We start from the raw sequence: 72,089 nt of genomic DNA on the forward strand, positions 1-72,089 counted from the left end.
AGTACTTTGCGTTATTTTGTGTTTAACTTTATTTTGGTATACGTCCGAGTAATCGGCGTATACGACAAAGTGGCGCCCAACTCGTGGCTCGTTAATCTACGGCTTTCTTTTGTGTGTGTGTGTGTGTGTTTTGATTATACACGATTTTTCGAGAGATCAGTGTGTGTGTTGAGTATTAAGTACACTCGAAATTTTTTTTGGATTTCTACAGTTGTGTGCGTTGAGTACACACGAATTTTATTTTTGGATTTCTCCAGTTATGTGTGAGTGTGCGGATTACACGCAAATTATTGCTGGATTTTTCCAGTTGTGTGTATGCGATATACACGAAGCGGATTTTTCAACCCAGCATTTGTGTGTGTGTTGATCATACGCGATTTCGTCTAGATTCTACAGTGTGTGTTTTCAGAAAGCGCAGCAAGATTAGTAATTATATACGTCATATATGAATATATACCTTTTTTTTTATTATGTTTTAATTATTATTATTTTATTATTAGTATAGTTATTTATGTATTTATTTTTTTTTAATTATTACTACTATTTAAAAAAAAAAAAAAAAAATTTGGGATATGAACAGAAATTAAATTAAAATTAAATTTTATCGTGATTAACATATATTTACCTAAAGAAAAACAAAACTTATAGGTGTGTAAAAGTATCCAGCCTTGTTTAAATTTTAAAGCTATAATATAAGAAAAACTTGTAATTCCCCCTCTGACCAAAAGGACCTTTTTTTTTTTACACTTGTATAATATTTTTGTCCACAATAACACAACCAACAATCATTGCCAACATGTTCCTCGAAATCAAAATGTACACCTACCAAAAACATATTACTCGAAAACTATGTTAACTGCTCTTCCTGTTCGCCTCCAGGGCAGAAACAACCACATGGTACGGCGGTCGCTCAAAACCAGCCGGCCACTGCACGGCAATACTCAGTTGTACAGTGCCAACTAATAAATATACATAATAAAGAAAAACAAAAATAAGAAGAAGAAAAACAACAAAACAAACACAACATACCATAAAACTCGTATTATATCGCCACAGTTATAATTTCCGAGCGATTTGAAAGATCACAAAACAGCTACTAAACCATCAAAAACACATCAGCAAATACAAAAACAATAAACAAAGAACAAGCATATTCTACGTCAACATATTTCAGACAACACAACTACATAATTCCATAGTCAGTAGTTAGTAGTCATCAATAATTAAACAGCGTGACCAACAGACAAAAATGCGGCTATTCAATTTAAACTTTTCCATATACGGGGCACAGGTGTAAAATAAGAGGTCATATTTTTTGTAATTTCGGGGACTGTTGTATTATATGTATGAATATTTTATAAGAGATGTTAGTACGTAAGAAATAAGTTAAGAAAAACTATAGATAATAAGTAAAACAGCAAAATTCAATAAGTTAAGCAATACTTAATTATTCACACAAATAGGTTAAAATAACAATTGTGCAATTCAGTGTCAGTAAACTTTATATTACAGTTAGCATAGTAAGCAAGATATAATAATAAGAAATGTAAATAAATTTGTTTAATAATTTATTAATCGGGTTAAAATAACAATTACATAATAATCATAGTGTCATAGTGTCTATAAACTGTAAATTTAACGTAGTAATAGAAAAATGTAAAACAATCGATAGTAATTCGATTGTAAGTGTAATATATAAGAGAGATAGCTAAGCAAAGGGAGTCAGTGGTGGTGATCGTGTGACTCGATCACCACCGGACGTCGTGTTCAAACTTCAAATAAAGAACTTTGCGTTATTTTGTGTTTAACTTTATTTTGGTATACGTCCGAGTAATCGGCGTATACGACATCCCATTTCGGAACGAAATTATTCTTGTATTTCTTTTTTTTTGTTTGCAAACTTCAATTTGTTTTCAGTAGTTTTCACCTTGAATGTATCAATTTATGCTTTCTTTAAAATTTAGTTCATACAAGGTATATATAAGTATAATACTAATAATAATTATTACCTGCCAAGTTTTGAAGTCTAAACGATATGACACAAATAATAGACATTCAAAAAATCTAATCCATGCAGGTAATGTCGATAAACCAAATTTAAAATGTTCCGGTTTAATACTTAATTTTAATACTTTATAGTAGTATAAATATGTGGCGTCTGGCTCCATTTTTCAGCGGAGATGAAAAAAGTTTGAGGGGGTATGGTCCCCTTGCAGTGTAAGAAATTCCCGCTGTAAAATGGAGTCAGAGTTGTTTCAGGGAATCCATGAGGCGTTTGGCTCCATTTTTATAGGGACACAAAAAATGTTTAAAGTGGAATGTCCTTCTTTCAGTATAAAAAATCTCCCTGTTCGGTACCGACTCTAGCGGCGACAATATTTATTTTTGTCGTGGGTCTTCGCCGATAAGGCAAAGAATGTTCGAGAAGAAAACCCCGCTCCCCGCCGCCGTACCATGCAAAACCGGCTGTCGTCGCAGACAACAAAGGCCTACCGCCTCGGAGGCGGTAGTATCGTACTAGACAGTTCGCGAGCCTGATCTATGTTAAGTCTCCGTATAAATAAATCGCGCCGGCCATTATATGATTGGTGTCGTTGTTGTTGCGATTTATGAATTTTGTGCTAGTTACGCGCCGCGTTGACGTTTAATGGTAAATAAAACTCGTTATTAAGTTCGAGTTCGGTTGTTTGCGGCATCTATTTAAATCCGTGATTGCAACGAAACGTTTCGCTGTTTTGTTGTATAATATTAATCGTTCGGATTTCTTAAAGTGCACGCGGGTGCACGTTAAGAACAACGAGCGGGTCAGTGGTGATCGTGCGCGGGCACGAGTCGATCATTTACCTACAAGCACGTCGGAGATTCGGGCAGCCATTAGCGTGTAGGTCGCGGGACCTCAGCGAGGCGAACAGACGTCGGTGCGGTATCCATTTACATATACATACATACGCATTTGGTCATATGGACACAATATCGTGGAGTATGGACACTAGACAGTCGAGCGGTCGGCGGTAACCAGATAACGGTAACGCAGTATCATAATTGATACGCGATTAACTTCTTATATTATCACATTATCACTTATTAATATTGTATTGTTTTGATTGATATTATATCAACATTTTGTATCATGGCCTCTGAGGCAGTTATTATGTTATTGTAAGTTTAGTTTTTACGGCATTCGTATTATTTATTAATTATTATTCTCGGTTGACGAGTGGTTAGTTGCCTTTATATTATATAGTAGGTGGGCGCCTACATCTCTATACTTCATATGTGATCATTAGTATTATTATTATTATTACTTGTAAATATTATCCCTGTTTGTTATGTTGTGTGATATATCTTTATAATACAGTCCACTAAAATTATTATTACCACTTCAAATTTGTTGATTATTATTAGTGTTAGATTCCTATTAGTTTACACATTAATATACTAAAATTAAATTACGACACAACACTCCCTATTACTTTTACTGAAAATAAAACATGATTAGTTATTAGTTAAACGAATCATTTTCGTTTAAACTTCTGAAAAAAATAAAAACATTTTTTTTATTATCATTTTGTTTATTTATTTTAAATTAATTAATAGTATTTAACATCAATTATTTTAAATAAATCAGTTTTTTAATATTATTCACACTAGTTTTCTTACTTCTCTAGTAAAAGGTACATATTCAACAATGCGATCATGAATTAATAAACAATAAGCAGTTACAACTGTAAGAGATTCCGATGCTTCAATTTCCAATTGCACATCTACTGATGATGCTGTAGCCGAATCGTTCTGTTTTGAAGTATCGATAACTACAATTGGAGCGTTCGATAGAAAAGTAGAGGGACTTAATAAGGGGTTTCGTATATTTTTTTCATAGTACGATTCTTGAAACGATGTATACATATCATATAATAAGGTGAAATTATTTTTCGTAAAATCTAAATTCAAATTATCATATGGATAAGCTATTGAGTTAAGAAATACTTTAACGTTTGTTATATTACAGTGATCAAATATACTACAATCTTTTTCTAACGAATTTTTACGTCCTTTTTGTAATCCAATTATATTAAATCGTGGTTTTTCTAATTTTGATGCTGTCTTCAAGTTCCACACTACTTTTTTTGTGGTTCCGAGTTCAGGATATTCAAAAGTTTCAAAAGATCTGAACGGGATAAACAAACTTTTTTCTTTTTCAATAAGTTTTAATAATTTTAACCTTTCTTCATCATCAACAGTAATATGTGGAACCTTCCAAACTATTTTATTCAAATCAACTTTTCCAGAATTTGTACTTGCATTGGTTATTACCTTTAGAGCGTTTAAATCGTTATGACATCGAGTTAATATTAGTTCTAATCTAGAATTAACTAATATCTTTTTAAAGTCTTCAAATAGACCTAACCAATATTTCAACGGAATGCATGCACTAAATTCTCCATTATTATTATTGCTGGGTTTGAACTATTTTTAAAAATCCAACCAGCATTTTCATAACAATTATAATTATCAGGTGTACCTGATAGATAACCTTTTAACGAACTGGTAATACCAAGAACACGTGTTCTATCTACTTCTATTCCATTGATTTCAAGTCGTATTTAATCAAAGAGATAGGAAAAACCGTTATTAGTAAGTTTTACTTTTCCAGCATCTGATACTTGACCTTCTAAATATATAAAGCTTTCATTCAGATATGGATAAACATCTGTTTGTTGAATTGATATACGTATTTCATCGCTATTATTAAATGAAGTTGTATACGGTGTATATGAATGATATTCGATTTTCGTAATTTTAGAATCGGTTTCAAACGGCGAACTTATATCTAAAATATCACTTTCAGGCATTCTGCTTTAATTTATAACCTAAAGCCTTTAAAATTGTTTTATTTTTCGTTGTTATTTTTTTTTACTTTATTCGATGTTACCGGTACCGCTTTAGTCTTTTGACTAACAAGATTTATTTTATGTAATGGGCTTTTATTAAATTTTAATCCCATATTAAGATCCGTAACGTTTAATATGTAGATCGATTACTAATTTTTCCCCTAAATTGTTTATCGGATTATGATCTTGATCAACTAATTGTATAGTTATTAAATCGATATTTGTTTTATTTAATTTATAATATATTAGGTTATTTGGTGTTTGAATCAGCTTAGACCCTATGTTCTATCTAGGGGAAAACTCATAAATTGAATGACTTGACATGTGGTTGTTGAATGAACCTTGAGCTATATTACACATTATTTTTATTGAGTTAACACTGATTAAATTTGTCACTTTCTGTGATCGATGACCATCAATGTATTGCATGTGTGGTTCATAATTTTTTTTTTCAAATCCCAATAAAGGTCCTATACTGTTTGCTACGTTAAAACGTATTGTTGCATTACTGAATATGGTTGTCCTAAAATCTACTTGATCAATCCCGATATCAAAAGTTATTTTCTCTGTTAGTTTTATTCCAATGTATTCGTTAACATTATAAAAGTCATCTATTTGCGTCAAAATTTGATTTTTAATATCCTTAATACCGTAACACCCTTTTCAGTGTGATAAAACTGGTTGGAAATTTATTATTATTTAGTAAACGATCGGGGTTTTCTAAATGTATTTCAAAGTGGTTATTAGTTTCATTTATGTTTGGAAATGTATTATATGTTTGTACATTTAACAAAGCAATTTCCGAGTCATCGTACACATCAATTGCTGGAAAATAATGTACAGATAATGTAGTTGTATTACCAGTTAAACTTAATGTAATTGATTCATACATTGTAAAAATTCAAGACATAAATGTCCACAATTTAATGAATTAAAATCTTGATAATTTGAATAGTTATATATAATCGTGTTTCCTTTGAAATAGTTTTGTAATTCAATTGGTGGAGGTAAATCACCGAAGCTATCAAAATATACAACCTTATCTTTAATTTTGTAAAACGCTACCCAATGACTTCCATCACCTGAAGATACGTCTAAGTTTAATATACCACATTCAATTGTTCGTGGTTTTTTAGGTAAGTCATCTCATGAAAAGACTCCTCAGAAATGATTGATATTAAACTTTGCAATGTATTTTATAATGTCTCTAGATGTGAGTGGTCTGTCAGGTAACGTTTTTATCAGTTTTTTTTCCTTGATCCATTATTGAATAAATTCAATTCGCTACCTTTCTTTTTTTTCGAATTTTGAATTGCATTATAAACACTAGCACTCCCAGACATTAAACTACCGAGAGCTGATAACCCTGCGAAAATAGGAATTAGAGGAATCGCACCTCCTGTCTGACCTGGTGTTAAAATCAATCTTTTACCATTAGGATTTTTCTTAACCTTTCCTTTTTTTGCAGCTAGTGTTCTCTTTTTTATTACTTTTATGTTTACCTTTATAACTCATACCTATTTTCTGTTTAACCTTCATCATACTTTATTTCAGTATTTATAAAGAAGTTTATAAAACCTTCACCAGTCTTATCTGATTTCTACTTACAGGTTGAGCACACTATCTTTCACTGGTTATAAATTTAAAAGATCCAGAGTATTTATAAGAAAAAAAAATGGATTTGATTGAACAGAAAGATAAATTAGATATTTCGAACGTTGATACTCAAATAATAAAAAAAACGTCAAGACATGGACCGTTATTACCTGATACTATACGTGCTATTATAGTCGGTCCTAGTGGTTCAGGTAAAACAAATATAATGTATAATCTAATCACTCATGAAAACGGAATAAGATTTGAAAATATTTATTTATACTCAAAAACTTCTAATCAAGAAAAATATGTTTTATTAAAAAAAATAATAGATGATATAAAAGGTGCTAACATTTTTATATTTTCAGACGCTGATAAAGTTATAAAACCGAATTTAACTAAAAAGAATTCTGTAATAATTTTCGATGAAGTTTTATGTGGTCCGCAGTCGATAATAAGAGAATATTTCGGAATGTGTAGACATTCAGGTGCTAGCTCTGTATTATATTTAGCACAAACATATTCTAAAATTCCGAAGCAACTGGTAAGAGATAAATCAAATTTATTAATAATTCTAAAACAGGATGATACAAATTTAAAACATATATTCAATGATCATTCATCAGCAGATATGGATTTCTCAGAATTTCGGAAAATTTCTCATTTCTGCTGGAATCATAGTGATTACGGGTTTATGGTTATTGATAAAACACGTGAAATGAATGAAGGTAGATATAGATGTGGTTTTCATACTTTTATTAAAAAAATAAGTATATAAATATAGTTGTAATATAGACAAAATCTACATAGTATTATCTTTAGTTGAAGGAAACAGATATATTAAGTTCATTATTTTCAATGAATAAAGATAAAGTTTTATTAAAAAATTTGATATAATCAAAAAAAAATATCAAACGTAAAATAATGAACATGAAGCGTGGTGTTATAGATTCTGATAACTATTTTCGAGAAACATTTATACCTTTACTCAAACCATTAACTTCAATTCCAGAAAAAAACACTTCATTTATTTCTGACACTACTAAAAAAAAAAAAAATACCTTGATCACTAGTGATGGAGATAGCGAAAACGAATCAAATTCATCGTTCGATAATTTTTTAATTTCTAATCCTAAATTACAACGGTATGATAAATCGTATGGCATGCATTATGATTCGGTTAATGATCAACTTAAAATATCAGATATTCCTGTCACTTTTGATCATGCTAACTTACGCTTGCTTGATAACTACTACCCTTGGACTAAAGGACTTTGGTCTTTATTATATGAGAAAGTACCAAAAAATATGACGATAGAAGATATGGAATCATATTATAATATTCTAAAAACAAGTAAAGTTTATTTAAAGGCAGACGGGAAACCTAAAACCTCAAGATATTTCAAATGGATGAACGTTGTAAAGCCTCTATATGATCGAATGAAAATTGATGAAAAACAATTAAATGAGGAAGTATTGAAAATAAATAACACAAAAGTTAAAACTCCTTCTCAATTAAAATTAAAAGAATTTGATAACTTTTTATCTAGCTCAGGCGCAAAACGAAGAAACATTATTAATGATACAGTCATATCAAATGAACCATTTGATTTTTCTTCTTCAGTGATTAATTCTAAATTTGAAGAACCTCCGACTGATCAGCTATTTAACTTTAGTTTATCACCGTCAGTTAAGAAAGGATCTGGTTTATATAAAGATGTAATACCTCATACACAATTAGTGTATTATGATGATCCAAATGAATTAGTTGTTAGATTAAATCTTTTAACATCGTCCCAAAATGCTGGTAATACTGGTGTAAATAATGAAATCATATCTATTATAGAAGAATTGCGTGAGAGGAATATTATAGTTTAATGTCTACATTAGAGGGTTTAGCTAATGAGCTACATCGACCTGCAAGAAAAGTATTTCCAAGACGTAGTATAATAACGCGATTTAAAGATGACCTTTGGCAAGCTGATTTAATGGATATGCAATCTCATTCTAAACAAAATCTTGGTTTTAAGTATATTTTAGTTGTTATAGATACATACACGAAATATGTATGGGTAGAATCATTGAAAAATAAAACAGGAAAAGAATGTACAAAAGGTATGTTTAATATATTAAAACAAGCTAATCCAAAATTATTAAAATACAGATAATGGTACAGAATTTTATAATAATCAATTTCAACAGTTAATGAAAAAAAATAAAATTAGACATTATAGTACGTATAGCGTTATCAAGTGTTCAATTGGAGAACGTGTTATACAAACTCTAAAAAATAATATATACAAACATTTTACTGCAACAGGTACATGGAATTGGTATAACAAAATATCAAAAATTATTTATAATTATAATCATACAAAACATAGATCAATTAAATGTACACCATATGAAGCTAGAATAAATACAAGTAAAATCAAATCAAATATACAAACAAATAAAACATTATATAAACCAAAATTAAAATTAATGATAAAGTAAGAATATCAAAATATAAGCATATATTTAGTAAAGGATATACACCGAATGGACAACAGAAATTTTCACAGTTTCAAAAGTTTTACATACAGAACCAATAACTTATCAGCTAAAGGATGAATCAAACAATATAATTCTAGGTGGTTTTTATGAGCAAGAAATTAAATTGACCGATTTTCCGAACACATTTCTAATTGAACGTATTATAAAAAAAGTTAAAGATAAAATGCTTGTTAAATGGATGGGTTTTGATTCCAGTCATAATTCATGGATATTATCGAAAGATATTATTAAATACATTTTTTTTTATATATATTTTACCTTTTTATAAAAATAAAAAAAAAACAGTATTAAATTAAATTATTTTAGTTATTCATATAATGTTTTCCTTTCACTTTGAACGACACCTACTGATGATAATAATTTAAATTTTAGAAATAATTATTATCACTAGATAGCGTGGAAAAAACACCTACTGATGATAATAATTTAATTTAGAAATAATTATTATCACTAGATAGCGTGGAAAAAACACCTACTGATGATAATAATTTAAATTTTTAGAAATACTTAATATCGATTTTCTTAAACATAGTGAATATTAGAATAATTATTTTTTTAATTTATAATGTTCGTATGCTAGTGAATTAATCCCATTTTTTGTTATAAAACGTTTATCATCGTTACCACTTAGTACAAGCTTATTCATTGTTTTAGAATGAACAACATGTTTATTCGATCGAATAAAATTCATGTTTCTACAAGTTTGTTTATTATCAAGAGAGATATGGTTTATGTACGCATTTAATACTTCTATATAATTTTTAAAATACATATGTTGATTAATTACATATTTTTTTACACCTTTAGCTTTTTTAACCTCATCGTTGTTTTCAGTCTTGTAAGCATATAATTTCGGTCTTAATGAAACAAATTCTTTTAAAATTTTTCCTCCCATTTCATCTTTAAAATAACCAGGTTGATTTTTATGATTTTCACTAAAACAATAATGATCTTTTGGATAGTTTGATGTATCAAAATACGGAAATAAATCATATCTAATATCATCAAAAAAATTAAATGTTCGAATATTATATATCAAAGAATCTGTATCCGAGTACAATAATCGTATTTTATTATTATATTTATTTTTCATTACATTATAATGAAAATCATACATAAATGTTTTCGAGACATCTAAAATTGCAGACCCTACATAAATTGCTTTATCGAATTTGATAGTTTCCTTATGTTGGTGAATAGCCATAAGATTTCAGAGTATATAGTTCTATCTTTAAAAGTATTTTTCATCATCAATTTATTTGCTTGTTTATCTGATGTAACCAGTTTTAAAGAAACTCTAGTTCGAACATTCTCCATACATTACCAAAAACGCTATTAATTAATAACTTCCAAAAATCTTTTTCAAATCTATTTTTAGCTTCTCTCCTCATTCTCGTACATAGTTCGATATATGAGGCAATCCATTTACTCTGTGAAAATTTGATTGCTCGATGAATTTTTACTAATTTAAGACCATTAGCAATTGCTTGTTTTAAATTTTTATAGTGTAAATATATTTTTTTTTTGATGATAAAGTAGTTAATAATTTTTTAACTTTTGAATTTGGAGGACATTCGTTTAAAGGTAAAAACGGGAAATCATTATGTTTTTCATGTAAATATTCAGGATAATCAATATCAACTTCTAATATATATCCGACTTTTGAATCATCAGGAATTTTAGTAACACCTATGTTCAAGTCATCAACCCATTCGAAATCTTTGAAAGGTAGCTCAGTTAACATCGATTTTCCATATAAATTTACACAATCAAGATGTAATCCATGAAATTGATTTATTAGGATTATAGTTCAAACCTTTAATGTTTGGTATGTTTGCTTTAGCATATCTTTTAACTGATTGACAGATACCCCCTCTGATTGAGGATTCAAAATATAAAAGCATGATATAATCAGTCAATTTTTCTAATTTAACCTTAGTATATTTAAGCATACAATCGAAAGCAAATCCTGGAGCAGTCATATAATGAGCAGGATCTAGACTAAGAGTAGATAAACATAAATCTCTAAAATTTTGGAACACATCTTTTAGTATGGTGACATCAGTTTTCAAATAAAGATCACTATACTCACCCAAAGATTTAATATTAAATACTTTCCAAATTTTTTTAGCATGAGAATAATCATTATTATTAATTTCTTCATTTTTTAAAGAGTTATAAAATGCAGATTTTAAAGGTAATCGAGTTTCGTTTAATTTACTCCAACTATCAATATACTCATAAGGGAAAACCCCTTTTCGTGTGACTAAATCAAATGTTTTATTAGAAAATAATTTTAAAGTTTCTTTAAACCTTGATTTATCTTCAAGTAATTTTTTGCAAGCTCGCTTAATGAGGAGGCCATAAAACGGAATGTATCAACGAATTTTATACTAAATCTCGGAGCAACCTCTTTACTAAAAGATATATATTTTTCTACAGAATTTGGAATAACATGTATATTCTTATCATCAAAACCAAGTTCTCGAATTATAAGTGGCTATCTATGTATGATAAGTTATGAAAAAAATTGGAACAAATGATGGGTTGGTTATTTCAAAATTACATTTAAAACAAATCCATTGTCTATATTTACCAGTAATATGACAGTGATCTCTAACTTTATATAATTCATTTTCTTCAAAAGATAATAAACATATTTTACAAACCTTTGCTATTTGAAATTCTTTTTCCTCCTTTTCAGTCAACGTAATCATAGGTACATTAATTTGATAAATATCATTTATTTTTTTTGAAATATCAATCATATTTTCCATAAAATTTTTTGCCGCATCAATACCTCTATAAATTATTATGTTTGTTGGAATTTTAAACTGTTGCATTAACTTTTCTGTGATAATATTATAGTCAACTTTTACATAAAATGCATAACTCATAATTTCATGTAAATGTGTGATATAAGTTTTACTAGTTTTAGTGAATTCATTTGTCTGTTTAGTTTTTAAAATACATTCAAAGTCAGCATAAATAACAAATGGTATTCTAGAAGTTTTTTTATAACTTTTAAAAAATATGAATTTATTTTCTTTTCCTTCTTCAAACATTATCGGTCTTCCTAATTTATTCTTACTACACATTTTTTATGTTCAGTTAATCCTGTTTCACCCCAAAGTTTACTTTTACATGTTTTTTTCCAAAAGTTGTAAAACACCTCTTGCAAATAATTAATTTAGAACAATTTTTAGTTTTCTGACTTCTAATAAATCTTGAAAAATCTTTAATATAACAATAATGCGATGTTTTATGATTATTGACAAAAAATAGATCAAAATGATTTTTTTCTTCTTTATTATTTATAAATAGAGGGAAAATAGTACCTTTATTATTTAAACTATAAACATTAACTGAAACATTATTTAAACGTTCAAATTTTTTAATTTGATTTATTGGTGTTGGGAAATCAATACATTTAAAATCTAACCCACTCTTTTTTCGAGAAAATCAAAATATTTTTGGTAAATCGTGATTTATTAGAACGCTTATCATATTTGGTTAGTATAGAATATTTAAAACAGTATTATCTTATTTTAACATTTATAATAGCCTTTTTCTCGTATAAATTTAGGTAAATCTAAATATGCACCTCCTTTTAATGGATTTACTAAATTGATTCTCAACTGTAACCCATAGGGGGATAACTCATATCGCCTGATTATGACCAATATTTTAGCGACAATTGTTACCAACTACTTCATATATTTTTTAAGTTGTCTTACCAACCTAATCAAAAACAAGGTTTTCCCCATAGTTATATTAATCTATGGTTTTTCAATTTGTTCTTGTCTATGGCTTTGACTTTTGACTTTTTCAATTTTTTTTTTTTGACCGAGTGATATACGTTACATTACATTTTATCTATTATATTTTATACTTTTTTACGTTATTAAATTTATTTTATAATAGTTTAGTGTACACGTATAATTTTATAATGCCGTCACAAACGTGTGTTGTGAATACTTGTAAAAATCGTATAGGCATTAAGCATAGGTTCCAAAAGAACACATTTGTTTGATGTCTGGGTTTCAAAATGTAACAATACAAAATTGAATAACCTTTCTATGTTTGAAGCATACGAAAAATACGTAATTTGTGACATGCATTTTGAGCCAAAGTTCAAAATACTTGGTACAAAACGGCTACATAAAGAAGCTATACCTTCATTGTTAATATCTCCTGGTAAGTGAAAGTTAATGAAGTTCTAACCATTTATACCCTTCAAATCATTATTAAAATTATAGGTATATTTCATACATTACTGATTATCAGGGCTAGGATTTGTATGCAATAAACAATGCAAAAATATGCATTTTAGTTTTTTAAATATTCACAAAAAATAAAGTTACAAAAAAATATATTAATTTATTAAAATAGGCATATTAGTATTAAACTGATTTTTACATTAATACATATAATTGAGATAACAAATTAAATTATTTATTTATTTTTCACGTACATTAATTTTATTATTATTTATTATTTTAGTTAAAAAATCTATTATTCTCATTCAATAGTATAAATATGTGTATTATCTGCTACGACCACATATTTTTTTTAATTTTCTAATATAAATGATCGGTGAACGTAGGTACATAGTATATTAAATATTTTGCTATAGGATTGTATTTATAAAAATAAAATTTATGTTTGACCAAAAAACCAAGTTATAAACTATGATTAGTTTAATTATTATCGGTTTAAATACAATAAATACGATCATACTAAATATTCAAAAATATGCATTAAGCTCAATGTATGCAAAATAAAAATAGTACCTACAATTTTCATCGCAATAATATAAATTGCTGACATTACTCATTTAAATTCCATTTTTACGCAGCAAAAAAAAACATGCTGTAGCATACAAATCCTAGCCCTGCTGATTACCAAGTTTATTATTAAGTTAGGTAATATTTGGGGCGAATGTAAGTTCCTACACAGTAAAAAGCAGGTACTAGTACATATTATGTAAGTTCCTACACAGTAAAAAGCAGGTACGAGTACATATGTAAGTTCCTACACTAAGTATATTATAAGTAAATAAGTTTTCAATCTAATATCAGTTATATCATATTATAATACTGTTATACATTTTAACCCTTTATTTTATATAATATAAATAATTCTTTATAATATTTATAATTTACCTAATAATTATTGTAATATAATAATAATTCATCATTTATTGTAAAAAAAAATATAAGTAGTGCATTCTATATAATATTTAATAATTAAAAAAAAAATAATTGTAATATAATAAATAATATATTTATCGATAAACTATCTTTATAGATCCTATTCTTTTATATGGGCACCATATGTATAGGGATTTAAACGAGTGCGATAACTTTATTTCACCAATTACTCCACACTATTATGTTTTACAATTATATATTATTATATTAAAATTATTAAATTAAATTAGATAGCTTATAAATTATATATTATATAGAATAAAGGGTTAAAATGTATGAAAGTATTTTATAGACGTAGATTGATAACTTATAAATTATAATATACTTAGTGTAGGAACTTACACAGGTATCTGTCTTCCGTCGTGTAGGAACTAACATATGTACCTTTTTTTTTGGTGTAGGAACTTACACATCACATATGTAGGAATTAACGTATGTAATTGTCTACCTGTAACTCTCATGTAGGAACTTCCGATTCCCCAATATTTGTTAGACAATAAAATGTGTTTGATATTTATTAATAGGTATTATTATTATTATTTTCATTTTTATTTTTTTGTTAATTAGATAATGATTATGATATTGTAGTGGTAGAACCACCAAAAGTCAACCGGACTATAGAAAACTGTTCATTAGACGTCTTACATAATGACAGTAAAGATGATGGTATTTATAATATTTATATTTTCATAGTTTCATACTGATTATTTTATACTTAGACTATTATTGATTCAATAATTGTTATAAAATATGTGTTTGATATTTATTAATATTATTATTATTATTATTATTATTTTGTTAATTAGATAATGATTATGATATTGTAGTGGTAGAACCACCAAAAGTCGACCGGACTATAGAAAACTGTTCATTAGACGTCTTACATAATGACAGTAAAGATGATGGTATTTATAATATTAATATTTTCATAGTTTCATACTGATTACTTTATACTTAGACTATTATTGATTCAATAATTGTTATAAAATATGTGTTTGATATTCATTTATATTATTATTTTTTTTTTTGTTTTGTTAATTAGATAAAGATTTTGATATTGTAGAGGTAGAACCATCTGAAATCAGGATAGACAGTCATGTTGCTATTAATTGTTCAATGAACCTCAATGACAGCGATCTTCAAGGGATTTCTTACTTAAATTGTGACATAAGTCAGTCAAAAAGAGGTATATAATATTTTATCATATTTTACATTTCAGTATATAAAAATTATATATTAAACATTTTTTCTATAGGTTCCCGTGTTAAAAGCAAAGGATGCTTAAAAGAAATCAAATTGACACGTATTAAAAATATGACTCCTCGAAAGAAATATTTATATAAGGCCATGGTTGATTTAAAAAAATCTTTATCCGTCATAAATAGAAGACATGTAGTAAATAAAAAAAAATTGGTTGAAGCTAAGAATTTCATAAACAAGCATGGTTTATTGATGTCTAAGATGAATGAAACTTCAATCAACTTTTTAAAACTCAGTTAAAAGCACAAACTATTTCACCGAGAGGAAGACGTTTTTCAATTGACGATAAAATTTTTGCTTTATCGATCTTTAAATCGGGTGCAAAAACTTATCGTCTTTTATCTAAGACATTTGCTTTACCATCTCGTAAAACCCTTATGGACTTACTACGTCAACTGCAAGTAGAACCTGGTATAAATGATCAAATTATTAATCATTTAAAGGATACCGTTAGCCAATTTAAAAATAAATTAGATACACACTGTGTGCTTCTATTTGATGAAGTTTCATTGGCAGCTGGCACCCAGTATTCTGAACTTGATGATAAAATTATTGGATTTCAAGATTTGGGTAATGACAACCGAAAACTTAAATTTGCTGATAAAGCATTAACGTTTATGGTTCGCGGAGTAAGACGAAAATTTAAACAATCAATTTCCTTTTATTTTACTGAAAGTGGAATGAAAACTAATGATTTAGTCATTGCTCTGACAGAGACTATAAGAGCAGTTCAGTCGACTGGATTAAAAATAATTGCAACAGTTTGTGATCAAGCTCCGACCAATGTAGCTGCTCTCAATATATTAACTAAAAGAACCGTTGAAAACTACGCTAGAAGAGGCATAGAAAAAACAAACATTGGATTTGAGGTTGACGGAATAGAAATTGTACCATTGTATGACCCACCGCACCTTTTAAAGGGTATAAGAAATAATCTTGTAACCAAAGATTTATTGTTTTATGTGAACGGAGAAAAAACAGTCGCCAAATGGAGTCATATAATACAGTTTTATGAAATAGATAAATTAAGACTAGACATAGGTGAACGAATGACACCTAAATTGACAGATGCTCACATCTACCCAGACAGATTAAAAAAAATGAAAGTGTCAGTGGCTGCTCAAGTGTTAAGTCAACGAGTAGGCTCAATTATGCTAATGTTATCTGAATGGGCAGGTGAGTAACATTTTTATGTACTATAAAATATTTATAAATGTTATAGTTATTAGTAAAAAAATAATTTTAGGCGAAGAAGAGGACAAACTAAGTATAGCAGCAGCAGATACTGCAAAACTTTGTTTGTTCATAGACAAGCTTTTTGACAGTGTCAATAGCAGTTCAATTTCAACATTGCCAGGTAAAGAACTGCGAAGTGCTGTTACTTCTACGTCATCACATTGGAAGTTTTGGGATGACGCTATACAAATTTTATTAAGTATGAAATTTTCAAAAAATAATGTACCAACAATTAAAAACTGGATTACCACTATTAAAGGGATACAATATGTATGTAAGAAACTTTTGGCTAGTGGTTTCAAATTTATAACACTGAGATCTTTTAATCAGGATCCAGTGGAAAATTTATTTTGTAAAATTAGAAGCCACGGTTGTCGTAATATAAATCCGACGTGTTATAATTTCCAGTCATCTTTTAAATCACTGATGCTTAATAGTTTAATGTCTTCTCAAAGTGTGGGAGCTAACTGCGAGAATGATAACTGTGAAAATTTGACAAATTTTAAAAAACTATTGTGTCATTTCCTTCATTAAATTCTTCAAAATCACAATTTGCATCCTCTAGTATTCACATAACAAATAATAATAATATTCCAAAAACAAGTTCTAAATTGGCTTTAGCTTGTCAGTCTTATGTCACAGGAGCTATTATTAATAAAGTTAAAAAAATGACAAAAAATTGTAAATTTTGTTTAGAAATTTTAAGTTCAAAAAATTATTCGAAACACAAAGACATAATAAAAAATAGACAATATGAAAATTGTAGTCTTCAAACGCCATCAGTTATTTCAGTTGACATTTATGCTACTATTATAAATGAATTTAATTACAATATTCATGCTTTCATCAACAAACCAAATATAAAACAACATTTTTTAAATTATATTGATTCTAAGATTAAATTATCGTCTATATGTCTATCTCACAATACAAAACAATTGTTCTTAAATCATGCATTCAAAATTTTAATTTTTTCTTATATTACAAATATTAACCGAATACTGAAAGGGGAAAAAGTGCAAAACCTATGCTCTGAAACAAATGACATATTTATTCTTGCCACAAATTACTATAAACATTTCAAACTTAAGAGACAAAAAATACTAAAGAACTGTAATAAAAACATTATTTAACATAGGTAGGTACATAAACAACTACATTTTTTAAAATTTAACTTGAAAAATTGTATTTATTCTTTGTTATTAACATTTAATATGTGGAAACAATGCATTAACTAATGTAATAAATGCATTGTTATACTGTATGGTATATACATATATATTTCGCATGGCAACTATATGGTAAAATAATTCTATTATTATTTTTATTATTTATTATTATTTTATTCTGTTTTCAACTATTTATAAACATAATATTATTTATCTATATATTAGTAGTAGTAGTGTACCTAATTTTAACCACTGTGTAACACGTGTGCTATACCCTTTTATTCAATTTATTATTTAAATAAATGTTTTATTATTATTAATATTAAGTATGTATAATAAAGTATTAATATAAAAAAAACATACTGTTTTTATTTATTAATAATTTCAGCAATTTGATATTTGTAATTTTATAATTCATGGTTTTTATTTTAAATAGATAATATTATATAGATATAATATAATTATCGATTTTAAGTTGAATCGATTATACTTATCGATTGTAACTATCGATTGTGTGAAAAATACAAATGCGACAACCTGGAGCGCTAGTGTCAATCAAACATGTCAAAAATTTTTCAATAGTGCCCTTTTATCTATTTACTTTTCTATGCTGTAACCCATCTTTGAACAAAGTGTCCATCCTGAACCTTTAGCATAAATTCAGATTCTTCAGCTAATATTTTATCAAACTTTGTGTTTAACAAACTAGCGAAATCGGATGAATTACATGCTAAAACATTCGAAGTTTAAAAGCCACATCTTGTTTATCATGTGTTATAGGTCGTGTGTAAGTAGCGTCAACGTGTAAATTAAATTTGATCGACGTTTTATACACGATTGTCTTAACTTAAAAATTAACTCATGTAAAATATAGTTAAAAAATAATTTGTAATCTATATAATTTTCACAGTTCTTAATTATGAAAGTTTTTGAACTTTTCTAAATCTTTCTATTTCAATAAGTCCACTTCCAATCGTGTTCATACGCTATTTTTTTGTTATTATATTTCTGTTCAGAATGAGACTGAAATAATAAAAAACACATTAAATTTATAATATATATATATTATATAATAATAAATGTATGTTTTTTTTTGTTTTACATTTTTAAAAAAAATAATAATAATAAAATTCTTAAATAAACAATGAGTTACTTAGTTTTTTTTAAAAAAAAATCATTTTAGATTAAACAAAAAGATTCTGTTAATAAATTTAGATCATCCAAATGTACAATAATCGCTATGCAGATAATAAGCTAACGTCTGTTTTCGAAATCTAACATAACCATACAAATCATAATATTTATTAACAAGTAATATTTCATTTCTCAAATTTATTATATCTCTTTTAAGATTTTTATTTTTTTTATATCTTGTAAAAGTGTTTTAGCTAAGTATTTTTCATATCTTAATTTTAATTTTCTTTTGATTAAAATTATAGTTTTTCTTTGTTCATGTTACTTTGTACTTCCTTCTCATCATTATCATCGATTTCTTCATCCAATCGATGAATTTCAATTAAGATATGGTTAAGTAAATCCATTTCTAAAAAAAAACATTTTTTTTTTTTATGTTTTGGAAAAGCTATTATGAACAAAGTAATACTTCTATATAAGTAGGTGTATAAAAAAAGAAAAAATGGAAAATAGATTAAAGAAATAATATAAATTAGGTTAAAAAAAAATAGATTTATTTAAACAAATTTATTAAATCTTCTAGTTGATTATTCAAAATTAAGGAACGATAACGTATACGTCTATTACATTTTTCACCAATATAATAAGAAAAATTATAGTCATCTAAAACGTTTCTTTTTTCATTTCTTAACTTGTCTATTTCAACTAGATCTATTATTTTTTTTTTTGTATAAATTATTAATTTTTTTATTTAAAGCTCTTATATCTATTTTTTTTCTTTCTTCATCTTGATCAACACTTTTTTGGTTTTCTAAAACTTTCAAATGTAATTCTTCAATCAAAGATCGGAGGTATACGATTTGAGGAGATTCCATTTTATAATTCTGAAATTATAGGTAAATATTTATTCGTTTATTTTTTTATTTTAAATATAAAAAAGGTAATGTAAAAACTATATCTCATTTACACCACATCTAAAAAAAATAATTTGTACCACTTTTCAAGTTTATAATTCACACCAAATAAAATTTTAAAAAGGGGCATTATCTAATCTGTACTTACTAAAATTATAATTATAATAAAATGTATATATATATATATAAGTAAATTTTTGTTTAGCAATAATTCATAAAATATATAAAATCAATCATACTTTAATTATAAATAAGTAAAACAAACTCTCTCTCTCTCTATATATATATATATATATATTAAATAAGTAATTCTTGTTAAGTATATTATACTATTTTTTAAAAAAAAATAAAACATAATTTATAACTATTTATATCAACTAAACTCTGTAAGAAAAAGCTAGTAACTATTTTTTGTTTATATATATATATATATATATATATATATATATATATACTACAGAATATATTCCGTGTATATACCGTACATTTACTATAACTAAGCTGATTATAACAAAAAATAATAATAACTATAATTAAGTGTATAAGACGTAACAACACAAAATATGTTTACGATGTATCTGTGTATATGTGGTTTGGAAAAAAACTATTTTTTAAAAAAAAAAAAAAAAAAAAAAAATGTGAAGATATAAAATTATACATATTATTATTATAATAAATGACATACTTTTAAATGTTGTACTACACACTAATTTTTTTGAACTATTCAAAATGTTTTGTACTATACTCAATTTTAGGGCTGGTACAAATTACATATTTCATTTCGTTTTTTAACGTGGTGTAAAAAAAAAAAAAAAACTAAAATTTATTTATTTATGTAACGCAAATACATGTTATACTTTTGATACAAATTACATATGTATTTAAATGAACCTATTTGTAGTGCAAATTATGTAAAATACCATTATTAAATGGAATCATTTTTTATAGTGGAAAATTATAATAGTAAATATTTAATTTAAAGCTAGTTAATAGTAGTAAAGTAATAGTACTTACATTTCTGTTAGCGTGGAGATGCTTGAAAAAAAAAATATACTGGCTTCTAGTTGTAGTGAACCGGTCTTGGTGAAGATGGTTCAGCACGATTTAACGATGAAGTCCACTTTGTCGTATGTGTAGGAAGTTTGAATTAAAAGTTATTTATTCACTGAGACAATGAATATAATAAAAGCAAGCCCGAAGTATTGTTAAGTATAGAACAATGTCATCGGTCTATGCGTGAGTGAGGCTTAACTATGTCTAATTCTTAAAGCCGGGTCCACACTAGGACGAACATTGTTGTCGAACATGTTCGTTGAAAATGTTTCTGTGACTCGACGAACTAGTGCTACTGCGTTTTGAAATGTTCGACAACAGTGTTCGTTCAATTTATACAAAAGATTTCCCGCCTTATAGTTTGATAACTAAATACTTACTGCTTTCATTATTTATTTTCATGTTAGTACATATACGAATATTTTAGATTGCGGACGTGTGTAATATTTAGTGTTTTAATATTTTAATTTTAATTTTTTTTCAATATGAGTGATGAAGATATAATAATTACGAGCGCAGCTTTTGTTTTCACATCTTTGGTTTCTCGATTAAAAAAAAATAAATCTATTCAAAGAAGACGTTGGTGGCAACGAACAATTTTCGAAAGTAGACGTCGTTATAATGGAAATGATTTACTAAATGATTTAAGACTGGAACATCCCGGCTTCAAAAACTTTATTAGAATGTCAACAACAGATTTTGAATCATTGCTTGAAGTTATTGGTCCTAAAATTGGGAAGGATACAACTCACCAGAGGGAAACAATTCCAATAAACGTGCGGCTAGCCGTAACACTACTACGTTTTTGGCTACTGGTGATTCATATACAAGTTTAATGTATCTTTTTAAAATTTCTAAACAATTAATATCTAATATAGTACCAGAAGTATGTGAAGCTATAGTTGATGCCCTAAAATTATATGTGCAGGTAAATATTAAATTGGAATATTAGTTTTATAAACATCACAAATACAATACTATAATGCCAAATAGGTATGTAGTTAAAAAATAACATAAATAGGATACAAAAAATGATATTGTAATAGATAAACAAAAAATAAAACAATTACTAAATAATGAATGAACCTTTATTAAAACAAAAATTTAAAATCACTTTTTGACATAAGTAAAATATTATATTTTATAAATTATATTACCTATATAATAATAAAAAAAATTTAGGTAATATATTGTATAGTATAAATAATTAAACAAAATAATAATAATAAAAAAAATTTAGGTAATATATTGTATAGTATAAATAATTAAACAAAATAATAATAATAAAAAAAAATTTAGATAATACAATGTACCTACATTAATATTAACTATACATATTAAATATTAATCCTAGATACTTACTTAATATAAAATAATAAATTTTAATTGGAATGTACCTATATTCCTTAAATTTGAAACCTTAAATTTCATAAGAAAAAAAAAATTGATCACTTATACTTTTAAGATTATAATACAGCACTTTTTTATCTACCTCTAGAAGTACCAGATATTTTCTTAACCTTTAAAACTAAATATTATTATATGATGACACATTTTCTTGGGTATTTAAAAAATTATTTAAAGAATTGTTAGAAGATGCGCCCATAGAATGTAAAGGAATAAAAGAGTTATCGTTTGAAGTGGGCTAGAAAAATTAATAGGAGTAATGTTGGTTATTTTGTTGTAGCATTAACATATCCGATTCGTGAAGAATGCAATTTATTTTATGTTCAGTTCATATTCATAAAATCTGAATAAGACCTTAGTTTGTTAGCGACGTGTTCCCCATATGTACTCGCGTTATCCTTTAATTTATTTTTTTCCGTATAAGTTTTTAAAATAGAATAAACCTCATCTACTCTAGGGTCCTCATCTGTTCTAATTTTTTTTTTTGGTTTTGGTGAAGAAAATGGCTTTGGTCGTTCTTTAATTTTCCCATCACTATCAACACTATCCACCACTATGAAGTCGTCCTCCAAGGAATCATCGTTATGTATTTCTTCCTAAACAATACATCTATTTATATAAATATACGTGAAGACAATATTGTATGTTTAATTTTTAATTTCACGTCTAAATTTTAAATAATAAATTTAAACACTAAATTATTTAAATAATTTATAAAATACCATATTATGATAATAATATAAAATATTTATTATTTAGAAGTAACATTATACTAATAAAAAATTGTTTTTTAACTAGGTAATATACAAGTGTAAATATATTTAAACTAAAACATTTAGTAAATTTGTATATATTGTTTATGAAAATCTACCCACTTATATTAAATATAATGTTAACTATACTGCAATTTTCAATATGCGACTTGAGTGTTTTTAGAATAAAAATAATAATTTTTTAATTATTGTGGGGGGGGGACAGTAAAACAAAAGACAATAATATATACTTTAATGTTATTATTATTTTGAGAATGTTTAAAATTGTATTAAAAAAAATTATAATATTTGTAGATGCCTAATTCATCAATCGAGTGGGAATTAATCGCAAATGACTTTAATGAGCTATGGAATTTTCCACAATGTGTAGGTGCCATTGACGGTAACACATCGTGATGCAAGCACCTTTTAATAGTGGTACTGAGTATTTCATTACAAGGGACATTTAGTGTTGTTCTACTTGCAGCAGTAGACGCACACTATTGTTTTATTTATGCAAGTGTAGGGTGTCAAGGTAGAATATCAGACGGAGGTGTATTTAATAATTCAATATTGGCAAAAAAAATGTACGATGAATCTTTAAACCTACCATCACCAAAAGAACTTCCAGGACAACAAGAAAAATCCCCTTATGTTTTTGTATGCGATGGTGCTTTTCCTTTGAAGGAAAATTTAATGAAACCTTTTCCAGGAAATCATTTACAAGGTTCACCACGACGAGCTTTTAACTACCGTTTATCAAGGGCACGGCGTGTCGTTGAAAATGCTTTTGGCATAATGGCTTCAGTTTTTCGAGTCTTAAGAAAACCGTCATTACTACAACCCGAAAAAACAAATACTATTGTTTTAGCGTGCGTCCATTTGCATAATTTTTTAAGACGGAGCGAATCATCAAAAAATTTATATTGTCCACCCGATATTTTTGACAACGAAGACTTAGAAAATCAAATTTTGAAAAAAGGAACATGGAGAAGCGATTTATCGGAAACTACATCATTTTTACCATTGAAAAAATGTGGACGAAAATCAGCAGCAGACGTAGAAGAAACTCGTGAACGATTTGCTCGTTATTTTGCAACTACAGGGCGTGTGCATTGGCAAGATGCATTTGAATAAATTGTATTTAGTTACCTACTTCTATATTTAATTTTTAACTATTTTAGTGTTGTCTATTAACTATCAATTATTAACTAATAAAAACTATCAATTCATTATTTTTAAAAGAATTATTCAAATAATGTTGTTATTACCTGTGCTTCATAAGTGTCTCTTGTAGTTTTTGGTTTATTTCTATCTGACAAAAAACTTAATGGCTTGTAAAAACACCACGCACTTATATAATTTTCGTCAGTTCCAGCGCCAGATTTTTTATTTTTTACTTTATTTTGTTCTCGACGAAATTGAGATTGAATGGTCTTCCATTTTCTGTCGACTTCTTGTTGTGAAATACCTAGTATACTTGCAATTTTATTTATTGAATCTGTCCTTCGGATTCGATTTTTATACTGGCTATGTGCTGGATTCCAAATATTTTCATTTTGCTGAATTAAATTAATCAGCTTGAGTATTTCGTCTTGAGTCCATTCTTTTTCATTGGACATTTTAAATTAATGAATTTTAAAAATGTAAATAAGTGTAAATATTTAAAAACGATAAAAAACTACGGAAATGACTCAAACACAACACGGGCACACGGTGGTGAAATATGAGTTACGACTGAATTGGAAATGTAATTCAAATTATACTTATGTGTTCGTTCTTCAATTATTTTGGATTTTCCTGTACAATTAATAGATGTACAGTGAAAAATTACACAGCATTGGGCTATATTTAATTAAGTATAAATAGTTCTTCACTGCAGTAATATAATATAAATATTATAATTATTAATTACCAAATATCTAAAATTCAAATATACGATATGTTACCTACCTATTTAAGTTACAGTTTCATACAAATAATAAAATAAATATAATAATATAGGTAAGAGGTATATAAGTACATTATTACCTATCTATGTGATAATATTTTGATGACTTTTTCTTATATCATAATGAATATTTTAGAATAAATACGCGTTAAATATAAATTAGTACCTATAAGTTAAATTATATATAATATTATATAATTTTATATAAGTTAAATTAAAATACGTATCGATCATAATTTTAGCTCAATATTTTAACAACAAAAACCATGTTTGTTATTTAATATTTAAAATTAAAAGTTTTTAAAAAAACAAAAATAATTCAAAGTATGTATAGTTAGCTTTATCAATAATTAGTTATACTTTTGAACTTCTTAAATCATAACTATTTGGTTAGAAATATTTATTCACTGAAAGCTAAATAAATTGTATGTATGAATTATAATTTATAACTAATTTGTTGTCGATCACGTCCACACTAAAGACAAAATTGCCAAACATTTTCTTTGATGTTCGTTCAAATACCGCTTGTTGAGCGAACATTTGAATGTTGTGCGCGCACACATGACAAACACGTACAGACTAGGGGAAACATTATCAACGAACATGTTCGACAACAATGTTCGTCCTAGTGTGGACCCGGCTTAATACTACCACAACCCATTTTATATTAAACTATTTGGGTGTAGTCCCCCAAAATATACGTACGTGTCATGGTAAACAGGAAATTCGACTATACGTTTCTATTTCATATTTTACTACTATAACCAATTATTTAAATACATATTTTTTAATCTTTAAAATATATATATATATATATATATATAAACGATTATTTAAACTATGTTCGTAATCCAATTATTTAATATATTAATATTCATTATTCTAAATCTAACCAACTAATATCAGCTCAGGGCAACAGGAATGAAGTAATGTAATATGTAGGCAGTGTTGCCAGGTCAATATTAAATTAGTTTCGAATATATTATCAAAAAGTTTCGATATTACCAAATTATTCCCCAATTTTTTTTCTCTGATCTTCGATCGCAAATCACGCAATTACGTCAAATATCTTTTAAAATGTAAAATTTGTTTTTGATAATGGTTCAACCATAAATTGTTCATTATAAATGTATAATCTTTAATATGATTTAATATATTATGATCACGGACTAAGAATATGTATATCTTAGTCCGTGATTATGATACTACCACAGAATAGATGAAATCTATTTTTTTTTTATTTATTTCATCTATTCTGTGATACTACCTACAATCGTTATCACCCGTCTTTATCACTATTTTGTTTTTGATAAAAAAAAACATACAAAATTTGTATTAATTTGTATACATTTAATGTCATTAATTTAAGTTGTTAGACTTCAGTAGTTCAGTATAAGATATTTCAACATTTCATTACAATGTAGGTATTAATTTACTACTAATAATAAATAACAATGAATTAAACCATAACAAATATTATATTATGATAGTACAAATATAAAAATTAAAATAAAGTCTCTTCTACAATTGAGTATGTTATAACAAATAAATTACAATTAATTTATATAATTTAAATTATTATTTATACATATTATTATTATGTCTATTTAACATTTCGGTATCAATTTTGAAATTGTAACATGATGTGTTTTGATTACTAAGAATGTTTTTGGCGTTCAGTATTCCAGTTAGCGTATCTTTTTCCAATCTATTTCTTGTTTTTGTTTTGTTCAAATTAATTGTACTAAAGAGACGCTCTGTGGCAGCGCTGCTATGCGGCAATGTTAAAATCATTTTTACAAAATTGCTTAACAGAGGGAATAATTTACTACCGTCTCCTTTTTCAATCTTATTAATTGCTTCCCAAAATGGAATAATTTCTTTATTATAATTATCAATGTCAGTATTCCTTAATAACCTCCACTCAATGTCAAGATCGTTTAGATCTATGCTCAACCTTTCTTGAAACTGTGCAGCAACTGGTGCAATTGAAACTATGCTTGGGATATTATTTGGTTCTAAAAAATTCATTGCTTTTAATAACTTAACATAATTAGAGTTAAATGGGAATCTCTTATAAAATTGATGAGCTCCTTCCACAAAAAAATTAAGACAGTTTGTTAAAAATATTTTTTTTTCTGTTGCTGTAAGAATCTCTTTAGATAGGTCTGCTATACATCTGGCTCCAACATATATTTGATCTGTCTGAAGAAAATTATTTGGATTTCTATATTGAATTTGAGAAATATCTGTCACTTTTAAGTAGTCTGGTTTGATATAGCAGTCAAGTAATGTCTTATAAGCTGCACTCATTTTTGTATATATATTATGTATTTTTGGTTTTTGTGACTGAAATTCAAGGTTTAAGTTTGTAAAAATTTGGTAAAACAAATTCAAGAAATTTCAAATATAAAATATATGTAGGGTCACATAATTTTTTGTAAATATTTTTAGCATGATTGTCTATAAAATGTTCTCCCTGGAAATATAATTTCAATGAATTAAATTGTTCAATAACTTTTTTAACACATGCTAAAAGAGCCAACCATCTTGTTTACGAAGGTTGTAATAGCTTGTGTGGTGTCACCTCAACAAAACATTGAAAATCTTTATAATTAGCTTGTCGTTTGTAACTATATTTCATATAAGTATATATTTCACGAATAAGTTCTTCAACGCCTATTGGTATTTTTTCACATGCGTAAGAAGCGCATAGAGCTAGAGAATGGCACAGACATTTAATTACAAAAATTTGAGGGACTTCTTTTTCTAACAGTGATTTAACAGAATGGTGTTCACCGAACATTACGTTTGCCCCATCAGCCGCAAAACCAACTAAATTTTTTTTATACGGTACGTTCATTTCATTAAAAAAATTTACTATAGCATCAAATATATCTTTCGCTGAGGCTTTTGGTACTTTAATAAGTGCCGCAAACTCATCTTTAACATCGTAACTCAAACTATCTACTATGCGGGTAACAATAGCCAGGTGTTTGACATTAGATTTATCAGTAGATTCATCTATCATAATAGAAAATATGTTAGTTTTCATTCTTTCAATTAAGTTAGCACTGCCATGTTTACCAATTACGTTACACACGATAGCAGTAGCTTTTGTCCTATTACACGATATATTTTTAACAACATCCGATTCAGGGCATATACTTTTAAATAATGATATGAGATGGTCAGAAGTTTGGATAGCAATATTGTGTTCAATTATAAACATTGAAAGACGAATTTCAGCTTCTTTTGATTTTGTTTGAAGTTGAGAGGCTTTATGAAACACGGGATTTTTGTTAATTGGAATAATATTTTTTCTAGAATTAGCAATCGATAAATGTGATTCAGCTTTCGCATGTTTTTTCACAGCTGATATGCCTCCATGATAATCTTTTTTACAAACTGTACATGAAAAATAAGTGTCACCTTTTATACTTTTAGCAAACCATAATTGAAATTCAGTTTTTGTCAGCCATTCGTTACGGAATTTATGAACAAACTTTCTTTTTGTACCCAAATTTGGAGAAAAGTTTTTCCTTTTTAACTGTGTAGCTTCTTCAGAGCTACTGAAGCCACAGTCTGAATCTGACATACTAAGACAAATAGAACAATAATTTAAATAAAACGAAAGTCTAAGCAAGTGTTTTTGTACATAACAATTTAACGCGTTATATAGGTAGTTGATATTTTAATAGTTAAATAGTATTAAATAATATTTTAAATAATTAATTACCTTTAATATTTTATCTTACTCTTCGCTTATGTAAATAGAGCTAATAAAGAAGAAAAAACTGTTGACTGTTGTTAAAACTTCAATTAAGAATATTAAGTATTAACAAAAATATCTTGAATATACTACAACTCTACAACTGTCTATTAAATGTGAACGTCCAAACTACTTCTACAGTTCTACATATTATTGTATGTTCTTTATTATAGTAAAAGTAATAAACAAAGTTAAGTCATGGAAAAATATTTATAAAGGTTAGGTTAATACATAATATTATCATGATTTTTAAATTATAATATTATTGATTGATTTTATATAATAAGATTAAATCTATTGTGAGGTCCCTACAATCTATTTATAGATACTTGTAAATACTATTTACACCGATTATATCTCGTAGCCCGTTACTACTACCCTACCATGGTACATTCATAATTACTACAATACAAACATCTTACGAGCTACAGTGTGTCGATGTTACAAAGTTTCATAATACACATTATACAGTACAGAATATCATATTTTATTTTGTGATAATAGCATCAGATATTCAGATTATATATCTTTGTCCTTGATATTAAATGAAATAATATTATCATATAATCTATGATAGTACGGACTAAGGTTATCTTCAAGGTGTATTTATCAGGTGTCGACACTCCGCTTATCAATTGAACGAAAAATCTACACCAGTTGAGATTGCCACCATGAGCGCTAGCTACCCTTAGAGGGCCGAAATCAATGTGTATGCTATATTTATAACATAGGTACCTACTACCTACATTGGCCGAAATTTAACTCACCATTACACTATATTACCAGAGGTGTTCCCAATATTTTTTTGAGAGTATACTAAATCATCAAAAACCAAAATATAAACATTTAAAATACATTACAAATATTGTTATTATTGGTTATATAAGAGTAAAGCCGGTAAAGAGCGTGTTAATAATATGTAAACAATTTTAAATAGATTTTTTACAAATCCTCTTTAAATTATACCTCGTCAATCTTTATAAATACTAAAAAATAAAGAGTATGACTTTTTCAGTCATAAATAATTGACGTAAATATGGTAAAATTACCTAATTAAATTAATTTTGTTTTTTCCTTTTTATATGATTTGAGTGTATGCACTATATTTATAATTTTGACATTTTGTAAAAATATTTTGAGAGTTAAAATTGCAAATAAATTGAGATTTGAGAGTATACGGCGTATATCTACTATGTAGTATACTCTATGGTAACACCCCTGTATATTACATATTATAATAATTCTTTTAGTGGATACCTTTAATATAATTACACTTCATTTCCTTACTGGCTTACTAGTTCTTATAATCTCTTATAATCTAATACTCAATATCGATAAATTTAAAAAAAAACAATGCCACTCAAGTGCTTTGTACCTGGTTGTGACACTGGCTTGTTGACTGATCGCAAAAGGTTACAGAATGAAGGAAAAAAATATCCTTCGATATTCCATCCCCCTGAGGTAATAGATAAATAAATCATCATATTAAAAACTAGAAGTGTCTAACTGTTACTTGTTAGTATAACAACAAACCAATTTTATATGTAGATTGTAGATGTTAACTATTAAGTATTTGTTAGTACAGTCTATTGACTGTTGTAGTATGTGTTTTCAAACGAATATTAAGTTTTAAATACCTTACTGTTGAGGTATTTTTTTTTTTTTTTTGATTATTTAATATTCTTTATTTCATTAGTATTTGAAAGCCAAAATTTAGGTTTTCAAATGAGCCAATCTTAATATGGTCTAGTTTTGTAGAACATGGTTGATATTTGGAATAGAAAAATACCAAGAGCAGATAAAACTTTAAGTATTAAAGATGGAGTATGCCAACTTCATTTTACACCTAGTGATATACATACAACTAAAGTATGTATAGATTCAGATGGCAGTGAAATTGTATACCCACTCATTAGACCCAAACTGAAATTTGAAGCAGTCCCTTGCATATTTCCAAATTTACCATCATATTTAAGCTCAAAAAATTTGAAAAAACGTAAACCCCCAGTTCAGAGAACAATGACTTTTGTTAAAGAAAAAAGAATTAAGTCAAGTTCTAACAATGTAAGACTATAATTTTAAATAATAATAATCAATTAAATAAATTTCAATGCTAAAATAAAATAAATACATTTTATTTATCAGTGTTCTAAAGAATTGTTTCCATCATCTTATGAAGATACATCTACTGAAATAAATAACTTTCTGACTGAACAATCATCTGAAACAAAAGATATAGTAACATTTAATATTCATCTAAATGGAAAAAATATTAAATTGCCTGGACCAATGTGGGGGTTACATACCGATGGTTTCGAGGAAACTATATTTACACACATCAATGGAATTCTCAATGATAAATGTGTTAAATTTATTACTCCTACAACAGCTAAGGTATTTTCGTACAATATTGATAGTTAATATCCACAAAAAGTACCATGTTACATTGTTACATTTCCTATAAATATAGGTGTTCATAAGAGGTAATGACATAGGTTTTGAAACAAATGTTGATAGTTGTGATGACGTGGACAATTTGTTAACTAAAATAGAAAATATGAAATTATGCCCCGGTTTCATCTTAAATAGTTCACAACAATGGTCTCCCAGATGTTTATTAAGTATCAAAGGGAAAGAATCTAGATGCACACATTGTTCTTACAAAAATAAATATTTAAGTAAAACAAAATTTGTACCAGTGAAGTTATCAAAACTATATAACAAAAAAGCACAACAAGCACGTAGACTTTCTAAAAGGGTAATCTTGTATTGTAATTTATAATTAGATACTTTAGAATTATTACAAGGTTTTTAAAATTTGTAATCTTTCAAAAATGTTAAATAGGTTAATATTATGAAAACTAATATCATTAGTTTAAAAAAAAGTTTTTCAAAATTAAAAGAAGAAAAAGTAAACTGCTTGATTAAGGACCTTCCTGAAAAGCAGCAAGAAGCTATTAAAATGTGCTTTAAAGCATGTTCAGCCCAATCCGGCCATGGTGTAAGATATACTACTAATTGGGTGTACGAATGTATTTTGATGAAAATTAAAACTCCTGCTTTATATCAAAAGATGTATAGGGAAAAAATATTGCCTTTACCATCAACTGTGACTTTACAACGGTACATAAAAAAATTAAAACCAGCTTATGGATTTCATACTAGTACTTTCCAAATGCTTGAAGAAAAATCTAAAAATATCAAAAGTGCAGAGCGTCATGGTAATTTTGTCACATAAACAATTAAATGTAAAAAAAAAAGATTTTAAATCAACTTTTTAGGTTGCTTACTTCTAGATGAGATGTCACTTTCGCCTTCAGTGACATTTAATAAATCTACTCTGAATGTTGATGGACTAGTTGACTTGGGTAAATATACTCCAGAACAACAAGAAAACGAATTAGGCGATCATGCCTTAGTGTTCATGTATCAACCATATCAAGGACCATGGATTCAAGCAATTGGAGCATTTTTAAGTAAAGGTGCAGCTCCTAATGAAGTTCTTCAAAAGCTTATAGTTGAAGCAGTGATACTGTTAGAAAAATCAGGATTTAAAGTACACAATGTTGTTACTGATGGAGGTCCTTGGAATAGAGGCATGTGGAACTCATTTGGTATAACAAATACAAATGTCAGTTGTCAACATCCAATGGATTCTGAAAGAAGGTTATGGTTTATATCCGACTTTCCACATTTGATTAAAACTATGTGGACAAGAATACTTAAAAATAAAATCCTGAAGGTAGGGTATAATTTATATTTATTAATCAAATAAAAAGCCTATTCGATACAGTTATTAATTTACAATAATCTTCTTTCAAAATTATAAATCTATTTATAGACTCCTGAAGGTTACATAAAATTTGAGTATTGGAAATATTTGGTTCAACACGATGAACTAAAACATATTAAACTTTGTTACAAACTAACAAAAGATCATTTGTTCCCTCAACATTTCCAAAAAATGAATGTTAAAATGGCCATGGTTGTGAGTTATCTAACAAAATGTGTATTACAATTTAACAGTATTCAAAAAATTATAGATATGTGTATTTGAATTAGTTTTTCAGTAAAACACAGTAGCTGATTGCATGGAAGAATTATTAAATAGAGGAGACAAAAATTTCATTGGTTGTGAACCTACAGTAAAATTTATAAGAAAAATAAATGATTTAGTAGATGTATTAAATTCAAATACTGAAAAACACAGTCTACAAGCTGACCCAAATTCTAATAGCAACAAAGTAGATAATATACATATTTGCTAAAATATATTAAAATAAATTTTTTTTTTTTAATTTAGATACTCAGTGACTTTAAAAACTATATTGAAACTTGGATGCTTGAAATTCAAGACAAAAATCTTCGATTTACCAGTCAAACTGAAAGAGGTTTGATAGTTTCTATAAAAGGGATTTTGGATCTAATTCAATTTTTGAGTCAGAATGTGGGTTATAGATATCTAATGACGAAACGAATTAATCAAGATACATTAGAGGTACCTATTAATTTTGTATAATATAAAAAATGATAATAACAATTATAAAAATGTATAAAATTCATTATAGATAAGTACAGGTACAATTTTTTAAAGTATTTACTTATTTTGATCACTTAAATGTATTGAGTAAAAGGTTTATAGTTGATATGGTAAATTTTTATACTTTGTGCTAGAAATAATTAATTATGTAATTTAAATAAAAATAAACCATACATTATGTTAATCAATGTACTGACCTGTGTATTTAGCATTTCTTCGGTATTGTACGTCAAGCATGCGGATCCAACCAACATCCAGATAAAAGGCAGTTTGTTCAAATTTATAGATTAATGTCTTGTTACTCATTAATAAGGCCCCCAAGGGGTAGTAATGTAAGTGGTGGGGACATATTAAAGACACTTATTGATATTAAACCTACTAATGAAGAAGACATCCAGAAGAAAGCTGATCTAGAAATTAAATTAGACAATTTATTAGTTAACTGCGAATTTGAAGTGTTGAGTGATCATTTATATTTTGAAAATGAAAACCAAAGCAATATTGATAAAAGTGCACTTACATATTTTGTTGGCTATGTTGCACGAAATGCAAAAAACATTCAACAGCTAAAAACTGTACAACCTGTTTTAATTCAATTGTTTCAAGCAACAACCAAAACATTCCCAACACTGATGAAGAAAGATTCATTAATCTGCGAAATGAAGGTCATTTATTTATTCCAACAGACAACTTAATGGAACTTATTTATAATTTAGAAACAACCATCATTCATGTCCTAAAAAATTATAAAATGAATAAACATATTTTGGATCATGGTAAGTACAAAACATATAACTACCTAGACAATTGTATTATGCCCATATTTTTGTAAAAATAATGTTTATTTCTTGTAAATTCTCTAGTTATGGATGAAATAAGCGTGCATGGCATTTCAACAAAAGTTGGTTGTGCAAATCATCAGAATCAGTTAACAAAATATATTGTGAAGTTTTATTTGAATACAAGGATGATATTTGCTTGCAGAAAACATAACGAAATAGTCTCAAACAAAAAAAAAACAGAAAAACGATTAAAAAAAATTTCAAGAATTGTTTAATGCTTAATAGTAATAAAATATAATATAATAATATAATACCTACCTATATTAATTATTATTGTATTGTTTATTTTACAATTCACACCACCTCGTTTTAATTTAGACAACAGATATACTAGTTAACACTTGCACATATAAATATTAATATAAATAGTTCACATTTCATATAAATAATAGGATAAAATGATAAATATTAAATAATACGAAAGTTCAAATTAAAACATGGGAAAATTTGAAAATAATCGGCCCTCTAAGGGTAGACAGCGCTCCCTAGCGGAATATACAAGTGGAGTAATAATTTCGTTCATTTCATCAACGGGCGGCGTTTGTGAGTGTCGACACCTGATAAATACACCTTGGTTATCTTCAATCGTTGATAAGAAATACAAGATTTTCAAGAAGAAAAACTTTACTTAAAACCGATACGATCCATACGCTAAAATTTTAAATATTAGAATATACTACAAATTTAACAAAAAAACTTCAAATTTTCCCCACATTGACAAATCCCCAACATTTTCCTCAATTTATAAAATTATCTCAAAAAATCCCCAAATTGGGGAAAAATCTCCACACCTGGCAACACTGGTTTCTACTGAACTAGCTGTATGTCTAATTTTTAATACTACCACAACCGCTTTTATACTAAACTATTTGGGCGGCGTAGTCTCCAAAATATACGTACGTTTCTATTTCATGTTTACTATAACCAATTATTTAATTTTAATCTTACCTTGCTAAATTTACGTACTTTGCTAAATTGTATATAACTTTTCAAATCTGACATTGAAATGTAGAAGTCAATTACATTCTTTTAGATACAAATCGCACTTGTTATTACATTCTATTTTTTCGAATATGAAAAGACGTACCTTTCAAATTTTATTCTAGTTAGTGTTTTAGCTGAACTGATTATTTTAGACTTAAGAGGAGGAGTAGAAGTGGTTACATATATAAGAGACTCATCGATACAGTATATTCAGTATTCTTCAACAGATTTTACAATCTAGACTTTTTTTAATAAAATTAATTTAATTTTGAAAAAATGTCCTGCTACTCATTTAAAAGCGATGACGAGGAGTCGGTTGTATTTTCCGAAGTAAGTAAAAAAAACATTTTTTTTTTCTTTTTTTTATCACAATATAATATATAAATTTTAATTAAAAGACATTTTTTTTTTTAAAAAAAATTATTAAATATTTTATGAAAAATTGATTTTGTAAACCATCATCAGCTTATCGTCTATTTTAATTATAGGATAATATTGCAACAACATCTCAAAAAAAAGGTACATCGAAAAGGTTAGCTGTAAAACCGGAGAAGAAACCGGTATCGAAAAAGACGAAAAAGGTGTGTTATATAAATTTATGACATACTACGAAAAAGTAAAAAAAAAAAAAAAATATAATTTAATTATTATTTTATAGAGCACTGCTATTTGTTATACAGACAAAATATTAGATTTAATAACAGATCCAACTATACCAACCGATGCAGAGAACACCTTGAATATAAAAAAGGATGATTGTTCATTAACGGTTAAGACACCTGTAGACAATACGGCTCCAGATTACTGGACTATAGCACATTATAAATGTGCTAAAATTGCTAATGTTGCTCTGCAAGATAGGTAATAATAATAATAATAATATATTAATATATTTAACTAAAGTGAAATATTTATAATAAAATTAATTTAACCTAACCTAACTTTTTTAGATGGAAGCATGCTGAATGCTCACTCAAAATATCTTTAACAGGACAGCATCCGGATGATTTAACTACAGCCAAAGAAATGGTGACGCTCATTCAATCTGTTTTCGACAAAATGATGCGACATCCCGCCAAGAAGCTTCTCAGACACAGACCAAAAAAAATAAACTTATAAAATGTATGTAATAGGATATGGTGTTGGATTAATTTTATTTAATAAAAAAAATTTTTTTTATTATTTAGATAAAAAAAAAATAATAATAATAATTCATTTATAGGTTAAAATAAAAATAAAAATAAATAAAAATAAAAATATTGAAAGTTAGTATATAAGTGGTATTAATTTCACATTTTTTTTTTTTTAACAAGAACGATAAATTAAAATAAATTAAGAAACTTTTTTTTTATATTACATCACTAAATCTTGTAATATCATTTTCGACAATGAATTAAAATGAAATTGTAATAACTCGTACATAAATGAACAATCTTCACTTTGTATATTGCTGTAGCTGAAATCATAATTTTGAATATATTGATTTGTAAATTCGTTTCGTTGACAAGATGATGGTAACCCATTTAACTTCATAAGTCTATAGACTTAATTAACGTACCTATAAGCTGTATCAAACGTTTTTTGGTATGATTCCAATTTTTTCTGTTTTTCAACAATATACAAGTCAATACAATGTTGTAATTGTTTCAAACGATGAAGATCAATATGAGATAATGTTATATAATTATCATTAGAATATAAAACTATAGTTGATTGGTTTACATTAACAGAGTAGAAAAAATTATCAGCTATCTTAACACGTTTACAACGAGTATGTACATTTTCGATAATTGTATTAAAATTGTTTTCGCACATTAACTTACACCACTGATCAAGATCTAACGTTACAACTTTTTTAGTTAATTTACATTCTAATAATATAATAATTGAAATTTGCTTATTAACTAGAAGTCCAACGGTTACACTTTTCTTACTAAAAGGACGAATATCGAACACAGATTTTGATACAACGATTGATGGATTCATATTGATAAAATAAAAAAAAACAGTAAACAGTATTTTTTTTCTAGAAATATGAATATGATCACTAGACAGCTTAGCTCAAACGTCTAGCTAAACGTTCAAATGTGAACGTATAGTGTCTAGTTGGATAAACAGTAAAGAGTTATTATACTTACCTACCTAATTCGATAGAACCTGAAACATTTTTTAAAAATCATTAACATATTAAATTTAAATTAGACGCGTTATCCCACTAGACTATACGTTCACGAGGTATTAAATAAGTTATTAACACATTTAAGTTTATTAAATTCAGATTTTTTTTATTGAAATATAAAAAGTTAAAAAAAAAAAAATAAATATTTATTAAATGAACTAAACAACAGTATCATATGACTTTGATCCACAATCACAATCACAAATATCGATAATCTTACCATATTTTTTTACTACATTTTCAACAAACTGATTTCCTTTTGATAATAATACAAAAACACATTTCGGATTCCATCTTGAATGTTCAATCCATGGATTATCTTCTTTTTCCCAACGATGCAATATAATACCGCAGCAAAAACATTCAACAATATTTTTTTTCCCTGAATATATAAAACCGCTTTCAGCTAATGAGTATTTATCTTGAGATGAAGTCAACGGAGATAAATTGAATGTTTTTAATCTTGATATAAATGTAGTGAATTCTGGATATGTAGGATATGCATTGTTTCGTACTAACGAAACAAGTGAACAACAACTGTTGTTAATTTGTTGAAAATTCATTTTTTATAAAAAAAAAATAAAAAAAACTTAAATGAATTAAACTTGATTAAAACTAACAGAACCTGATTGAACTGATGGTTGAATATTAACTGAACTGTCTGAACTGGAATGAATTCAATAAAACGACTTTTATCTATAATTTATTAAAAAAAATGAAATTACAGTGTAACCTGAATGTTTAACTTACAAGGGAAATAAATAGTGTTGAAGTGTGTATACACTGTTTAAACTTTATGTGTAACAGGGGAAAAAATAATTGGTTAAAGGCGGAAACTATACCTTAAATTTTAAAATCACCGCAGTCAAAAGTGCTCAGAACATACATTATGGTTTTTGAAAATCAGTGTTTTTTTACTGGTACAACGGAGAAAAAAAAGTTTGAGGGGGAAAATCCACCTAAAAATTTTAAAATCACCGCAGTCTGGTAGAGCGGAGAAAAAAAAAGTTTGAGGGGAAAAATCCCCCTTAAAAATTTGCAATCTCCGCAGTCAAAAGTGCGCAGAAAATACAAATGTATACTACTCGGAGGCTTCATTACACCTTCTCCTCGTAAAAAATTAAACAAATCATCATTGGTTAAATTTTTTGGTTTTTCACCGCTACTACAACCTGCTGAAAATGGGATTATAATGAGCACATAGGCAGATATGGTCAAAGCAAATTTATTAAAACCAATTATGTAGCTTGTATATATTATAAATAATATAATATAGAGATGCAATTTACTTTTATGCCGTAAAGTGGCAACAATATTGGTCAAATCAATCAACCAAGCTCAATGAAGTAAAAAAATCAATACTCCCATGGCCTCCTCCCCCCGGTTGTTCCAGAATACAAGAAACAATTCTAAACCGCCTAAGAATAGGCCATACATTACTCACCCACCGCTATCTTATGACAAGAGAGGACCCCCCCAACTGTACTACCTGTGGTGTCCAACTCACCATCAAGCACATCTTCACAGAATGCAGAAATAACCAACAAGAACGTATGGAAACCCTTGGAGCAACCCACTTACACGAAATCCTCAGCCCGGAACCAACCGCAACTCAAAATTTATTTATTTTTCTAAAAAAATCTACCTTATTCAAAGAAATATAACCTGTATATTGTAAAAATGTATGTAAATATGTAGCTATGTAATTTATTTTAGTCACTGTCTGACCAATGGCCATAGCTGCCGCGGTCTTTTGTTCTTCTAATAAAAAAAAAAAAAAAAAAAAAAGATGCAATTTTTTGTAATTTTATAGTTATTGAACTATTTATTAACGAATTATATATTATATCATTAAAAACACAATTTTATAAATTTGAATTTTTTAACTTAATTAATAGATGTGTATATAAATGTGTTTTAAGTATACTTACCTTCATACGTACATTCCATTGTATATAAAAATGCAAAAAGAATAATTAAAAAAATTAAAATGTGCTTGCAATAACAGCTTAAAGCAAAATGAAATAAATACTCACGGTGATAGAAAATACTGTTCAAATTGTATACATTTTGAGCTTTTTATAGATACCAATAATGTTTATGGCTTAAATTTTATCAAATCAATTAACTAATGGGTACAAATAGGCAGTATATAACATAAATATGTCATTTAGATAACATTTTATCATACTTTCTTAATTAGGTTTAAGAGGACGCCACACACCCGAAATATTTTACCGAAAACATGTTTCACGCGGGATCAGTGTTTGAAGCGTGTGATAATAGTATGGACACCAAATTTTCACACTATATAGATCAGAAGTTAATCTGTGTCATAGCGTCGTTTTTTTTTAAAAAACTTAACTCAAAAATTTTTAATTTAATTTTGAAAAACATAAAAAAAAACAAATTTTCAAAACCTTTTTAAGGTAGAACTAATTAAGATATCGGAAAAAAAACGACGCTGTGACACAGATAAATTTCTGATCTATACAGTGTGAAAATTTGGTGTTCATAATATTACCACACGCTTTAAACACTGATCCCGCGTGAAACGTGTTTTTCTTTGAACATTTACAAAACTTTAGTTTTCGTCGTCTACAGCAGTGCTGCGACAACCCGTGGCGTTTCGGTGAACAAGATTTTTCCCCCACCATACTCGTACATACATGATCATATCGTTATCGGCCCGGTGCCCGACGTCTGGGCTTCCGTCGTCGATCCCATAGACTAATTACTCTATGGTCGATCCTAATTATCCTAAGAATTATAATAATTATAACAGAATTATTGATACAGGTATAGACAAATTCTATAAACGACACAGAGTAATAATATAAACGATAAACGATTATTATTGTGTTTGATATAAATCAGATAATCAATTAAACTATTAAACTGATGTCCAGTCTGTCATTAGCTTATGGTATAAGTTGATGCTTGTGAATTTGTGATTTTGATTTGTAAAAATATGTAGTGTTTTTCATGAACGTTATTATAAATTATAATATTTGCGATGTCTCCAAAAAAAAATAGAACTATTAAAAGATGTACGGGAAGAGTAAGTTTAAGTAAGCGTATGAAAAATGTTCGTAGGGGCAATCAACAAAACTTACAGTAAGTATATAACATTATAATATATACCATAGGTACCAATAATGAATATCTATTGTATTAAAAAAAAATAATAATAATTTTTTTATGTAAAATTAAGTAGGTAAAGTGAATAATGATTATAAATGACAATGGTAATTATTAGGGCTGGGATTTAAGTGTCCTTAAAAATGTCTTTAAAATCTATTTAAAATAGCTTAAAATTAAAAAAAAGCGAGGTCAAGTGGGTACCACTCTGCTGCATAGTAGGTTAAATTTGAATCCAATGAGAGATATCATTGTACACGAAAAACGATTCTGAACGGAGATGATTTGTCAGCCTAGGATATAATTTCCAATAGTTGGTGAAAAAGGTGGTTATGTTTTAATGGCCTGAATAATCCAAATTTTAAGGTTGTTTATAATTATTGTAACTCAAACTTATGGAAAATCATGTATTAAATGTTCAACTCTTAGCCACTTATACAAAAATTGTTATGAATAATACTTATAAAAATATAAAATAATTTTCAAATACGATAAAATATCGTATTCATGATTTTGACGAACTTTTGTCAATTTTTGAACTTCAAATGCTAATAAAAAAAATTGTGCCTATGTATTCTTATAATTTTTGAATCACTATTAGACTTACGAGGAACTTTGTATTAAATTTTCAAATATTTTGACTCCGGCAAAAATTTTTATCGATATTTATAAAACAAAAAACTAAACAAAATCGAATATTCCAAATGCCTATAAATATCATTAAAATAAGTAAAATATTTTGAAAATTAAATCATGTAAATAAAATGACAATCTAAATAACTGGTGAAATTTTCAAGTCTCTACGACTTATAATTTTTGAATTATAACAAATATTAAAAATCGTTTAAGAATAAATCGTTACCTTTCCGCAATTTCATAAAAATTTAAAATTCAAACGCACATAAAATTTTTTCTATAATGATATTTGATGTTTTCTTTATGGCTACTTGAAGGAAAACTTATAGAAAACTTAGTATTGAATTTTTTAACCTTAGATATAAACACAAAAAATTGTATGATTTTTCAACTACAAAATTACTTGCAAATTTTTGCGATTTTGTCATATTTCGTAAAAATTTGAACTATAAACGTTTATAAAAATAAAATTGTGACTAATAAGTTTTGATATTTTTTAACTACAACAAATACGACTTATATAAAATTTTGTATTACATTTTCAAAATAATAAACCGTAAGTAATTTTTAATATTTTCTAGTTTAACTTTATCTAAAACATTATTATTATAAATATTAATTTTATAAAGTATTAAAATTTATGCAATTTAATAATAAAATTAATTTACATATACTGTTCCAATATCTATATTCTTTAGAGAAGCAGCTAGTACGTCAACAAAGAATGTTCAAAGCGTAAACGCAGAATTTGTTACAGCAACCATGTAAGTAAAACTATTAAAAATGATTTATTTTATATACAATACAAATTAAATATTTAAATTAATATTTTATTCTACTTATTTTTTAATCTAATTCTAATAAGACTAATATCGATATCATATGTACATGCTGTATTTTTGAATTTTGTATCTGTCATCACGTTTTGGAGCAAAAATGAATTTAATATTTATTTTATTTTGATTCATTAAATATACCTTTAGGTATACTTCTACACCAGCACATGATGGTAAATTGGTGAATAAAAATATTTTAATGTGGCACACTGATACATCTTTTAATGACAATATTAGTCAAAACAATTCATCGGTTAATCTGCAAGAACCATTTGATAATGAAGGAAATAGTACCTCAGATATTGCGTCGACTAAATTGCATTGTGAAAGTATGGATAAAGACACATCGTACGGACAATATTTCAATTTTTAAGACTTAATTTTAATTTTATACTAAAAATCGTACAACAAAATAATTAATATAGGTGTACGACAACTGTATTGACTGGTAGAAGAATTGTGGATATTGGTTACATTTTTGAACAAATTAGATTAATAAATAAACATGAAGGTGGATTTGACTGCACATTTAATGAAATGGAGTTAATAGAAGAGAAACGATATGGATTTTATTCGAAGTATATTTTTAAATGTAAAATGTGCAATATCCAACAAATTATTAGTTCAGAAGACAATAATAATGCTTCTTATATGTCTATAAATCAAGCTGTAGTCAATGGAACAGTATCAATTGGTACGATGTTTTTTTTTATAATATTTTACTTGATTGATTTAAAGTACATTCTAAAATTTAACGTATTCCAATATATGTTGGTGTATAAATTAATATTTACGTTTTTTTTATGCGATAACTGATAGGTATTGGTTATCGACAGTTATCTGAGTTTGCCGCTGCATTAGAAGTACCTTGCATTACTAATACTACTTTTTCAAAAGTCCACGATAATTTGAGTAATAGTATACATAATACTGCATGGGATGAAATACAAAAGGCTGGAGAAGAAGAACGGGAATTAGCGATACAAGCTGGAGATGTTGATGAGGATGGTGTACCATTTTGTACAGTAGTTTCGGATGGTCAGTGGTCAAAGCGAAGCTATAAGACAAAATATGATGCGCTGTCTGGAGTGGTACACATAAAATTTTATTACAACATTTACACATATTTTATTCTTATATATGCACATCATTTTCAAGTAATCTACAATATTTTTAGGCAACTATAATCGGATTTAAAACTAAAAAAATTCTATTCGTCGGAATTCGAAATCGTTTTTGCATAATTTGTCATCGTGCTGAATCAAAAAAAGAAAATAAGCCACTTCATAACTGTTTTTTAAACTGGAATATGTCGGCAACATCTATAGAAGCTGACGGAGTGGCTGAAGGTTTTATGCGAAGCGTAGAGCTGCATAACTTAAAATTCAATCGATTAATTGGTAAAATTTATATTTTGTTATAATATAATATGTCCGTATACCATATGGAAAATTGTTTTTTTGCGAAAAGACTAGACTCTTTGCAATGGGGTAGTCCGTTTGCGAACTATACTTTTTATTTATTTACTATTTATTTTCGCAAAAAAACTAATTTAATATACTATAATGAAATAATATAATATTACTAAATTTTATTTATGGTATAATTTAATAGGCGATGGTGATAGTAGCGTCAGTAAAAGGTTGAACGAAATATTACCCTATGGCCCAAATATGTTAGTGGAAAAAATTGAATGCCGCAACCATTTACTACGAAATTATATGCAAAAATTGTCAGCTATAAATAAAAAAACTTCATATCCCATTTCTTTAAGAAAATTTGTGCAAACACATTTAATGCGATTTAGAACTGCAGTCATTAGAGCTATAGCTCATCGTAAAAATGAATGTACATCTACAACACAAAAAATTGATGGTAAGAAGTTGTACTTACCTATAAAATATGCATAAGCATTTTAAAAGTTATGTGTTTAATTCACTTATAATATTATTTATTTAATGTGTACATAATAAACGTTATTATTCCATGACATTATAGATTTAGCTAAAGATTTGCAAAATGGCCCATTTCACGTTCTTGGACAACATACAAAATGTGATAATTATTTTTGTAATAAAAAAAATAATTGCGAAGAAAATTGGGTTCCACAAGCAATACAAAGTGGCATGCTAATCGAAATTAATAATGCGGTCAATCGATTAGTATTTAATTCTAAAAGCTTAATCATAGATGTTGACAACAATATCTGTGAACAATTTAATAGTGTTATAAACAAATACATCGGTGGTAAAAGGATAAATTTATCTCAACGTAACGCTTATAATACTAGAGTAGAAGCAGCAGTAATTTCTTTTAACTCACACCAATATTTACGTGCTATAACTAAAAAGGTTATACAAAAAAGTCCAGGTATTATACAAAAAAAATATATTTATTTAAATTTTCAAAATTTTAATTTAAATAATTTAATTTTAGGAAAATTTGGTAAAACATTTTTGAAAAATGTCAATAGGATACGATTAAATAATCAAAGAAGGCGCAGATTGTTTCAAGGGAAATCAAAAACCAAATCTAAATTTGTTGGACCTGATGAACATTATGGTTTAGCAGATTTGCTACAAGATGATATAACTACTGAAGAACTTGATGTAAAAAAAAAACAGTTTATTGATAAATTAATGAAAACTGATAGAGGTATTTATAATTTTTTTAATGTTTTTTAATTACGACTTGAAATTATGCAAACAATTATTTTCAAAAAAGTTAATATTTTTCTAAATAATGATTACCTTGTATATTATATATTTATATATAAAATTCAACCAGTATAAATGAATTTTAGAAATGTTGGAGCAAGTAACAAGATCTCAAGCAAAATCTCAAGTTTGGCACACAGAAAGAAAACATCGTCTAACAGCCTCAAAGTTTGGAAAGATATGTAAGATGAGGCCTAATACTTCGTGTAAGAACACAGTACACGAATTATTATACGGAAACATGAACCATAAAATAAAGGCAGTTGAATATGGACGAGTTATGGAGCCATTAGCAAAATTAGAATTTGAAAAAAAATTTGGATTTAGTATCGACCCAGCTGGTCTATTCGTGGATGATAAAATACCTTATTTGGCTGCAAGTCCAGGTAAGAATAATAATTTTATATATATTTTTTAAAATGCATGTTACAATGCAGTAATCGTAATATTATAGAATATTTAATGCATATATTTATATAGGTATACTTTTACAAATATTTTGTTTTTAGATGGACTTATAGATCAAAATTATATCATCGAAATAAAATGTCCTTTTTCCGCTCGAGAATATTATGATATATTTGAAGCAATCCGAAAAGGAAAAGTAATAATTAATTTACCTATAAATGTCTAAAATATTTATAATTTCGTTTTTAACACATTTTATTATTTTAATACTGTTGTAGATTACTTATTGTACAGTTGACGAAAATAATATAGTGAAACTAAAAAATAATAGTGATTACTTTTATCAAATCCAGGGACAGTTACACATCACAAAAAGATCAACGTGTTATTTTTTTATGTACACTGAAAATTGGAATTATATGGTTGAAATTCCATATGAAAATAAATTTTGGAACAAAATGGTAGATCATTTATGCACGTATGTATTAAAAATACTCTTTTAATAATTATTAAATCTGTAGGTAACATTTAAATTTGATTTCAGATTTTATACCGAGTGTTTGCTACCTGAAATAGTAAACCCCAAATTTGGTAGAAGATTTTTAAAAAGTGATATTGCTGAGCCGTCTGAAAGAGAACAAAATATTTTAAAAAAAAAAAACAGCTCTAACCAAACAATCTTGTTGATAAAATAATATATATACTATCTATTATAAATTATAATTGTTTGTTTATGAGTAATGGGTATGCACAGGTATTTAAAATGCCGAGTATAACATGTTAGTACACATATTAGAAATGGGCAGGTACATAGGTGATAGGTCGTAGGTCTAAATAGTAAATACGCTACTGTCGCTACTGTTATTGTCTATCAAATAAATGTATGTAAAATCTATAAATTTAAATCTTTTAATAAATAATTTTTTTCGAATTAATATGATTTAGTTTTTTTTTCTACTTCATACTTTATCTACAGCACACTGGATAATGAATACATTATACCATTGATTATAAATATAAGTATTTATAATAATATAATCAATGATTGTATATTTAATGTAGATAATGTAGATGCGTGCGTGAATCGTATCTTTGAAATTCGTAAATTGTAGGTATAATAATTGGTATAAAAGTAAATACTAGTAAAAAGGTAGAATATTATAAATAATTTTATAAAAAATAAAAAATATAAGTGGTAGCAGGTCCACATACAAGATTATAACGTAAGTTAGATGCAATACATTAATAGAAAACTAATATTTAGGTAATATTAGTTTAGGTATTAAAATATTAAATATTATATAATATTTTTTAATTATTATACGTCTTAAATTAGGTATTATTTACTATATAGTGTATTATACTCGAATATTATAATTAATAAGAAGTAAGTATCTATTAATGCAATAAATATAAATAGCGCGTGTCCATGTTGATACTAAAAATACGTCTCAATTTATGTGTATGAATTTTATATAATATGTAATATATATATATATATATATTATATACATGCGATCCGCCACATACGAATGATCAGACCGTAATAAACGTCGCTTCCTAATGAGCTCGGTCGCCAGCCAGCCGCCGACTACGAGTAGTGGGCGTGGCTTAAATGCCGCGCGCTTGCGGATCGCGAAAACACTTAATAGCGCGTTCTATCGGCCGTTGTATACGTTTCACTTTCGGTGTGACGTCCTCTTAATGTAAGCTAAATTTACTTTTCAGACCACTGTGCGGTGGCGGCGACGGCGGCGGCGGGTCAGTTGACCACACGTGGTTAGGTTCCAGAACACCCATTTTACACCTATTTGCCTATTTCCATTGATTGATACAACTGAATGCAAATGTACAATCTACAACAAGGCACTAGCATTAATAATTTAATAATTTGTAATGAATTTTTTTAGACTGAAAATTCAGTTTTTTCTTCATTAGCAAAACATTTTTATTTATTCATAATAAAATACATAGGTTAAACAATTAGACATAGATGTAAGTATACATAAATCATGAGAATATTATAAGAAATAATTATACAAAATTATTACTTCGCGAATTTATATAATATGAAATCGTATTTGACATTAGTTATACTCACAAACGGATACATGTCAATTGATCGAAAACTATTGATCGAAAAACAATTACTCGTAAACGACAATTCATCGAAAAGAAATAATTGCTCGCAAAATTAAAAATTATATTATTATTGATAAATAAAAAATTATATAATCATATAATTTTAAAAAAGGTCATATAAAATTGCTAAATAATTTCAAAAAATGGTCTTATAAAACAAATAAATAATTTTAAATAATGGTCATATAAAATTGCTAAATAATTTCAAAAAAATGGTCGTATAAAATTGATAAATAATATTTAAAAATGGTCACATAAAATAACTAAATAATTTCAAAAAATGGTCGTATAAAATTGATAAACAATATTTAAAAATGGTCATATAAAATAACTAAATAATTACAAAAAATGGTCATATAAAACAAATAAATAATTTTAAATAATGGTCATATAAAATAACTAAATAATTACAAAAAATGGTCATATAAAACAAATAAATAATTTTAAATAATGGTCGTATAAAATTGTTAAATAATTTCAAAAAATGGTCTTATAAAACAAATAAATAATTTTATATAATGGTCGTATAAAATTGCTAAATAATTTCTAAAAATGGTCGTATTAAATTGATAAATAATATTTAAAAAGCGGGCAAGTGAGTACCGTTCTGCTCTACATTAGGTGCCATTATTATATATTATAGGAGTGTTAAATTTGAATCCAATGATAGTTATCATTGTATACGAAAAACGATTCTGAACGAAGATGATTTGTCAGCCTAGGATATAATTTCTAGTGGTTGGGGAAAAAGGTGGTTTATGTTTTAATGGCCTGAATACAACAAAATTTAAGTTCTTTTATAACAATTGTAATCTAAACTTATGAAAAACCTTGTGTTAAATTTTCAACTCTTAGCTACTTATACAAAAATTTTTATGAAATATACCTACAAAATAATTTGCAAGTATTCATAGTTTTAACGAATTTTTGTCAAAATTTGAACTTCAAATGCTAATTAAAAAAAATTGTGCCTATGTATTCTTATAATTTTTTAATCACTATAAGAATAACATATGAGGAACTTTGTATAAAATTTTCAAGTATTTTGATAGGGCCAAAAAGATTTTATCGACACATAAAAAAACAATTTTCAGAAAAATTGAAAATTTCAGTTGTCTATAAATAGCTCAAAAAAAGTCAAAATATTTTGAAAATTAAATCACGTAAAGAAAACGCAAATCTTAATAACTGGTAAAATTTTCAAGTATCTACGACTTATACTTTTTGAATAATAACAAATATTTAAAATCGTTTGAGGATAAATCGTTATCGTTACGCGATTTCGTTAAAATTTAAAATTCAAACGCACTTAAAATTTTTCCTATAATGATGCTTCAAGTTTTCTCTATAGATACTTGAAGGTAAACTTATGGAAAACTTAGTGTTGTATTATTAATCCTTAGTTATAAACACAAAAAATTTTATGATTTTTCAACTTCAAATAATTTGCAAATATTCATGCTTTTGACGAATTTTTGTCAATATTTGAACTTCAAATGCTAATAAAAAAAAATTGTGCCTATGTATTCTTATAATTTTTTAATCACTATAAGAATATCATATGAGGAACTTTGTATTAAATTTTCAAGTATTTTGATAGGGCCAAAAAAATTTTATCGACACTTCAAAAATATTTTTTCAGAAAAATTGAAAATTTCAGTTGTCTATAAATAGCTCAAAAAAAGTCAAAATATTTTGAAATTTAAATCACGTAAAGAAAACGCGAATCTTAATAACTGGTAACATTTTCAAGTATCTACGACTTATACTTTTTGAATAATAACAAATATCAAAAATCGTTTGAGGCTAAACTGTTATTTAACGCGGTTTTTGTAAAAATTTAAATTTCAAACACTCATAAAAATTTTTTGTCTGAATCCGGTAGATTTTTTTTACAGATATTTGAAGAAAAATGTATTGAGAACCTTGTACCAAATTTTCAAAACTTTTTGGTCATCCAAAAATTTTTTATCGACACTTTAAAAAAAATTTCTCAAAAAAATCGAAAATTTCAGTGGTCTATAAATAACTCATAAAAAGTCAAAAATTTTTGAAAATTTAACTATATACGGATACCACTGACATTAACATTTGGTGAAAATTTCAAGTATTTTCAGTGATTAGTTTTTGAATTACAACCATAAAAAAAAATCGATTTGGTCGAAAACTGGTTTTGCTTAAAAATTGCCGTTTTTCCGTCATTTTTTTTTTGTTTTTCTCGATTTTTTTGAAAACTGTTGGATAATGTTAAATTTTTACCTCTATAAAGCACCAAGGATATTCACTTTTACATCGGAAACCACCCCCATTGTTTGAAATTGGAGCATTATTTCGACTAGTTATGCTGTACACAGACACAAAAACAAAAAAAAAACACACACCATTATATAATCAATACATTCATCACTTCGTTCAGAATCTAAAATGGTCATATAAAATAACTAAATAATTACAAAAAATGATCATATAAAATTGATAGGTTAGGTATATATAAATAAGGATAGATAATTACGTAAAATCAAAAATTAAATTTGTAATTGAAAATTAAAGGCTATTCCACGTAGATAATCTAGAATAAATAAATCATTGTAATCAGTGCAAATTTTTTTAATTCTCTTAGCCCTATCTTGATATATTTTTTTTTCTGAGGTTCTATGCCAGATATATACTGTTCAATTTTTAATCGATTTATGCTTTCTTCTTTCTTTAAAGCTTCAATAAAACGCCATATTGATGGATGTTTTCCACTTATGATTGACGTAAAACAGTTATGCCAACCTTCAACGGAATTATTTGTTGTAGCTATATCTTGTTCTATTCTTAAAAAACAGTTCCACATTTAAATTTCAAATTTTGGTTGTTTTCGTCTTCTTCTTCTGTCTAATTTACCAATCCAGGTATTTTCAAAATAGTCTAAAAATTGCTCTAATATTTCTTCATTTTCTGTATAAAAATTACTTTCAATTAAAACATTATATGAACTTATTATATCATCCTTTGGTACAAATGCTAAAGCTGGTAACATTCTTATTTGCAATGCAAATTCAGGGTCTTCATTGTATTTTTTTTGTAAGCCAAATTCCTGAACATGACGCCATATACACTGGGACAAATGAAAAAAACACCCATTTACTTTAGTACTAGGAAATTCTGTTTTAATTGCATTAATAGAAGCTTTTTCATAATCAATCATTATAGTTTTTGGATTTAAATTTGGTTTTAATGACTTTAACGCATCAAACATTCGACGATAGGTATCTTCTTTTTTATCGGGTAGTAATACAAAGACACTGGGAATCACATTTGAATAGCATATACCATGAATTGTGTATAATTGTGTAAAAATCGGTGGAGCTACCGAAAACGTTCCATCACAGAACCAGTGTTCGCAATTCTCCATAAAATCCAAATTTTTTTGTGTAGTGAAAATCAAAATACGCGGTAGGGTTGTGCACTTGTGCCACTGTCATAATGTAAAAATAACTCACCGTCACTTGTATTTCGATACTCCTCAGGAATAATAAAATCAAAATTATTTGGGTTAGGAGGAGAAGCTTCTTCTCTTTGTCGAAGACGTTGAATTGTTCTTTTTAACGTTTGAACACTTGGCATATCTGCAGCAAGAGCACTTGGTAACTAATTATATAAAAAAATAATTTTAATTAATTTAAAAATTATTGTTATGGGTATAATGTATATTTATATTAGGTACCTAGCTATAGTAAAATATAATATTTTTTAATACCTGAGATGAAATTTCTCCAATAACAGCATGAGTACTAAGCGTAGTTTGGGAAGAAATCTCCTTTAAATGTGATACAGCCTTCTTAACTTCAATTTTTGCTGCATTTGGTACATGATTATTATGTTCGATGAACTTCACGATATTTTCGTTCACAACATGAACTCGACCTTTGCATTTTAGTTTTTTACTTTCGGAGCATTTCCAATACACTTTTTCATTATAAATTTTTTCTTGTGTATGTAAAAATCCTTTATACTGTAACATTTTTTTATTTTTTTCACTATTTACATACACCAAACTCATGATGGCTAAACTTAAAACGTGTCAAATGTATTTGAAGTAGGTAAACTATAACGATAGGAACACTGAAATGATAATAATCTCGGATTTGCCATACACCACGTCGACGTACGATATAAAATTACTATCGTGGTTGAATCCAATATTATCTTTATATCTAAGTACAAAGTGCACTACGTGGATGTAGGTACTGTATAAAATTATTATCGATATGACTCGACGGAAATATGAAGTGAGCCGGTCTATTATTAAAAGCTCTTTGACAGCATTTCCTAAACTTATTCTCTGCCAGGCCCCTTAGAGATTGATTTACTATTTATTGCTTAGCAATTTTATATGGCCATTTTTTTTTATATTATTTAGCAATTTTATATGGCCTTTAAAAAAATAATAATAATAAGGTAGGTAGGTATCAATAATATTATAATAATAATATAATTTTTAGTTTTGCGAGCAATTATTCTTTTCGATCAATTTTCGTTGCGAGCAATTTGTCTTTCGATCAATAGTTTTCGAGCAATTGTTATGCGATCAATTGTTTTCGATCAATTGACGGGATACCACTCACAAACATGTATAGATATAATTTTTTAATTACTCACAATTATATCGTGATATAATATTTTATGGATTATATTATATTATATTTTATATGCTGTGGTGATACTAACTGATGTAGTTATTAATATAAAATGAAAAGAATCGCGTAGTTTATACTCGACGAAATATATTACGATAATAATAATGGGAAATATATATATACATATATAGTGCGGCAGCGGCGGTATGTGTGTGAAGTTGGCCCCCCCATTATGTCCAAATTAAACCGGGTAAGTTGTAAGTTGAAAATCTCTATTTGTAAGTAATTGTAAGTTGAATTTTGAAATTTGTAAGTTAATAAATTCGAAGTAATTGTCAAAACTAACTTGGAGGGGCTAACTTCACACTAGCCCCCAATTTTTTCCAAATACTCGGAACAAATTGTAAGTTTAAAAGCTCGATTTGTAAGTAATTGTAAGTTGAATTTTGAAATTTGTAAGTTGTTTGGAGCAAAGTTGTGACCGAAATAAACTTAGTGGGGGGGGCTATCTTCGCACTAGCCCCCCACTTTCACAAAATTTCACCGGACAGATTGTAAGTTGTTAAGCTTAATTTGTAAGTAATTGTAAGTTGATTTTTGGAATTTGTAAGTTGTTCGAAGCAAAGTTGTGACCGAAATAAATTTAGTGGATGGACCAAATTCAGCGAAGTTGGCTCCCCGCAGTGGTCGATCGATCCTGGATCGGTGCTAATATTTTGCAAAGATTTTGCAACAATTTGCAAACTCATTTCTAGAATTTGCAAATCATTTGTTACCTACCTCACAACTACCATTTTAGTTAAGTCTCCAACTTCGCGTATTCTCCATTTTATAAATTATTTAGAATTATTGAAAATTGAGTTTAGGTAATTGATATTCCTTTTTTGTATTTTTACGAATTGTTTAATCTTTCATATTCTAAAAAATTAATTATTATTTTTATATATAGATATACCTGAAAATAGTGTACATATTTAAAAAATACCTACCAGTCAATCAGGCAAAGTTGGTTAAAAAGATTGAAAAAAAAATCATTTTTATAAATATATAAATATAATTGCAAATTGATCGCTACTCCAAAAATTCTATTTAATATCATTTAATCATCACATATCATGCTAACTGCTATTATTATAGATCTTAAAACATGAAAGTTTATAAAAATTCAAATCATGGATTAAGATATTATTCAACATTGTTCAGTAGGTGTCGAATAAGTGTGTTGGGTATGTTAAAATTGAATCTGAAATTAATAAAAAGTGTTTTTAATATTTGGGTTTAAAATTTTTTAGACAAAAGATTTACACAAAGTATAGTTTAAAATCAAACTTGTTATCTTTTGAGCTCCTTTTATGATAAAAATAATAATATTACAAACAATAAATTAGGAACTTTCTAATTTTATATATATATAAAAAAAATAAACAAAGAAAACTATATTTTTTGTGTTATATAATTGAGAAATAATAAAAAGCAAAACAAAATCATATATTTTTTAATTTTCATTTAAACTAATAATTATTTGGTGTGGCTTTATGAACTTTTTTTCTGGATCACGATATTTCAGAACTTCTTTGGAAAGGTCATTATGTATTTCCCAATAACCTCTAGATCTTTTTGTATGAGTTATATAATGACCAATAGAATCTGTTGAATCATGCTCGCCAACAAAAACTATTACGCCCGAAAGGCAGTATCTATACGAAAATATAATATTTAAATTTTAAATATTTTCATAGATTTAAATTTTAAAAATTAAAATAAAATAAGATATTGCTATGGTAACTTTGTTATATTAGTCATACCTACGAGATAGATACATTGGTACACATATATGTCTTGTGACTACTTATGGTAGGCATTGTTACCAATGGTTACGCTATTTGTGTCATACAAAATTAAAATAGCCACAGCCATAAGATATATACATGTCAAAAATAAAAAATAAATATTAATAATATTAATATTTACTTTAATCAGCGTTTATTTTTGCATTTTCTTACTCATTCTAATGCATACATTTTTTCTCTAGTATTATCATGGGCTTAACTAGGATTTAATAGTCACAGGGGCTAGAGTCCTAGAAAACCAAAGTTAAAAATAATTTGAAGGCTAATTGAAATCAAAAAGTAAAACCTTATAGGGGGTCTAAATACAAATACAGGGTGCTAAGCCTTTACTAGACCCCCTTAATTACGCCGATGGCTATTATCAACCTATACTTTAATTTTACACTATCATACCATTCATCAAATTATATTTTTCTGAATGTGAATAATATCTAAATTTGTTAAATTATAAATAAACAAATTTAATACCTTTTATCAGCAAGTAGAAGTTCAGTGGGAATATCCGAAACAGGAATTCCAGTATAGTGCTTTGATTGGAATGATGAAAACCAATCTGTTTCTATTCGTAGATGATCATTCAAAATTTTATAAATTACTTTTCTGTCTTTGCATGATCTACAAGTGTCAAACTTAGTTTTTGAGTAGTTATCCATTGCATTTTGGAGTTCTTTGAATCCGTGAATATTAATATTATTCCGATCTTTCATCTCAAGAATGACCAACACATTAGTAAATGTTTTTGAAACATTACACAAATCACAATTATGTTTATCGACAACAATGGGCATAATATTTAATAGTTGCTCTGTTAAATAATTTATGTTACATTGAGTATGTAATGATTGAATATTGTCAAAAATTACATTTTTTCGTTGAAATATTTCCCACAAAATTTTTCCTCTTTCTTGGTAAATATATTCAGTAGCTCTGTATCTTGCAACTTCTTTGTAAACATTAAAAAATGAATTACTTTTAGCTACTTCATTAACACATTCTCTATAGTGATTAAATTCGATGTAACAAACAACCACAGAAGCTAACAACGCATCAAATGGACAGTTATTATATATTATAACTTTATTTTTGTTAATTTTAAGTGGTTTGCATAAATTCCCATTTATTATAAGTGGCAGCGTAGTCGATCTTAGCCCTGATTTGTTTAACAAACGCTTAATATCTTGGCAACTTTCTTTATATTTTGTCCATCTCTTAGGTTTTGTTTTTTGATTATTAATTCTGAGAGTATCATTGTGTAAAGGTTTATCTGCCAAGTTCTTCCAGTTTTCATATTCTGCATTGTCATCAGATTCATTTAATTCACTACTAGAGCTGTAAGTATCTGAATCCCTAATAACATCTACGTCATCTACACATGTTGGAACGTTTATATTTAGTTTAACGTCGTCATTTTCTTCATTTAATTCTTTTGATGGTCCTATACTTGATTTAATGGTATTCGTTTGTATTTGATTACTTCTGCATATTTTCATTAAACCTTCTATACTTTTTATATGAGAAGTAACAAATCTGTCAGGAGTTAAAGGTTTGGTTAACTCTTGTTTTAAATCACTGAAATAACTTTCGACAAGAGCTGAAGTTGCTGTAACAAAATATGTATTATAATACTTACTCATAACATTACTCCAGATAGGAAAATCTTTTACGATCCTGTTTAGCTGATCCTTAAGTTTAGGTACATAAAACGCATTTATCCATGTTCCTTGCAGTTCACAAAATTGATTTATTTTATTATCCAACTGTTGTAAGAAGATGTCCATCTCTTTTGTATTCTCGCCTTTCTGTAAATAATTATCTTCAAAATTATCCAATCCATCTGATTTATCTGTTTCTTCGTTTTTGTTCATGATAATATGTTCATACAAATTGGCCCTATCTTCTATTATACTTACTAACTCATTCCGAAAATGTTCAGCTGGAGAGTCAATATTTGAACTTTTTTGAATTCCGTCAGTTTCTGAACAGGCAATTACAGTTATTTTTTTAACATGTCTTCAAATTCATCTATTGTCTTGCACTGCACTAATAATACTATGGCACGGACAAAAAATTCTTTTTTTGGACCTATTCGCAGACATTTCCATCGACATACCATTTTTATAAAATGTGCGATGTCCAGTCGTACATAGACTTCAGGCAAAGTTGCATCTTTATTCTTTAATTTTTAAACTGGTTTCACAGTATTGTTTTTTTTGACATTCCACCACAAAAATATCTGGTAATTGCTCCGATAAGTTCATTTGAATAATCACATACAATTTCGGTAGGTGATGGGGCTCCAGATCGAAGCCATTGGCTTAGCCAAAAAGTAATTGTTGGTGTGTCTTATGATTCAGATAGCATTTGGCTTACGGGGAGTTGTAGTGTTCCATTATGAAACACTGCAACATATAAAAAAATATGTGCCGACTTCAATGCTAGGCTTGTTCTGAAAATTTTTTTTACTACATTTCCAGTAGCGTCTATACACAATCGGGAATTTTTATTACGACTTTTATATGCATCTTTATATACTACCATCTGTGTCGGAGTCCAGCAATGCACTATAAAAGGGTCAGCGCTAATTAAATGTATAGAACCAGCAGATGGTGTAGTATGTTTGAGTTCGACAAGTGAAATAATTGGATGCTTGATTCTAATACCAAGTTTTGAATCCCTGTATGATTGCTTAACTTTTCGTAACACTTCTGTTTTATAAATATTCGGAGGCATTTTATCTCCAAACTCCATTTTTTTATCTGCTTCTTCTCTTTGCCATAAGTAGCAATGTTGATTTTGTAGCTCTTTTCCTATTTGCTCTCTTTTTTCCCCATTTAATTGACGCATACATGAACCACTATGAGTTGTATTTCTTGTATCAAGAGTAAAAATTTTAATTGTAAGGATTCGCCATCAATTGGTTGTTTTTGGGCCAATGCATAAAAGTCTGCTAAGTAATAGTATTACGTATTAAGTATAAAGTATTTATGAGAATCATTGTTTAAAAATTTCAATCCTTAGCAATAAAAGTTGAAAATTTTATAAGTTTTTAACTATAAAATAAATTTTCAAATTTTAATTTGATAAATTTTGTCAGAATTTGAACTTAAAATAGGTACTTATAAAACAAAATTGTGTCTAGGTATTTTCAATATTTTAACTGCAATTGTAAAAATATATGAAGAGTCTTATATTAAATTTTCATGGTTTTCGACCTAACAAATACATTTTATTGGCGTTTAAAAAAAAAAAAAAACGAAAAAATTAAAACTAAAAATATCCATAAACAGCTAAAAACGAGTTAAAATATTTTGAAATTGTTATCAAGAATAGGAATTGATAAAATAAACATATGGTGTAAATTTCAAATACCTACAGCTTTTTGTTTTTGAATTACAGTAATATAAGAAAATCGCTAATTGATAAATCAAGTAAATATCCTAAGTTGTAAAAATTTAAGATTCAGATGCTCATAAACATTTAATTTGACTTTCCGGTAGACATTTTTTTATAAAATTAGACAAACTCATAAGGAATTTAGTATTAAATTTTTATTTTTGACCTCTTTAATGCACCAACTAGATTTATGGAAAAAGCTACTGAAGTCTAAAATCGAAACATTATTTCAATTAGGTACTTATCGTGTATACAGATATAAATAGAAAAAAAATATGAAAATAACTTAAAGCAGCCTTATAATTTATTACCGGTTATAGTTGATACAGTGACATAATCATACAGAAGACAAAACGAATAGTACACTGGAATTGCTTTATCTGTATTTTTAATTTTATGTGAAAATCCTTTCACGATCTACACAGTTACACTCATATTATCTAGATAGCGGATTCATATCTATTATAATGACTGATAGGTATACAAACATATGGACACCTTAATTTAATTTTATGTTTTTTAAATTATTTCACAACTTATAACATTGTGTTTTAATTTTTTTCATTATTGTCAATATGTATTAATAATACACACACACACACACAAATTACCACAATTGTTACATTTATTTTAAGTTATAAGTATCCTGCAAATCGAATTCAAATTAAGAAAAAAGATAAATACTAGTATACAATTTATGATACAAGATACAATTTTATCTTTAATTCTGTCCAACCCTGACTCCTGAGTACATATAATACCTATATACAAAACAAAAATTGATATTAATAAGTAGGACTTAGTGTTCAAAATGTTCATTCATTTTTTAGAGTTAAAAAAAACAAAACTAATAAAATCAATAAGAGGAACTATATATAATTAATTACATAAATTAAAAAAAAAATAATCATACATTAAAAATCATATTGATATATCATTTATATACGTAGATAATAAAAAACATTATAGTGAAAGTATAATCCCAACAAAACATAAATGTAAAATGATAGCCAAGTTCAATTAAATAATATGCTTTAGTTGTTGACTTCAACGACAAAAGAAGTGAGATCTAAATGGATGCCAAGTTCAATGGTCAGTCCTGAAATTTATTTATAACAACATAAAATATAATTTCTTCTTATCACTTAGGATAATGTTTTGAAGCCTAAGGTCTGACTTGGCTAGTTGTCATATACGAATTATTATTAAGTACCAACCAAAACAGTCATGGAAGAGCACTGTGTTCGATAGCTAGTTTCTACCAGCAAGCCAAATTTTTAGAAGGATAAAAAAGAACTTACAACTTTAGAACTTGCGAAAGCTATAACATAATTCGTATATGGAAACTAGCCAAGTCAGACCTTAGGCTTCAAAACATATCCTAAGTGATAAGAAGAAATTATATTTTATGTTGTTATAAATAAATTTCAGGACTGACCATTGAACTTGGCATCCATTTAGATCTCACTTCTTTTGTCGTTGAAGTCAACAACTAAAGCATATTATTTAATTGAACTTGGCTATCATTTTACATTTATGTTTTGTTGGGATATCATTACTTTTTTGTAAGTAAATTATTAATAGCTATTAAATCATATTAAAATAATTTCCGAATGGTTTTTAATAAACTATTGTATTTTCCTACATAAGTATATATAAAAAAAAAAAATTTAATTTAATTTTTTTTTTTTTTAATTTAATTTAATTTTTTTTTTAAATTTTAAAATTTAATTTTTCAATTTAAGTACATTAAATTAGAGGCAATTAATTAATTAATTGAAAAATAAAACATAATAGATAATTAATTGCAAAATTATAATAAAATCAATTGATAAAAAATTAAAAATCTTCAAGTTTCTGATTTTTTCCTTTGTATTAACCTAACTACCTATCTGTATGCCAAATTTGAACTTTCTAGGTCATCTGGAACTGGGTTAGAATTTTGATCTATAGGTAAGTCAGTCAGTGATAAAAATGACGATTTTGGGACGTTAATATCTAAATAACGGTTTGAGGTATGTTTATGAAATTTGGAAAACATATGTATCTTGTAAGTCTCAATATATGAGCCAAATTTGACATGTTTATGTGGAATAGTTTTTGAGTTATGAGGGGGTCAAAAGTGGCTCCAAATGGTTGGTGTAATATTACACACGGTGCTGCTCGCTAGTTTTGTAGCTAGAACTTGGCTTGACACGCTACCGCGTGTCTAGATTATGTTGCACAACTCAGATACTAAAATATTTACCAAGTAGCATAATGAAAGAGAAAATCCAAGAGCCTGAATTGTGAACACATGCTGTATAAATAAATTGATAAAATATATTTTACTCACCTTTAAATCTCAAAATTTCAAATAACCTAGATTTCATCCCAACGCGATCATAGATTAGCTACTACAGGCGGAGCAATTTTACTTTTTTGAGATTATACGATAATACCCAATAATTTATTAATGATTTTTACTTCATCAATTCCATAACTTAAAACATAATTAAATTTACATTATTTACATAAACGAAATACACTTACTTTGGTTTCCATTCTATATTTATTAATTATAATTTTAAATAATTAACAATATAATTAAATACAAGAATACATAAAAATAAAAAGTAATTAAACACAACTAACAATTCAATGTCTCTATTTAGAATTGACGTACTCGTGCAAATGCAGATTCGAAAATGATATTTTAATATTATAGACATTAAAATAAAATAATTTCTAAACATTTCTATAAATAAAATATTGCCTATTCCATTTTTATCAATTATTTTAATACCACAATGTTTTTATTCGTATAATGTTTGCTATATTTAGATCGTCGACTAGATATTTAGGATATATCGATAGCTGGAGACACAACAACAACAAAATATTACACGAGCGTCACACCACAGAATAAAAATAATAATAATAATAATAATAATTTATTCTGTGGTCACACGTTAAATGATAACAATATTAAAATTGTATCGATAATAATAATATTATTACAACGTATCGACGTATCATCAGTGTTAAAATGGCATAAATAGTTCTTCTGAAAAATAATACGTCCGGACATATTCAAATTTTATAAATAGATTAGCAAATTTAATATTATCTAAAACATTATATACATAATAAGTACTATAATTACAATTTCGTGTTCGGTCCTGTATCTTAGTCCATGATTTGAATTTTTATAAACTTTCATGTTTTAAGATCTATAATAATAGCAGTTAGCATGATATGTGATGATTAAATGCTGTGGCTTGGTGCAAGAAAGGCCAATGTCATATTTTGACGAAATTGAGATTATCGGTCCAATCTTTTTGTTTTTTTTTTTTTTGTTCTGATAAAACGGCTAATCTATTAGAAAGAGTGTTACCAACTTACAGTCAAGATTAGCCATTTTAATTTTTGTCATTAAGCATAACTATTATTTTGAAGAAAGGGCTTATCATTACATTGGCTAGATATCAATAAAATTATTAATCAAAAAAATGGCCAATGTGTAGTTAGGACTAATGTTATTGTGGTACAAACTAACTTTGGCCCTTTTCACACTGATTACTGACTGATAACGTTATTTAGTTATATTGATAATAAATTATTCTACTTATAATTTTTCATTCTTTCTGGCCACTAATATGATCGAACTGTGTTCCTACGTAATAAGCAGCTATTAATTATGAATGCAAATGTGATCACATGCAAATCAAAACTATTGGTCAGCAGAAGTTAATGTTTTTTGTTTTTTTATGTGTAATAATTACATTTAAGTATGAATTCAAGAAGTAGACGATTAGTACAAATGTGTCAAACTAGTAAGTATATTCTATAACTATTGATAAGTATAAGGTCATGTTTTTGCTGTAATAATTATTAGGTACATAATAAATTCACCAGGTTCCACATCTGCAAATTCAAGTAAAAACAGAGAAGAATGTTCTAGTACTGGCTCAGATTCGATCACCGATATCAATGATTATTCCTCAGATGAGTATGTACCATTTAAAAATAAAATTGATAGTTTTTCATTTAACTCGGAGTCTGACAACTCAATTGGTGTTGAAGTTGACGAAATTGATAATATTAACACAGAAATACAAAGTGATGCTTATTCTGAAAAATGTACTGTTAATGTTGAACAAAATTGCATTTCTTAAGAACGTCATAATGACTTAACTACTGAGCAAGATATTAACAGTTTTGAAACAAATAATGCTGTACTACAGAGTTGTTCTGCTGGTACTAATATATCACAAAAGAAAAGGGGACGTAAAAAACAAGAGGGTCCTAAAACTAGAAAACGTTCAAGTAATCCAAAAACATGGGTAAGAAATATTGAAAAATCCAAAAAAACAAAAGGTGAAGAATATATTAATACTACAAAAATGTCTTCCCACGCCAATGCTGTTAAATGGTGTATTATTTTACAAAAGACAATTGTGGGCCTTTAATTTGACTCTTTATAAAACAACTGAAAACCAGTCCAGGCCTATTTGTTACTTATGGAACGAAACAATTGCTGCTAGAGGGGGTCAAGAAATAGCATCTTGCATCTTTAAACACCTTTTTGAAGAATTAAAAGAAGAAACTGAGATTGTTAATTTATATAGTGACTGTTTTCCTGGTCAAAACCGCAATATATACATGGCAATTATGTTGTTGGAAGTGGTAAAAATATTTCAGTCAAGAGGAAAAAAAATAACAATTAATCATAAGTTTTTGCAACCTGGCCACACACACAAGAAAGCAGATTCTATCCATGCTATAATTGAAAAATCTAAAAAAAAGTCACTTGCCAGTATTGAAGTACCAAGGGATTGGGTAAATTTAATTAGAATGATTCACCGTAATCCACCAATTATTGTATCAGAAATGGTTCAAAATGACTTTTTAAATTTTAAAGAACTTTTGAAGACTAAATATGTCCATCGCAAAGTTAATACAAAACATGAACCTGTATCATGGAATAAAATAAAATGGATGCAGTATAAAACAAATTCACTTGGTATTGTTTCCTATAAGTATTCGTTTGATGAAGATGAATTTTTAGAGCTAAATTTGAGTAAAAAAAGCTTAAGGAAATCAACAGAAACCGATTTTGTTTTAAAACCAATAACTACCGTGCCATTGCCATTATATGCTGAAAAAATAAAAGACTTGCAATCACTTTTACCATATATTCATCCAAATAGTAGACAGTACTATGATAGTTTTTTGGCTAATTTAGTTGAAGGAAATGCAGAAGACTCAGAAGAAAATGATGACTGATTTGAATTTTTTAAATAGTGTTTACTATTACCCAAATAATTTGTATTTTTTAATCATTAATTTGTTATACTTTACATTGTTAAAATAATAAATTTGTTAGATATCTCATGTCCGTCAAGTTGGCACCGGCACAATATGCTACGGCTATAATTCTTATATCAAATAATTGCTAGTCATTTGCTAGATTTTGCTAGGTTATTTTCAGAATTTGCTAGTATTTCATTTAAGTACAAATCGAAATTCAAGTATGCCGGTGCCAACTTGACATATCACCGGCACATTGTCCGATCGGTTCCAAAGTGGTATTAAAAAATTGCTAGTCATTTGCTAGATTTTGCTAGACGATTTTCAGAATTTGCTATACTATGGTTTTTCCGGAAACCCGGAAAATAGAAAATGGCTCAGCACCGGCACATTGTCCGAACGGTTCCAAAAAGGTATTAAAAAAATGCTAGTCATTTGCTAGATTTTGCTAGACGATTTTTAGAATTTGCTATACTATGGTTTTTCCGAAAACCCGGAAAATAGAAAATGGCTCAGCACCGGCACATTGTCCGATCGGTTCCAAAAAGGTATTAAAAAATTGCTAGTCATTTGCTAGATTTTGCTAGACGATTTTCAGAATTTGCTATACTATGGTTTTTCCGGAAACCTGGTGCATTGATAAGTCTCGTTTTTTGAATTTTCTAGAATCATATTTTTTTTATTGATGCGTTATAATAAATAATAAAACGTATACTTCTGTTTAATACCCATTTTATTAATTTAGGATTTCCTAATGTTAGATACAAAAATATGTTTAAAAATATATAGATAAAAATAGGTAAAATATATACCTAACCTAGCTGCATTTTTTTTTTAAAAATAATAATCATTATTCTATAAAAATTATTACAACAATTTTGATTTATAATTAGTGGATTGCCGTCGGAAGGGTGTATTTTGAAAGTGGTTTAAAAAAATAAAAACATTCTAAATGAAATAAAAATAAATATTATCAAGAATTGTACGATCTTCCCTATTATCTGACACCAGCTGATTTACATCCAATTAATAATGATACAATAATATTAAATACATTATTATATCATGTATATTGCAGCTGTTAATAAACGGTTAATTAATGTAACATCCTTGTTTCAATTCTTATACTATTGTTTTATAAATTTCGGGTTGTATAAGTATATTGATATCCGTTCCAAATTAAATACATATTACTGCAAGTTACGTTTTAGAACTACAAATCGAAATTGTAACTAACAACATGACAAAATAAATAGGTATGTCAGCAACTCGTGATACGCATGTCTGTGACGTAAGCATTTCTCCAACAGGTTGCGCGATTTATTTCTAAACCCGTAATATTGCTGACATACCTGTATAATTTGTCATGACTAACAATAATAATAATTAATGAATTTGAACTTGCCGACAAAACCAGGTATTTTGGTGTAAATATACTCTTATTTATACACCATGTTTTTTTTAAAAGTGATTTGTTAATTCATTGTTATCTATATAGATTTGCACATGTTTGACATTTTTAAGTGGTTCAGTCGCATATATGTGTGTGTTATGACATTAACCGTATTCATCTAAAACGTTATATCGTAATATTACTATTATGTGATAGGTATAATCTGTTTTCCATATCAGGTGAAGTACAAAAATAACAAAATATTTAATATAAATTGGTTTATTTAATATTAAAATTGTAGATATTTGTAATAAAATATGAACGACTACTACTCTACAGTTCTTCGTACAGAAGTTGTCATGTAAAATAGTATTTTAAAGTGTAAAGTAATAAATAAAAAAAATATGTATAGCTTTTGTTTTTCTATAATCTAGATATTCACTTTTTGTTCATTAAAACAATTTAAATGGTACTGTTAAAGAAATTGTTTAAAACAAATTTATGAATTGGTTCTTACATCATTACATAAATTAAGATATGGGGATTAATAACTTGTTGTAGTGAAACACGCATAGTCTTTTTTTTAAGATCATCGTGAAGTTCCCAATAATTTGATCTTTTTATATAGGCTGTGTAATGACCCAATGTTCGATGGACTTCTAAAACACTATTTCCAACGAAATTGACAATTCCCAGTAATTTGAACCAAAACAAAATAATTATTTAATCTAAAAATCATACAATAATATCTAATATATATATTGAAATAACAATACGTATATTAAGTATTATTATTTTAGACATAAACATATATACAAGTATATAATAATTTCTATCTTACAAGTTTTTATTTATCATTATAGTTGTTGGAATGGATGCTATTTTGCAATTTACATCACCATAATATCCTAAAAGGTCTACATCAATGAAAATGTGAGATTCTACTTCATAAATTGTATCTATATAATTACAGCATGAATTACAAAGTTCTTGTCTTCTGGATATACATTTATTTATTTCTGTTTCCAGTGTTTCTTTTGTAAATCCTTTTTTAGCAATAGTCTTCATGTTTGGAGTTAAGAAGTTGATATTTTCATTTTTTACCGACCCACATCTATCGCAGTTGATAATTTTTTTACCGGATATGATTTCTAACTGTTTGATGAGATTTTGTATGTTACATTGAGCGTCATAACATTGTACACCACTCATTTCAGAATTTGGGTTCTCCAATATTCCACTTGTTTTTAAAAGTTTGTACCTCTTATGGTAGTCTTTTGTTGAAGCTCCATGTATTGCAATCGACTTACAAAATTGTAAAAAATTGTTATTCAAATTTTCAATATATTTTTTTGATATTTTGGAAAATCATAATAGCCAATGCATATTACTGATAAAATAGTATCAAATGCACATGTATTATTAACAATGAAAGTTTTGTTTTTTTTTCTTAATGGAGTAGATATATTGCCATTTATCATAGGAACAATTTTATTTGATCTTAGTTTTGATTTGTTAAGTATTTTTTTTATTTCTGGGCAAGGGTCTAAGTATTTTGACGGTCTCTTCTTTTTTAATAATTCATTATTTCCTTTTCCACTCCAATTTTCTTCATTTAGTAGACTTATACTCGATGTTTCCGAATCAGATTCATTATCTGTTTTACCTATATTTTCATTTTCTATAACAGATAAAAAATAAATCTTATCAGTATGTTGTAAAGATTACTTATAATGTTTATATATATATGTTTGTACCTAGATCAAAATTATCGTTTTTGTGAATTGAAGACGGTATTGAAATATCCGTATCAGATCCATGATGGTTTTTTATATTTTTCAACTGCATTTGGACTTACTAAAACACGTGAAATATATTTTTTATCATTTTTAAATGTTAATTAAAAATATATAAATATATTATATATATGTTTGTACCCAAATCAAAAATATCGTTTTTGTAAACTGAAAATGAAATTGAGTTATCTGTAACATATCCGTCATGGTTTTTATACTTTTCAACAATTATATTTGGACTTTCCAAACTATCTGCAATTTATTTTTTAGTTATTATTATTATTTAATCTATTTTTAATATTAAAATAATATGATGATATAGGTACCTAGATCATAATTATTTACTTTATCGATTATACCCGTTGATAATTTTTCAAGTGGTTTGACATTTTCTAAAAAAAAAAAAAAAAAAGAAAAATAACATGTTAGTTAGATTTATATATTATATTGTTATTATTAAATATATAAGATATACCTAATTACCTTTATTCAAACTGCAGAGTTTTTTATTTGCAATTTTGTCTTGAGCAAGTTTCATGGAACCATTTAAGTGAGTAACTACAAACCTATTTCAAATAAATATATTAATTACCTAGTAATATTCACAATTTCTTTACATTTTTTTAATTTTGTAGTTTTTTATGTTTATGATACAGTAAATAAAAATGTCTGAGCTGTCGACTTTCATTGGCTTGCTTTCATTCTTAAGTATTCTGTTTTTAAGATTATTGAAATCGCTTTCAATTGGCGCTGATGAAGCTGTTACATTTGGACAACTAAACAAGTCTACCATTACATTACTCCATATAGGAAAAGTGGAGCATAATTTTACGATATTTTTTCCAAAATCGAGAAGATAGTACGCATTTATTTTTGTGGTAACACTATACTGCATAGCTGATGCAGCACTTAAAGAAATGTTATTAATGTTATTAATAATGTTATTAATATTTGTAATATTTCTGCTAGTATTTAATTCTATCAGTTCTTCATCTACATCTTCTATTTCTAGTACAGCTGATACATCAGAATATACCGTATAATTATTTTCTCCTTCATACGATTGACCCTCAAGTAGGTTAATGATAAATGTTAAACTATTTTTAGCTGCATTTTCTGTTTCAATGTAAGCTATTGTGAGTACCGAAATTAAAATTTTGGAAAATTCATCTAAGGTCCGCGATATCAACAACAATCTATCACACCTTACATAAAATTCTTTCAATCGCGTTTTTCCTGATACATGAAAACATTTCCATCGACAAATCATGTGATGAAATGTGCTATATCATTTCGAATGAAACATGTTGGCAAAACGTTTTCTGATGAACTCGACAATGCATTAAAACACATTTCACAATATTGATTTACATTTAAACCATTACAAAGCGCCCTAGTCACTGCTCCCATCAATGCCTTACTCATATCAATAATTATCTGTAATATTAAAAAAAAATTTCTACAATAATTATCAATGTCATATTATTATTAACTGTAATAGTTCAATTAGTATCATTACATTGGTTTCCCTGCAAATATTATTTGTCCATGTAATATTTTTGAAAACTAGTTAGAAGTACATCGACTTTTTTTATTAAAATAACTTATAGGTAAATTATTATATTTCCCAATATTTTTTTGGTGTATTTAATTTAAAATGTAATAAAACAATTATTAACAATTATCTGCTGGAAATTAAATATTGAATGAGTCCTAATAAAACTTTATCGGAAAAACTTTCTGATAAAAATGAGATGGTACATTCTATCGATTACACATAATGTTTAATTATATATTGTATATTTTAAGTTTAGAATTCTAAAATGTTCATATTATACAATTTTTAATCATTGAAAGAAATTTAAGTTAATAAACTCAACCAAAAAAAAGTTATCTTAGATTGAATGTTATCTATTACACTTACCTCTTTTGGAAATGGAACACCTGTCATTAACCATTTTTGAAGCCAATATTGTATAGTAGCCATGTCTTGCTTTTCGCTAAGCATTTGTGCCACTGACACCTGAACTCCATAACCATATAAAACAATTTCATATAAAAATATATGATGTGAAATACTATGCGCTCTTTTAATTTGTTGGACTAAACTTCCTGTTCCATCTATGGCCAACTTAGTATGTCCTAATTTATTGGCTGATTTATAAACTGCAATTTGAAACGGCGACCAATAATGGACAAAAAATTCATTAAAACATATTGTATGAATAGATCCATTTTGTGAAGTCTGTTTCAAAATATCTAATGAACTAATAGGACACTTTTCAGTTATTCCGAGAATTTTACTTTTAAATTCATTTTTAGCCTGTCGCAGTACGTGATTTTCATATACATGAGGTGGTATTTTATCATCAAAGTTACAAATCTTGTCAACCTTTTCTCTTTGCCAATTTGATGGTAAATCATGTACTAATAATTTACAAACTTCTTCTCGTTCGGCGTCCTTACATTGACTTTTGGATGTATGTAATAATTTTGATTTTTTTGGTGGTTCTGCACAAATATTTATTCGCCATATTTCATCTTCTTCAGAAGGTTTATCATCGGACCAACCATTAATTTTAGACAAACAATCCTTACATTGCCCAATAAACGTAAAATAATGTTTAGTATTTTCATTACCAATAACACACTTTTTAAATACATAGTTGCACGGTAATTTTTTTTCCAACCAAATTCGTTCATAAAACAAGCTAGTCCAATAATGTGGTTTTAATGTAGTATATGATTTCATGTATTTACCCCGTTTATAATTTCTTACTGTTGGTTTTAATTTTCTATAATCATCAAATTTCAGTTTAATTGTAAAATCAATATTATTTTCACTTTCATCATTTTCACTTTTTGAACTAATAGAAGCATCCAACACATTATCATCTTCACTAAAATATTCAATTATTTCTTCATTTTTAGGTAACCTACCAGTGTTTTCAATAAGTTTATCCATTAGATTACCCCTATTTTGTAATAAATTAAAGTATAATGTAGCTGCAGTAATTTTCCCATCTAATAATTCTTCTAATTGTTTCCAAATATTGTCACTTAACTTTCTTAAAATGTTTTGATTTTGAAACAATAGTGATTCGTGACTTATAAACAACGCTAATTGTTCTTCAATAGAAACTGCAGCTGGTCTACCACGTCTACTTGTATTATTTTTAGTAATATCCTATAAACATTTTTAAATTTTTGTAGATAAAGATACTAAAAATAAATACAATAAAATATCATTCTTACATAGTTAATTTTTTTTAATTTGTAATTTTGCTTAAATAAATTAACAGCCATTCTAATAATATATTATGAGTTTTGCATTACATTTTCAAGATTTTTCACCAAGTGAATAAAATTTTATTGATATTTTTAGAAAACAAAACTAAAGAAATTGGAAACTGAAAATGTTCGTAAAAACCTCAAAACATAATATTTTGAACATTTTATGGTATATAGAAAATTTTAATATAAACATTAAGGGAAAATTTCACGGTCATTTGTTTTAGAGATAGGTACACTAAACTACAATATTAGGTTTTTTTGAAAACTAGGTTTGCATAAAAATCTGTTTTTCTAAATTTTTAATTTGGTTCTCCTGGAACATAGCAGAATTACAAGGAATTTTAAATTTTGACTTTTCTAATGCACTGACTAGACTCACTATTCTATTAGAATAAATGTTAGTTATGTTTGTTAAAGTACCCACCTCATTTGTAGTTTCGTAAATTAAAAAATATTTATTTTTGTATTCGTATACTTTATAATTGAAAATATTTAATACACATAATATATATTATACATAATGTAGTTTAAATAATCAAAATGTTTTATTATTTAATTTGATGTATAGAACTTGCACAAAATGCGAGAGTGGCTTCGTAAAATTGTAAAATCGTGTGGATAGCGCAAATGCAGAACGCCAGACAAGGCGGCCACAATCAAACTCACTAAACGTTGTGACGTAGGGTGCATACTGCATAATAATAATTTATCAGAACTATCAGCATTATCAGAACATTAGTGTTGGAACTCAAAATCCATGCTTTGAAAAAAACGAGTTTTAAATTTGACAGCATTGTAAAACACCTGTTTAACATTATGTATTCTACTTCATCAATTTTTAGTTTCAAATTATCTTGATGTTTACATATATAATTATAATACCAAGTTTTAAAAAAAATATTTTCCTTCTTATAGAAATTAACTATTTTTGAGTTAATGCAATAATGTTATAGATACTTCACATCAAATTTTCCGATTATTTTAATAATAACTTAAATTTTTAATTTGAAATGTTTCCATTTTTATTGAAATTAATAACTTAGTTTAGGTTAATAACTAGAATATTGGATTTTATATAGGTACTTCATACTTTTTTTTTCTAATAAATAAAAATGGGTTGTATCTAAATAAAAAAAAACTAAACCATTATTTAAAATACAAATTATTTTTAATATAAAAAAGAAATTCATTAATTTTTTTTTAAATAAAAACTAAATACCTAGGTATAGTAAGTACCTTTTATAAAATAAAAGTTGTTTTACGAAACCTTTGAATAAATTAAAAATTAAAATTATACTTATTAATCTATTAATAATATGATTTAATACACCTTACATAATAATTTTAACCTAAATTTTAATTTTATAATATATATGTAGTAAAATTATTATTATTTTTTTAATTGATAAAAAAAATAAGAATAATAATTAATACAATGAGATTATGAGAACATTAGGTGAACTATATTAATATAATAAAAAATGTCTTATAAACGATGAAAAAGTTATAACTGTTTCTTACCTTAGGTATTGGATCTAAATAAATACTGACATATAAATATCTGAACCTTCAATATAATTTTTATTTGCTAATTTTATCATTTGTTAAGTACGTGAATTAATTTTTATAAATTTAAAAGTTATAATTCACTAGGTAGAAAATTACTTGTAAAATAATGTTTTTACTCAATTTTATATTAATCAATTAATTATGATAATATTATCCCATTAAGGATCATTGAAATATTATTTTATAAATAACAATGATAACCAATTTGAGTAATAATAGTATTATGATAACAATTTCAATTTACAGTTCTGCAGCAATGTATTATTTTGAAAAAATACAGTAGTGCACTGTTGCACTAACCATTTAAGTTTGTATATTGTGTAGCAATAGTCTATTATTTTGAGATACCTACCACACTACTACATTTATAGCCACCAATTATTTTCCTAAATGCATTACTGGTTTTTTTCTAATTTATGTTGTTTAGTTACCTATTACACTAATGTTCAAATAGTGCAATGTTATACAGCCGCGCTACCGGCCAAGTATGGTAGTTCGGATGTTGTAACTGATATAATGATATGAAAGTACCCGGCCATCGATTGTTTTTAAGAAATCTAATTCTTAAGTTATAAACTAGTCATTGGATAAGGTTTCCTCCATAACCCATATAATATTTAAAGGATACTTTATACTTATATCACTACCTATGACACTGTGTTAGATGACTAATGAGTAACACTAGTAATAGCTGATAAAAGGCACCTACCTAGTTATTTAATATTTGGTCGCTTCACATAAAAATAATGTCGAAACCGCCACCGCTCATAATACCTTCTTGTTTTTTAATACCAACATTGATGTGAATAAAATTGAAATTCATATAGATAAGTAGATGTACACTTAACTACTTTAATAGAAAAATAATAACAATAATATGCTTCATTATACATAATATTAATTCTAATACGTGAGTACATAAACTCTTATACTACAGTTTATAGTATTCTAACATGTGTACCTATAGTATATACATTTGAAATTAAATACACACTGTCATTATTCTACACTAATATTTGGTAATTTAGAAATCACTACATAAGAAAAATAAAAAACTTACCTTTTGGAATTCCATTTCAATGTTTAAAAATTGTTCTTCTTAATAAGCAGATTAAGTACTATCGTGTTTGATAGTAGTTATATTATTTTATTTATTTTTTTTTTTTTTATTCATAAAGTTTTACTGACGAATGTCATCCTAACTTATTGTTAATAACATATTTTTTTTTAACATTTAGAAAATAATAACAATTAAAAATACATTAGTGATGTAAGATACAAACGGCTACATATATGTAATATAATAATAATTTTATAATATTATAATTTCTTATTAAATTAAATTAAATTAAATAAATTAGTTGTAAGCGTTATAGCAACAAGTCGTGGGGACGTCCGCGCTTGAGTCGGCGTACAGAAGGAGGGACACTTAGTTTGTAATATTTCGCACTGTGAGCAGAGTTGATGTGGCCGAAGAAGTTGATTGTTGATTTTTTTATGAACTCAACTATTGTGGGTAGCTGGAAGTCTTGATGAAGTGCATCGTT

General features: G+C 26.9%; 6 protein-coding genes across 6 annotated transcripts; 4 read left to right on the plus strand and 2 right to left on the minus strand.

The window, feature by feature from the left end:
• Positions 1-22,753: 22,753 nt before the first annotated feature.
• Positions 22,754-25,166, minus strand: LOC126554328 (uncharacterized). The gene is made up of 2 exons (XM_050209408.1): positions 24,454-25,166; positions 22,754-23,026 (listed from the first exon to the last, which is right to left on the minus strand). The coding sequence occupies exons 1-2, from the start codon at positions 24,802-24,804 to the stop codon at positions 22,754-22,756; spliced, it is 624 nt and encodes a 207-aa protein (XP_050065365.1). The 5' UTR covers positions 24,805-25,166.
• A 4,911-nt stretch (positions 25,167-30,077) lies between these two features.
• Positions 30,078-32,978, plus strand: LOC126554329 (uncharacterized). Its single transcript, XM_050209409.1, has 7 exons — positions 30,078-30,969; positions 31,051-31,299; positions 31,376-31,663; positions 31,751-32,126; positions 32,187-32,647; positions 32,747-32,893; positions 32,949-32,978. Exons 1-7 carry the CDS (start codon positions 30,667-30,669, stop codon positions 32,976-32,978), a joined length of 1,854 nt encoding a protein of 617 aa, XP_050065366.1. The 5' UTR covers positions 30,078-30,666.
• Positions 32,979-35,275: 2,297 nt separating this feature from the next.
• Positions 35,276-36,410, plus strand: LOC126554332 (uncharacterized). Its single transcript, XM_050209412.1, has 4 exons — positions 35,276-35,601; positions 35,760-35,852; positions 35,930-36,132; positions 36,222-36,410. Exons 1-4 carry the CDS (start codon positions 35,548-35,550, stop codon positions 36,388-36,390), a joined length of 519 nt encoding a protein of 172 aa, XP_050065369.1. The 5' UTR covers positions 35,276-35,547; the 3' UTR covers positions 36,391-36,410.
• A 5,431-nt stretch (positions 36,411-41,841) lies between these two features.
• On the plus strand, positions 41,842-46,037 carry LOC126554331 (uncharacterized). Its single transcript, XM_050209411.1, has 12 exons — positions 41,842-41,991; positions 42,211-42,411; positions 42,489-42,757; positions 42,883-43,154; positions 43,241-43,463; positions 43,678-43,938; positions 44,062-44,433; positions 44,500-44,718; positions 44,867-45,166; positions 45,290-45,384; positions 45,467-45,666; positions 45,733-46,037. Coding segments are annotated over exons 1-12 (2,565 nt in total). The 5' UTR covers positions 41,842-41,989; the 3' UTR covers positions 45,884-46,037.
• A 14,858-nt stretch (positions 46,038-60,895) lies between these two features.
• LOC126554330 (uncharacterized) lies at positions 60,896-61,666 on the plus strand. The gene is made up of 3 exons (XM_050209410.1): positions 60,896-61,013; positions 61,096-61,331; positions 61,374-61,666. The coding sequence occupies exons 1-3, from the start codon at positions 60,971-60,973 to the stop codon at positions 61,647-61,649; spliced, it is 555 nt and encodes a 184-aa protein (XP_050065367.1). The 5' UTR covers positions 60,896-60,970; the 3' UTR covers positions 61,650-61,666.
• A 2,730-nt stretch (positions 61,667-64,396) lies between these two features.
• LOC126554327 (uncharacterized) lies at positions 64,397-65,212 on the minus strand. The gene is made up of 2 exons (XM_050209407.1): positions 64,728-65,212; positions 64,397-64,592 (listed from the first exon to the last, which is right to left on the minus strand). The coding sequence occupies exons 1-2, from the start codon at positions 65,093-65,095 to the stop codon at positions 64,397-64,399; spliced, it is 564 nt and encodes a 187-aa protein (XP_050065364.1). The 5' UTR covers positions 65,096-65,212.
• Between the last annotated feature and the right edge of the window lie 6,877 nt (positions 65,213-72,089).

The sequence above is a fragment of the Aphis gossypii genome, unplaced genomic scaffold (assembly GCF_020184175.1).
Source record: "Aphis gossypii isolate Hap1 unplaced genomic scaffold, ASM2018417v2 Contig00468, whole genome shotgun sequence".
NCBI classification, from domain to species: Eukaryota; Metazoa; Arthropoda; class Insecta; order Hemiptera; family Aphididae; genus Aphis; species Aphis gossypii.

What these genes read in the sequence shown, in the direction of transcription:
- LOC126554328 (XM_050209408.1), bottom strand. Translation starts at nt 24,804, where the DNA reads ATGTCCAATGAAAAAGAATGGACTCAAGACGAAATACTCAAGCTGATT. An exon ending in GAGACACTTATGAAGCACAG is followed by an intron (nt 23,027 to 24,453) that starts GTAATAACAACA and finishes TGTATTGTTTAG; the next exon opens with GAAGAAATACATAACGATGA.
- LOC126554329 (XM_050209409.1), top strand. Translation starts at nt 30,667, where the DNA reads ATGGTTGATATTTGGAATAGAAAAATACCAAGAGCAGATAAAACTTTA. An exon ending in CAAAAGTGCAGAGCGTCATG is followed by an intron (nt 32,127 to 32,186) that starts GTAATTTTGTCA and finishes TCAACTTTTTAG; the next exon opens with GTTGCTTACTTCTAGATGAG. An exon ending in TTAAAAATAAAATCCTGAAG is followed by an intron (nt 32,648 to 32,746) that starts GTAGGGTATAAT and finishes ATCTATTTATAG; the next exon opens with ACTCCTGAAGGTTACATAAA.
- LOC126554332 (XM_050209412.1), top strand. Translation starts at nt 35,548, where the DNA reads ATGTCCTGCTACTCATTTAAAAGCGATGACGAGGAGTCGGTTGTATTT. An exon ending in AGTCGGTTGTATTTTCCGAA is followed by an intron (nt 35,602 to 35,759) that starts GTAAGTAAAAAA and finishes TTTTAATTATAG; the next exon opens with GATAATATTGCAACAACATC. An exon ending in TATCGAAAAAGACGAAAAAG is followed by an intron (nt 35,853 to 35,929) that starts GTGTGTTATATA and finishes ATTATTTTATAG; the next exon opens with AGCACTGCTATTTGTTATAC.
- LOC126554331 (XM_050209411.1), top strand. An exon ending in AGTATGGATAAAGACACATC is followed by an intron (nt 42,412 to 42,488) that starts GTACGGACAATA and finishes TAATTAATATAG; the next exon opens with GTGTACGACAACTGTATTGA. An exon ending in CAATGGAACAGTATCAATTG is followed by an intron (nt 42,758 to 42,882) that starts GTACGATGTTTT and finishes GATAACTGATAG; the next exon opens with GTATTGGTTATCGACAGTTA.
- LOC126554330 (XM_050209410.1), top strand. Translation starts at nt 60,971, where the DNA reads ATGAATTCAAGAAGTAGACGATTAGTACAAATGTGTCAAACTA. An exon ending in AGTACAAATGTGTCAAACTA is followed by an intron (nt 61,014 to 61,095) that starts GTAAGTATATTC and finishes TAAATTCACCAG; the next exon opens with GTTCCACATCTGCAAATTCA. An exon ending in CTGAAAAATGTACTGTTAAT is followed by an intron (nt 61,332 to 61,373) that starts GTTGAACAAAAT and finishes CATAATGACTTA; the next exon opens with ACTACTGAGCAAGATATTAA.
- LOC126554327 (XM_050209407.1), bottom strand. Translation starts at nt 65,095, where the DNA reads ATGAGTGGTGTACAATGTTATGACGCTCAATGTAACATACAAAATCTC. An exon ending in ACTATAATGATAAATAAAAA is followed by an intron (nt 64,593 to 64,727) that starts CTTGTAAGATAG and finishes AATTATTTTGTT; the next exon opens with TTGGTTCAAATTACTGGGAA.